We start from the raw sequence: 72089 nt of genomic DNA, 5'->3' as shown, positions 1-72089 counted from the left end.
AGCAGCAGGAGCCCGTCGGGGTGAAGCACGAAGAAGCCCCCAACGCCAGGGGTGAAGCAGCAGGCTGCAGGCGTCAAGGGTGGAGGAGGCCACGCCAGAGAAGGGGAAGCCCGGTGATGTGGCAGAATCTCAGCAGGATGTGAAGAGCACGAAGAAAATCCTTGGCAAATCGAAGATCGGAGAGGTCCATCGCCAGGAAGAATCAGCACGTGTCAGCAGCCGAAAATTGGGAACAAACATTCACCGGCCGCACAAGTCATCGTGGCCACCTACCTCATGCGGAAGTGCCTTCTATGGTTCTACCTGATCCACGAGAAACAGATAAACAGTGAGGCGTGTAGCCCTATGGTGGATGCTCTGCATGCTCCCTCCATGTATTGTCCTCTCTCTACCACCCTGAGACAAGATGCAAGCACCACCGTTGTGTATGCATGGAAGTCTTTGAATCTACTTTGTCTGAATTTCCTAATAGCCGCATGTTGACTCTGACCACACACTGAGCACACGTATTTTGGCTGGAACTATGTACCGTAGGTGCAGCTTTAAGATGTTTTGATGGAAGTACCAACCAAGATGACATCAAGCAGCAGCGTACCCTTTGGTCTTTAACGAGGTCAGTTCAGCCCATCTTGCAAACTACGACAGCCATCAATACATTTTTTCTACTCAGGCCCAATACTTTCCTCTGCCAAACTGAATCCAACTTATTTCTTGCTGTTTGACAATGCAATCTTAAGTGTTTGATGAATTATTAACTTGCAAAGGCCTGATTTCTAATGGAATTCTCAAGAATTTGTTGAAGCACATAATGGTAATTAAAGCAGACAGTAAGCACTGTCATATTCCTCCATGGAACCTTGCATTTATGTGTGTAATTACGAAATCACTGTGCACACGACACTTTGGTGGACGATTTTCTGACGAAGCTGTGATCGATGGCTATAGCCCCGTCGAACCAAAGTGATGGGTGGCTGTTATCATGTGTCGTGCATAAATCGGCTGCAGAATGTCGTCCATGAAGCAGTGCTCATGTAATTATATGCACAGTCTGTACATTTGTTGCTAATGCAGAACCAAGTCTTTCATGTATGCCTTTTTAGCCACCATTGCATTGTTAATTGCTTTAATTCAGATCATAAGTATTGTACAAAGTATAGTTTGCAGCAAAAAGGCATTACTGATTACAACCGGACAGTCAAAAAAATAGCACAACAAATTTGAAGTTATGCAATGCTTCTTCTTTTCTTCTACCTTGACATCACAGTTTCCAACGGTAATTGTTTTACGAGTGTTTCTGGTGTAGGCACTCCACCAATAATACTTAATCAGATCTTAATCATTTATGACAATATGCTTCTCAAGATTTTTCCTAATCATCCAACTTTCAAATGAGATTATCTTTATTATTTCTATGTATTGAAACAATGTTTTTTAGCTCAGATATGTACTATTTCAGTAGTTTCTTTGGCAGGATCTGCAAGTGATATGTATATGTTATGGATTAGAAAAAGTGGTTTCATTTTTCATTTTAGTTAATTGAATCCCTACAGCTGATGCTCTCAAATTCATACATTGAGTTAGTTCCAGATTTCAGACATTGCTCTCAAATTCATACGTTGCTCCCAAATTCATACATTATTGAGTCCGTTTCAGGAAAAAAAGATAGTTCCAGATTTCACAAAATGTCCATTTTACAAATATCTTCGTAACTGAACTGACCATAATCATTAGGTGTATAGAGCATTTTATGGTTTCGATTTTATAAATAATGAGTGTAACAATACTAGCGATCTTCGGATTTTGACGAGTAAATCACATAAGGTAGAAGTGTGTCTATTTATATCACATATTGGAGGGAGGTGGTGTCACTACCAAGTATCAAATGCAACTTAGGTTCAGATAAGCTTTTCCCAAAATTAAAATACTACAAAGGGGTCACTACTACTTCATTGGCATTTATTTTGTATTTCTTATTTATAACACATCTCATGCCTTGCAGGATCGACTTCCTTCTCGATAGTGAAATTACTTCTGTTGTTCAAGTGAAAGAAACATGAAGGTATCTTAATGATCCACTAAATTATTTCTGGTAAAAGTTTGCTTCACATCCATTGTGTAATAGGTAGAGAAATCATGGTGCTTTTCCTTTTGTCGTGTACAACATTGTTTCCCGTCCATTACTTATTTTGTAGATAAATAATAGAGTCATTATTCGCATGCTTGGCTTTCATTCAAATAGAATTTTCAAAGACAATTTAAATGCCATACCTTACTAAACTCAGATTAGCGAATCCAGCAGAGAAAGCTGTGTACTTATTCCTAACAGTACCAAATAATTTAAATTCTGAATGGTTTTCGTCAGCAACTACTGTGAGTTGTCTTTGCAATTCCACATAGTGATTAGTTATAATGTCATACATTGCTATTTCTTTTGGTGCTGCTATTTTTGGTGAGGTCGTGAAGAAATGAAAGCTATCATTTGTCATATTACCAAAGTATGCTTTTACCCGAACAGTACTTCCTTCGCCATATATCGTCTTACTAGCCACAACAATAGCAACTGCAATACAGTTACTCTTATGCTCTATACAATAATATATCCTAAATGCATGGACCATATTCTTCACAATTTTTTTGGCATTTACAATTACTAACGCCATATTTTACAGTGATATAAGGATGGATTTAAGTGGATCAGTTGCACTTCTTTTGTTGTGGGGTTAAGGATAGCAAGGATATTCTATCAGAGACCAGTGTTGTTATTGGTAGAAAATATGACATAGCCACTAAAATTTTATTAATATCATTGCAAGGAAAACACGTCATTTCCCCTTCTATTGATAGTTTCTCGAATTCGGGTGAGTATCTGATAATCCTGTTTCCGTATCTACAGTTCTACACGATAACAGTTGTAGGCAGCCATATTCATTTCGCTAGAGATAACACACAGTGATAAACAAACTGGGAAAGCACATGGCAGACACTATTTTTTCCTTACAAATGTACACTACTATGCATGATGTTGCATATTGACTATCATATATTTCTGTTGTGCTATTTGTTAGTCATTATAAAGAGACATGGATTCAAAGCTCCTGGGATATACTATTGGCGATGGTATCAAACATGTCCTGTGATACATGCCATATAATACAACCTCATACCACACGTCCTGCACCTTTAACAAGTTTGTGCTCTCGCCATTAATTTGTGGTGTGCAATTCGACTCTGTTAGATTCCCTATATATCCCATATTTGATCAAAAGGAATTCCGTCAAGTTTGAAGCCCTATAAGTTTTTGCACAGAACCATAATCTGCCCCAGAATTAATTTCTTGTATAAAAATATTACTTTATGTCTCAATTAACAATACATTTATTGACTGCTTCTTGAAGTTGTCTTACTAATTGGACACGATACCTTTTTGTGCAAACAGGGCCATCATCTGATAGGTAAGAATTTTCTTAGCATGAAATCATAAATGATTCTGTTAAATGTAGATTCCACCTTCTCCGACGAAGGGAAATGTTAGGGCGACTTCAGGGAAATGGTAGATCGCCAAGAACTTTTATGGTTCCCCTGCTGCTCGGTCGTCTATATTCGAACCATCGGTCGGTGGAGATGGGGAAATACCGAGGACGCACTAGGCAAACAATGCGCCCTGGGCGAATCATACGCAAAATCTTAAAAGAATAGCCCGTGCGAATGCACGGGTTGGCGACTAGTATCTTAAATATTTCGGGCTAACAAGGTGCGGGTTGAAATTTCCGGACAAGCCTAACGTGTACTGTACCAAATCAATTCGCACTACAAATGTCATTCAAAACTTTGAATTCATGTTATGTTCAATTAAAATATTTCTCTACGTGTATAATGCATGCAACGTAGTATTAAATGAACGTTTTAGTGCATTCCAAACGTATATACTACCGCTTCAATATGAACTAAATTTGAATTCGTTTCTCTATTTGAATAAAATCTACAATAATGATTGTTGTGAAGTCAAATCATTTGAATTCGTTTCTCTGTTTTAATAAGATCTACAATCGTTATTATTGTCAAGTTAAACCATCATTTGTATATTATCTTCACAACACACCACATGATTAGTCTCGAGTTACATATGAACTATGTGTACTATATGAACTCGAACTTGATTTTTTGAATCCACTTTATGTTGATTTAAAATCATAGTACATTTCAAGTTCTAGCTAGATCGTCACAAACTAAACCATGTCTCATATGTATAATGTGTTTATCACATTATGTATGGTGCCCCGTCCCCTACGCCTACAAGTATTTAGATGTGAGTTACAAACACCACACGTTACCACAAATTCAAATAAAATGTGAGAATGTTCGATATATAGTATTGTTTAGATTGTTCGATATTTAGTTGTAAGCTGCAAACGCCACACATTATCACAAATTCAAATAAAATGTGAGATTGTTCGACGTATAGTATGGTTTAGATTGTTCGACATTTAGCTGTGAGTTGCAAACGCCATGCATTATCACATTATGGTATAACATGTGCAAAACCACAACATACGTATTACCGCTATATTCATGCATGCATATGTTTAAAACACTATGATCTCTCGTTCAAATATATGAATCCACTTTCATATCAAATTATGATCTTTGTTAGTCTCTTATAACCACACAATCCTCTAACCTTTGTAGCTACCACTAACTTTCTCTCGTGCATGCACACGCCCTCCTCGCCCTCCCCTCCCTCAACATTCTATCCACCACACACATTTATTTTTTTCTTTAGGCTGTTCTCCCACAGTCTCCACAACTCCTTTCCGACACATACCAATCGATAAACCTCTCCAGTGATGTCTGCCTACAACATACACACGCACCTACAATCTCCTCCTTTATGTGTCCTTGCCTCGTGTCTCTCATACGGTCCCACACACGTGTAAACTCTCGTCCCTCTTTTCATCGATCTCACAACCGCACACTCCTCCTCCCATCTAGCTAGTAGATGGGCCTCTCGCACCACCTCCTAGCTCCACTCTATCTGTCTATCCGTCTCGCCGGGCCTTATTTGACTCTAACAAATGGACGTACACCGACCGATATCCCGCTATACATATAGCTAGCTAGGTCCTTATAACTCGTTTTTCCCCACGCGTCGATCGATCTACCTCATTAGTTGTGTCTCTCCCTTCCTCCGACAAACAACAATTGATCTACCAATCTAGTTAGGTTGGCTTACCAAACACATGGTTCCCCTTCATCATCCATGGATGTGTCCCGACAGATCTATCACGCACAGGCACACACAGAAACACATCCCCACTCTTATTGATAATATTGCAGTTCCATCCTTAGTTTGTCTAGTAGGCCTCTCCCACCATCTTCGAGAAGCAACTCCATCACCCATCCAACACTCTACCCCTCTCCCTCCCTCTCTCTCTCTCCTCTCTCTCTCTATGTCCCATCCTATTTCCCGTCCTTCAGTTATGTATGGACGTCGACCGATCTCCCTCAAGACATAGCTGGGTCTCTCCTTCTCAACACATATACGAGTTGTTCTACCTCTATAGTTAGGCCTCTGCCTACCCCTCCCCCCACCCCCTCGCACACACACACACACACACACCGATACATCGAGCGCTCTAGTCATGTCTCCCTGCCACACACAAACTTGACCTGTGCCCTCTGACGTTCCGGTAGCTAGGCCAGTCGCCCTATATCTTTGACTTGCACACACACACAATTTCAATGGCTCTCTTCATCAATCTCGCACCCACCCACTTGATCCTCTCTTCGACTCTATCGATATGACCCCTCCCTCTCTTCTCATGGATCGCCCGACCCTCTATATATGATATGGATAGTCCTCCATTTCACACACATTGCATGCAAAATTTTGTTTGAGATGTCATCGACACATATTCCCACAAATACATTCACGAACGCACAAGCCATTTGTCTAGGTTTGTATCTCTCACACACACCCACGTAGGTGGGGGACGTGCACGAAGAGATACACGCACGGCGCACGTACTCCCGTCTCTTTCCCAACCACACCCGCGCGGGTACAAGATGGAGCTCATTTCTGTATGAAAAGGCAGCCCATGTGGTAACTTGACACGTGTACTGGTTGTCCACTAGATGGAGGAGGATCGTCTACCACGGGTGAACAAACAAATTGCGACTTGACGCGTTATGTTAAAAAAGAGGCAAACCATGTGGGGCCTACCTTAGAGGCAAGGCTCTATACACTGGAGTACTTTTGATGTGTCTCGTCAACTCGCAGAACGAGGAGAAGTTTGCTTAGTACGCCCGCTCCCTCGCCCACGCGCGCGGTGGCTCACAAGACGAGGAGAAAATTTTACTAGTACTCCCTCCGTTTACTCCGCGTCCCTACCTTGGTTAGAGTGATTATCATATTGTTTGGAATATATGTCCTTTAGTAGATTTCAATATGAACTACTAGTACATACTCCAAACACTGATGTATATAGACGTATTTTAGAGTGTAGATTCACTCATTTTGCTCCGTATGTAGTCCATATTGAAACGAACGTAATAGTACGCACTCGCCCTCGCCCCTCGACCCTCGCCACATGGTGGACGAGCAGCAATTCATTCTGTCTCATATAGCCAGAACGATATATACTGCAGTACCATTATTGCTCGACTTCCCGAAGAGGCGAAGAGCCAATCGCAAGGTTAATAGTTTGGAGATGCCAAGCGCAAGGTTTATAGGAGAACGAGTAGTAGGTGCCGCGTCATTTATAAATAAAGTTTTTTTCTTCAGTGGCACGTACGCAATATAAATAGGTTCATATGGAGAGAAAAGGAAACCGCTCTAGTATATACATAGGCCCTATTTGGATACATGGGTTAGAGTTAGTTTCGGTTAGTTTAGACTCAACTAACTCAAAAATATCCAAACATAAGGGTTAGTTTGGGTTAGATGCATCTAACCCATCCAAAAAAACTAACCCATCCAAGACGTGCTTATTTGGGTTAGTTCTTCCCGGGACCACTAAAAACACATTTTTCTCTTGCTCTTCCCGCAGCAGATCCCTCCCCACTTTCACGAAGCTTCTCATCCTCTCCCTCCCTCCCTCTCACACCGCCCATGAAAGCGTCTCACCGTATCCGCGCTCCATCTAACTCTGTCATCGAAACACCTCTTTGGTTAGAGTTAGTTCAGGGTTAGTTTAGGGTTAGAATCTAACTCTAACCTCTAACCGAGTTAGAGTATCCAAACAGGGCCATAGGCAGGACGAGCCTACACGGTTGCTTGCTGGGATTGCTCTCTTCAGTTTTCACACTCTCTCGCACAAAACCACTGTGGCCACATCTCTAACATCCCGGTGGATCACGTCCGCCAGGGGAAGGGGTGGATGCTTAGTGTAGATGCGGTCGCCACCGGTGAAAACCCACTGTCGGCACGTCCCGATCAGGGGTCCCCGCCATTCTCTCTCACAAAGCCGGTGAGGTTGCCTTCGCCCATTGCTCACTGCCACAACGTGGGTAGTTGCCTCCTCCCGCCGCCCTCCTCTAGGTTGAGCTACGTCCCGACATCCCTCAGGTACAACGCCCTTTACAGCCGGCTTGCACCACTACTCCAGCTGCCCACATCACTCCATGTGGATATTTCTCTACTTCTTTGCCCCGCACATACCTCTACTGGCTTCTACGTACTGTATTTGTGATGAGTTTATGTCTCATCAACTAGTCCCAGTAATATTGAATCGCACATACCGCATTGTACTATCTCGCTGATAAATTACAGTACGTACTATACAAGTACTTCCTCCGTTCCTAAATATAAGTCTTTGTAGAGATTTCACCATGAACCACATACAGATGTATATAGATGCATTTTAAGTGTAGGTTCATTCATTTTGTTTTGTATGTAGTCCACCTAGTGGAATCTCTACAAAGACTTATATTTAGGAATAGAGGGAGTACTATGTAAAGAGTTAGGTGTCGCACGGTGTCCAGAAAATATGGTGATAGTGCGAGGTGGGCCATGTAATCACTGAGCCTGCGTGTTTTCACTGCTCTTGCACTCCTCCGCCGTAAGAATGGAGAAAATTGTAATCTAGTAGTACCTCCTTTCGCCGAAAGCGTGGGACATCCAGCAGTCCTACCACCTCAGTAATAATGACCAATGAGCCGTCAAATCATATAGACCCAGCAGTAAGTTGGACGGACGAAGCAACCATCACTCTTGAATCCGCTTCTCCCTTCAATGCAGGCACCAGTGAGAGGTCGCGTCCGCTCTGCCCGGGCATGAATGCGGCACTGACTGTTTCGGGTGGGAAGCGCGCGCGGGCGATGGAGGGGCTTTGGGTGGCCAGGCTGGTCAGGAGCGGGCGTGGCAGCTGTCCGCCTGTCCCTACCGGACGCCCGGAAACGAGAGGATGCACCGACTCTGGCGGCTAAAATCATACACTACACACCATCTCTCTGTAGGAGTAGGTCGATTTGTCGCTCTCTCTAACACATACATGCTGTTAAACACACACACGCACACGCACACACAGGTTCATAGAATAGGAAAATCGTGCGAGTGCGAAGCCACATGAAGTGAGATACAAATGGAGTACGTACAAGAAGAGAAGAGGTGACGAATATTCCATCAAACCTGGACTGAGGAGTAGTACTCCCTCCGTCTAGGTGTTAAGTCATCCTACGGAAATCAGATATTCCCAAAATGTTTAGGCGTCGTCCATTAACTTCGCATCTCAATCCCCTCCTGGCCTCGTTGCTAGCGAGTGTTGTTACTTAGGGAGCGTTTGGATCCTTAGCAAGAACAGCTTATAGCATAGCTGGGCAAGGTTAGGCATTTGTAACTGTTAAAATATGTTAGCTTTTGTGGGCTAGCTAGCTTGGGTGGGCTAGAAAAACCTTGCTAGCTCAGGAGAGCCAGATCGGCTCGCTTCCGACGGCAAACTTCGCGTAGTAGTAACATAGACTAGTAACATATGCATGTTGTACTAGTCCAAGTTACTCACCACTATGACCAGCCTAAGCAATGTAACAAAACGTTCCTTACTTTGCCTTGTTATCTCCCCCGGAAACCCAATGCATGGACCGCAACTACGCGTTGATCAGTCAAGAAATCAAAGTCGGTTTGCATGCAAGTTAACACGTGGCCCTGCATGGTAGCTAAAACGACATCTCTTAGTTGTTTGGATTAATTGTTGCATTTAGAGACAGAAATCAGGGCTTTGATTGGAGGAATGACCGGTCAAGTTTCTCCTTCTCCTCCAATCTGCTTACACCTTGGTCCCGCTGCACCTTCTAACGTGACTTATTACACCTAGACGAAGGGAGTCGTATGAGATACGGTGGCACACTGACTTAGGTTGAATACAAGTGCCCAAAATTATGTGCATGTTATAATAAGGATTCACTTAAAATAGTAGCGAGCGAACAAAGGCATCAATTGGACAGTGTTTCTGAGCAGTAGCGAGATCTGTGAGGTAAGATACACCGCTGGCGCTTTTAATTTTTCTTATTAATTTGTTTGTTTCACCCTCTGACTGGTGGGACCCAACGTACTATGTGGAGAGAGGTAACGTACTACTGGTCAAAATGGATGGATACGGAGCTATACGATCTCGTAGAGACCGTATAATCACCTCATCACGTATAAGCTGCAGCCTCGGCGCTTGTTTTCTAGGGTTTGCACTCTTCACACTCTCTCCAGTATATATACACGCTGGAGCCTCATCGCTTGTACTTGCTCTCTTCACACTCTCTCACCCTCTCTAGATCTAAACAAGACTTCGTTGGCCTCTCTCTCTCCCCTCACTGCTGGTCTGCTTGTAGTTGCTCTCTTCACAATCTCTCACCCTCTCCAGATCTAAACAAGACTTCGTTGTCCTCTCTCTCTCCTCACTGCTGGTCAAAGAGCCGGCAGGATCCGTCCGCCGGGAAGGGAAGGAGGCTTAACGCTGTCGCCGTCGGCGAGGGAGGAGGGAATCCACTACCGGTGCAGCTGTTCACTTTCACCGAGCGGCAGCGCGGGAGGGCCTCCGACCCCTTCTTCTTCGCACCGTACATAATGTGGGTCGAACGGCCTCCGGTCTCCCACCGAACCACACCCCAAGAACCTTAAGGTATAATTTACTTATTCCACATGCATTGCTCTAGCTGCATGTGGGCTTTTTCCGCTTCTGCACTTGAATCTACGTGTTGGAGCAAACAAGAAAGTAGTGGGAAAAGTTGTATACCATGAATCTAGGACGTGGTTCAAAGAGGAAAGGAATGGGGTAAAGTAGTGGGAAAAGTTGTATAGCATGAATCTAGGACGTGGTTCAAAAAGGAAAGGAAGGGGGAAAGTAGTGGGGAAAGTTGTATCGCATGAATCTAAGACGTGGTTCAAAGAGGACAGGAATGGAGGAAAGTAGTGGGGAAAGTTGTATAGCATAAATCTAGGACGTGGTTCACAGAGGAAAGGAAGTGGGGAAGTACTAGTACAGACTGGCTATCCAGCACCTACGTTGGTCGAAAAGGGAAAACAATGACAAACGCAGTACGCACATCTGTAACGAACTGATCTTTTGTTTTGGGGGACAAGGCTGTAGAGTTTGAGCAGGACTAGATTTGCTGCGCTCACATAGGGAAATATGTCTAAAGATAACAAACTGGGACCAACACAAATATGCTCCTTGGTTGTTTGTTCTTTGTTGCAACAGACTGTGCATCACCCTAGTACATCGGTAGATGCACATGGTGCTGGTGCGTCCACTGTCCCGTGCAACTCTTTAGCTGTTGTTAATCTAAGGCCCTGTTTGGTTAAAAACTCCCTAGTCCCTACCTGCTTGGTTCCAGGTACTAAACATGGACTAGAGGTTATTAAATGACATTCTAAAAGACCATGTTACCCCTAGTAATGAACTAATAGAGACAAGGTGTGATGCGTGGCAGGGGCAACTGTTGGAAAAAGTCCCAAAAAGACTCTCCCTCGGGGTCTTCTTTCTTTAGTCCCAAGTGCCCACTTTTAGTCCCTAAAAGTCCCTCCTGTTTGGTTTAGATGGGACTGACACGGAGTTTTTTTAGTCCCTCCACCAAAATGTCCCTGTAAACAAGCACCCTCTAATAATGCCGCTGGAAAATTGATGCAATGCCACAGTTAAAAGCAAATTACATGTTTAACAAATTTTATTGTTAATAAATATCTCTGTTAATATTAATCAATGCCACCGTTTGAGAAATGCTACTGTCTTGCTTTCTTTCCCATTTAGGTAAGGTAGATGCTTCTTTTTGTTGCCTTCTGTGTCATCCACCGTTATTGACCACTAGTTGTTTCCTTTGCACCACTGTGTAAACAAGGTTATCTACTTCACCTCGTTGCCATTGTGACCTTTTGTTTGCTACTCCAACGTATCTATAATTTTTGATTGCTCCATGCTATATTATCTACTATTTTGGACTAGATTGGGCTTTATTTTCCACTTTTATATTATTTTTGGGACTAACCTATTAACCGGTGGCCCAACCCAGAATTGCTGTTTTTGCCTATTTCAGTGTTTCGGATAAACAGAATATCAAACGGAGTCCAAACGGAATAAAATCTTCGGGAACGTGATTTTCTCACCGAACGTGATCCAGGAGACTTGGACCCTACTGCAAGGGATCAAAGAGGAGGTCACGAGGGTGGGGGGCGCGCCCCCTGCCTCGTGGGCCCCTCGGTGCTCCACCGACGTACTCCTTCCTCCTATATATACACACGTACCCCCAAACGATCAGAACAGGAGCCAAAAACCTAATTCCACCGCTGCAACTTTCTGTATCCACGAGATCCCATCTTGGGGCCTGTTCCGGAGCTCCGCCGGAAGAGGGCCGTCATCACGGAGGGCTTCTACATCATCCTAGCCCCTCCGATGAAGTGTGAGTAGTTTACCTCAGACCTCGGGTCCATAGTTAGTAGCTAGATGGCTTCTTCTCTCTCTTTGAATCTCAATACAAAGTTCTCCCCCTCTCTTGTGTGCAGATCTATTCGATGTAATCTTCTTTTTGTGGTGTGTTTGTTGAGATCGATGAATTGTGGGTTTATGATCAAGTCTATCTATGAATAATATTTGAATCTTTCTGAATTCTTTTATGTATGATTGGTTATCTTTGCAAGTCTCTTCGAATTATCCGTTTGGTTTGGCCAACTAGATTGGTAGTTCTTTCCATGGGAGAAGTGCTTAGCTTTGGGTTCGATCTTGCGGTGTCCTTACCCAGTGACAGAAGGGGCAGCAAGGCACGTATTGTATCGTTGCCATAGAGGATAGGAAGATGGGGTTTATTTCATATTGCATGAATTTATCTCTCTACATCATGTCATCTTGCTTAAGGCGTTACTCTGTTTTTAACTTAATACTCTAGATGCATGCTGGATAGCAGTCGATGAGTGGAGTAATAGTAGTAGATGCATAATCGTTTCGATCTACTTGTCACGGACGTGATGCCTATATACATGATCATGCCTAGATATTCTCATAATTATGCTCAATTCTATCAATTGCTCAACAGTAATTTGTTCACCCACCGTAGAATACTTATGCTCTTGAGAGAAGCCACTAGTGAAACCTATGGCCCCCGGGTCTATTCTCATCATATCAATCTCCATTACTTTAATATTATTTTTCTTTGCTTTTACTTTTTACTTTGCATCTTTATACCAAAAATACCAAAAATATTATATCTATCAGATCTCACTCTTGTAAGTGACCGTGAAGGGCTTGACAACCCCTAATCGCGTTGGTTGCGAGTAGCTATCGCTTTGTGCAGGTACGAGGGACTTGAGCGTGGGCTCCTACTGGATTGATACCTTGGTTCTCAAAAACTAAGGGAAATACTTATGCTACTCTGCTGCATCATCCCTTCCTCTTCGGGGAAAACCAACGCAAGCTCAAGACATAGCAAGAAGGATTTCTGGCGCCGTTGCCGGGGAGTCTACGCAAAAAGTCAATATACCAAGTACCCATCACAATCCCTATCTTTCGCATTACATTATTTGACATTTGCCTCTCGTTTTCCTCTCCCCCCAATTCACCCTTGCCATTTTATTCGCCCTCTCTCCCTATCCTCCCTCTCTATTTGCCTCTTTTTGCCCGCTTGCCTTTTGTTTGCTCGTGTGTTAGATTGCTTGTTTGTCGCGATGGCTCAAGATACTACTAAATTGTGTGACTTCACCAATACCAATAAAAATGATTTCCTTAGCACTCCGATTGCTCCTCTTACCGATGCTGAATCTTGTGAAATTAATACTGCTTTGTTGAATCTTGTTATGAAAGGTCAATTCACTGGCCTTCCTAGCGAAGACGCCGGTACTCATCTGAATAGCTTCGTTGATTTATGTGATATGCAAAAGAAAAAAGATGCGAATAATGATGTCGTTAAATTGAAACTATTTCCTTTTTCTCTTAGAGATCGTGCTAAAGCTTGGTTTTCGTCTTTGCCTAAGAATAGTATTGATTCATGGAACAAGTGCAAAGATGCTTTTATCTCTAAGTATTTTCCTCCCGCTAAGATCATCTCTCTTAGAAACGATATAATGAACTTTAAACAACTTGATCATGAACATGTTGCACAAGCTTGGGAGAGAATGAAATTAATGATACGTAATTGCCCTTCTCATGGTTTGAATTTGTGGATGATTATACAAATTTTTTATGCCGGATTGAATTTTGCTTCTAGAAATCTTTTAGATTCGGCTGCGGGAGGCACTTTTATGGAAATCACTTTAGGAGATGCTACTAAACTCCTAGATAATATTATGGTTAATTATTATCAATGGCATACTGAAAGAACTTCTAATAAAAAAGTGCATGCGATAGAAGAAATTAATGTGTTGAGTGGAAAGATGGATGAACTTATGAAATTATTTGCTACTAAGAGTGTTTCTTCTAATCCTAATGATATGCCTTTGTCTACTTTGATTGAGAATAACAATGAATATATGGATGTGAATTTTGTTGGTAGGAATAATTTTGGTAACAACGCTTATGGAGGGAACTTTAATCCTAGGCCATATCCTAGTAATCCTTCTAATAATTATGGGAATTCTTACAACAACTCTTATGGAAATTATAATAAGATGCCCTCTGATTTTGAATCTAATATTAAAGAATTTATTTCTTCGCAAAAGAATTTTAATGCTATGATTGAAGAAAAAATGCTTAAGATTGATGATTTGGCTAGGAACGTTGATAGAATTGCTCTTGATGTTGATGCTTTGAAACTTAGATATATCCCACCTAAGCATGATATCAATGAGTCTCTAAAAGCCATGAGAATTTCAATTGATGAGTGTAAAGAAAGAACCGCTAGGATGTGTGCTTCCAAAGATGCCTTTGTTAAAGCATGTTCTTCCAATTCCTATGAAAATCAAGATGAAGATCTAAAAGTTATTGATGTGTCTCCAATTAAATCTTTATTTTGCAATATGAATCTTGATGAAACTGAATATGATCTTCCTTTACCTAGAAAGCGTTCTAAAAATTTGGAGTATTTAGATCTTAATGATGAAATTGATGAACATGGGATTGAAAGAAATAAAAATGTTGCTAAACCCACTATATTGGATTTCGAGGAATTTAATTATGAAAGTTGCTCTTTGATTGATTGTATTTCCTTGTTGCAATCCGTGCTAAATTCTCCACATGCTTATAGTCGAAATAAAGCCTTCACCGAACATATTGTTGATGCCTTGATGCAATCTTATGAAGAAAAACTTGAGTTGAAAGTTTCTATCCCTAGAAAACTCTATGATGAGTGGGAACCAACTATTAAAATTAGAATTAAAGATCATGAGTTTTATGCTTTGTGTGATTTGGGTGCTAGTGTCTCTACTATTCCCAAGACTTTGTGTGATTTACTAGATTTCCGTAACTTTGATGATTGCTCTCTAAACTTGCATCTTGCGGATTCCACTATTAAGAAATCTATGGGAAGGATTAATGATGTTCTTATTGTTGCAAATAGGAATTATGTGCCCGTAGATTTCATTGTTCTTGATATATATTGCAATCCTTCTTGCCCTATTATTCTTGGTAGACCTTTCCTTAGAACGGTTGGTGCGATTATTGATATGAAGGAAGGGAATATTAGATTTCAATTTCCATTAAAAAAGGGCATGGAACACTTTGCAAGAAATAAAATAAAATTACCATATGAAACTATCATGAGAGCCACTTATGGATTGCCTACCAAAGATGGTAATACCTAGATCTACCCTTGCTTGTTATGCCTAGCTAGGGGCGTTAAACGATAGCGCTTGTTGGGAGGCAACCCAATTTTATTTTTATTCCTTGCTTTTTGCTCATGTTTAGTAATAAATAAATAAATTAGCCTGTGTTTTGGTTGTGTTTTTTGTGTTTAATTAGTGTTTGTGCCAAGTAGAACCATTGGGAAGACTTGGGGAAAGTCTTGTTGAACTTGCTGTAAAAAAACAGAAACTTTAGCGCTCACGAGAACTGCTGTCATTTTTATTTTAAGAGTGTTATTTAGTTAATTCTTTTTTAAGATGATTAATAGATAAATTCCTCACTTCAATCAATTTATTTTAGAATTTTTGGGGTTCCATATCTTGCGCTAGCTACAGATTACTACAGACTGTTCTGTTTTTGACAGATTCTGTTTTTCGTGTGTTGTTTGCTTATTTTGATGAATCTATGGCTAGTAAAATAGTTTATAATCCATAGAGAAGTTGTAATACAGTAGGTTTAACACAAATATAAATAAATAATGAGTTCATTACAGTACCTTGAAGTGGTCTTTTGTTTTCTTTCGCTAACGGAGCTCACGTGTTTTCTATTTTGAGTTTTGTGTTGTGAAGTTTTCAAGTTTTGGGTGAATTCTTTTGATGGATCATGTAACAAGGAGTGGAAAGAGCCTAAGCTTGGGGATGCCCATGGCACACCCAATATAATCCAAGGACACCAAAAAGTCAAAGCTTGGGGATGCCCCGGAAGGCATCCCCTCTTTCATCCACTTCCATCGGTAATTTACTTGGAACTATACTTTTATTCACCAACATGATATGTGTTTTGCTTGGAGCGTCTTGTATTATTTGTGTCTTTGTGTATTAGTATGCCACAATCATCCTTGCTGTACACACCTTTTGAGAGAGACATACATTAATTAAAATTTGATAGAATACTCTATGTGCTTCACTTATATCTTTTGAGCGTAGTAGTTTTGCTCTATGTGCTTCACTTATATCTTTTGAGCTAAGTAGTTTTGCTCTATGTGCTTCACTTATATCTTTTGAGCTAAGTAGTTTTGCTCTATGTGCTTAACTTATATCTTTTGAGCTAGATAATTTTTCTCTATGTGCTTCACTTAGATCTTTTAGAGCACGTTGGTGGATTCGTTTTAAAGAAACTATTGATCTCTCATGCTTCACTTAAATTAATTCGAGAGTCTCTTAATAGCATGGTAATTTGCCTAATAACACTATGCTTGGTATTCAAGATTTGTGAAACTTTCTTTTGAGTGTGTTGAATACTAAGAAAAGATTGAAGCATGATAATTGTTTTGAGATATGGAGGTGATAATATTAAAGTCATGCTAGTTGAGTAGTTGTGAATTTAAAGAATACTTGTGTTGAAGTTTGTGATTCCCGTAGCATGCATGTATGGTGAACCGTTATGTGATGAAGTCGGAGCATGATTTATTTACTGATTGTCTTCCTTATGAGTGGCGGTCGGGGACGAGCGATGGTCTTTTCCTACCAATCTATCCCCCTAGGAGCATGCGCGTAATACTTTGCTTTGATAACTTCTAGATTTTCGCAATAAGTATATGAGTTCTTTATGACTAATGTTGAGTCCATGGATCATACGCACTCCCACCCTTCCACCCTTGCTAGCCTCTCTAATACCGCACAACTTTCGCCGGTATCATACACCTACCATATACCTTCCTAAAAACAGCCACCATACCTACCTATTATGGCATTTCCATAGCCATTCCGAGATATATGCCATGCAACTTTCCACCATCTAGTTCATCATGACACATCCATCATTGTCATACTGCTTAGCATGATCATGTAGTTGACATAGTTTTTGTGGCAAAGCCACCGTTCATAATTCTTTCATACTTGTCACTCTTGATTCATTGCATATCCCCTACACCGCCAGAGGCATTCATATAGAGTCATACTTTGTTTTAGTATCGAGTTGTAATCATTGAGTTGTAAATAAATAGAAGTGTGATGATCATCATTCAATAGAGCATTGTCCCAAAAAAAAGAGAAAGGCCAAAGAAAAAAAGGAAGGCCCAAAAAATAAATAAATAAAAAAGGGGCAATGCTACTATCCTTTTTTCCAAACTTGTGCTTCAAAGTAGCACCATGATATAGCGAGTCTCATATATTGTGCTTCAAAGTAGCACCATGTTCTTCATATAGAGAGTCTCATATGTTGTCACATTCATATACTAGTGGGAATTTTACGTTATAGAACTTGGCTTGTATATTCCAATGATGGGCTTCCTCAAATTGCCCTAGGTCTTCGTGAGCAAGCAAGTTGGATGCACACCCACTAGTTTCTTTTGTTGAGCTTTCATACTTTTATAGCTCTAGTGCATCAGTTGCATGGCAATCCCTACTCACTCACATTGATATCTATTGATGGGCATCTCCATAGCCCATTGATACGCCTAGTTGATGTGAGACTATCTTCTCCTTTTTGTCTTCTTCACAACCACCATTCTATTCCACCTATAGTGCTATATCCATGGCTCACGCTCATGTATTGCGTGAAGATTGAAAAAGTTTTGAAAAAGTTAGAGTATGAAACAATTGCTTGGCTTGTCATCGGGGTTGTGCATGATTTAAATACTTTGTGTGGGGAAGATGGAGCATAGCCAGACTATATGATTTTGTAGGGATAACTTTCTTTGGCCATGTTATTTTCAGAAGACATAATTGCTTTATTAGTATGCTTGAAGTATTATTATTTTTATGTCAATATAAACTTTTGTCTTGAATCTTTCTAATCTGAATATTCATACCACAATTAAATTTGCATTGAAATTATGCCAAGTAGCACTCCGCATCAAAAATTCTCTTTTTATCATTTACCTACTCGAGGACGAGCAGGAATTAAGCTTGGGGATGCCTAATACGTCTCCGACGTATCTATAATTTTTGATTGCTCCATGCTATATTATCTACTGTTTTGGACTATATTGGGCTTTATTTTCCACTTTTATATTATGTTTGGGACTAACCTATTAACCGGAGGCCCAGCCCAGAATTGATGTTTTTTTTGCCTATTTTAGTGTTTCGGATAAACAAAATATCAAACGGAGTCCAAATGGAATAAATCTTCGGGAACGTGATTTTCTCACCGAACGTGATCCAGGAGACTTGGACCCTACTGCAAGGGATCAAAGAGGAGGTCACGAGGGTGGGGGGGGCGCCCCCCTAGGGCGCGCCCCCTGCCTCATGGGCCCCTTGGTGCTCCACCGACGTACTCCTTCCTCCTATATATACACACGTACCCCCAAATGATCAGAACAGGAGCCAAAAACGTAATTCCATCGCCGCAAATTTCTGTATCCACGAGATCCCATCTTGGGGCCTGTTCCGGAGCTCCGCCGGAAGAGGGCCGTCATCACGGAGGGTTTCTACATCATCCTAGCCCCTTGGATGAAGTGTGAGTAGTTTACCTCAGACCTTCGGGTCCATAGTTAGTAGCTAGATGGCTTCTTCTCTCTCTTTGAATCTCAATACAAAGTTCTCCCCCTCTCTTGTGGAGATCTATTCGATGTAATCTTCTTTTTGCGGTGTGTTTGTTGAGACCGATGAATTGTGGGTTTATGATCAAGTCTATCTATGAATAATATTTGAATCTTTTCTAAATTCTTTTATGTATGATTGGTTATCTTTGCAAGTCTCTTCGAATTATCCATTTGGTTTGGCCAACTAGATTGGTAGTTCTTGCCATGGGAGAAGTGCTTAGCTTTGGGTTCGATCTTGCGGTGTCCTTACCCAGTGACAGAAGGGGTAGCAAGGCACGTATTGTATCATTGTCCATCGAGGATAACAAGATGGGGTTTATTTCATATTGCATGAATTTATCTCTCTACATCATGTCATCTTGCTTAAGGCGTTACTCTGTTTTTAACTTAATACTCTAGATGCATGCTGGATAGCGGTCGATGAGTGGAGTAATAGTAGTAGATGCAGAATCGTTTCGATCTACTTGTCACGGACGTGATGCCTATATACATGATCATGCCTAGATATTCTCATAATTATGCTCAATTCTATCAATTGCTCAACAGTAATTTGTTCACCCATCGTAGAATACTTATGCTCTTGAGAGAAGCCACTAGTGAAACCTATGGCCCCCGGGTCTATTCTCATCATATCAATCTCCATTACTTTAATATTTTTTTGCTTTGCTTTTACTTTTTACTTTGCATCTTTATACCAAAAATACCAAAAATATTATATCTATCAGATCTCACTCTCGTAAGTGACCGTGAAGGGCTTGACAACCCCTAATCGCGTTGGTTGCGAGTAGCTATCGCTTTGTGCAGGTACGAGGGACTTGAGCGTGGGCTCCTACTGGATTGATACCTTGGTTCTCAAAAACTGAGGGAAATACTTACGCTACTCTGCTACATCATCCCTTCCTCTTCGGGGAAAACCAACGCAAGCTCAAGACGTAGCACACTGCACAAAACACTGTTGTTTTAAGAGTGTTTTGTGCAGTTCAACGAAAATGTCACACCGACAACGTTGGTTTATTGCTTGATCTTAGTGGAACTGCACAAGAGGAGATCTTACTTCCTATCCGTGTTGGCAAATTTGGTTTAGATCTTCTTCTTGTGAGTTGTTTGAATTCCGCGTCATTAGAGGTCGGTACTAGCCTTCTTTCACATGATTCTGCAGTGTGCTTTCATATGTTGTGCTACTTGTACGGTAATGTTGCTTGGTTTTAGTGAACTGCACAAATGGAGACAAGACTTCCAATCCGTATGTGCACCGCAATATCCCATTGAGGTAAGATAAGGACATTTCACAACTGTTGGCCTGTATTTTGCCACTTTCATCAGAAAATTAATGTCATTGTTTAGTGCTATACTTGTGCAACCTAATTGACATGCCAAATCTTACATTGAAGGCGAAGCTTGTTTGTTATTGAACCAAGTGATGAAGGGGAAGAACAAGTGGAAGAAAAACAAAAATCAACTCCTGGTGCTGTAATGAAGCACTGGAACTGTGATGACACAAGTAATGATATAGTTTTGCATCTTAATTTATTGCTATGGCTGCAACGATCAATTGTTTTGCCACTGATTTGATGCCACTCTTAATGTAATACGTAATTATCTCTACTTGTGTAAACAGGGATCTTCTTTGAAGATACCATATATTTTAGTGGAACTGCACAAGAAGATGTTGGAAACATTAATCTAATCGAGGAGTATATAGTAAGCATGGCCACCACAATAGATAGCAACAGATGGTTCCGGAGAAGTGCTTCATCTGTATGCTCTACACAATAAGCCTCCTAACAAAGGTTGGTGCTCGCCCACTGATTTCATCCATATGATTGAGCTTTGTCATCTCTATTGGTGTTGTGCTACTATTTAGATATTGTCAACAAAAAGTGGCATTGTCCTTGAGAAGTGCTTCATCTGTGCTGTTTTAAATATTTCCTTTCCTTTTTTTTTTGAGCAAACAGGGATGCTAGCATTTAGTTATCCTCTCGTCTTTGCACAACAGGATCATCCTCCTCTTAAGAAGAATATGGAGTACGTGAAGTGACTAGTTCCGATTATGCCAGGAAGAAGAAGCCATGTCTATCTTCTCATCAGAAGGAGTAGTTGAAGGATGGTTACATTACCCCCACAAGACCAAACTAACTTCAGCTAAGAAGGACTGACAAATCTCCATTTTCTTGTTGTGATGCGCGAGTACAATGTTATTCTAGGATTCTTTCCGGTGAGTTCCATTTTTCAAAAAGTGTGCTATACATGGACCATGTCGGTGCCTGTTTAAACTGTCAATTCATAGTACAGTTTGCTTTATACTAATCACTTTTTTTGTATTTGTGCAAACAGGGTGCTCAGCTTGATTTCAATGGGAACTGCACAAAATTTTCATGAATACATCGAATCATTCAGTTCCACCACAATAAAGGAGGTGCCGATAAGTTCAAGGTGTTGCAACATATAAGGGTGAAATCATACAAGCTACACGTGAATTTGGTTGATTTTGGTGGAACTGCACAAAAAGAACAACTGGTTTATTTAGCACGAGGTGCCAAGTCAATGTCCGAACTGATGGCAAAACCTGCCCATTCCACAATCGTAGGCATTTGATATTTTGGAATGGGAAAACCTTGTCAAATTTTTGCTCATTGATTTTAGCAAAAAGACATGCGTTTGATATTTTCGAATGGGACGCCCTTTGCTGTCAGCAACATCGATCCATTTTTTTTCTTTATTCTTTAGTTGTGAAGTAAATATTGGCTCTGACATGTGAATCGCTAGATGCATAATCATCGACTGTTTTGAATGTTCTCTATGAATTGCCAGGCCTGTGTGTTTGATTGCAATGTACATGAACGCTAAAAATCTACTCAAACTCTTTGTACTCCTTCCGTTCCTTTTTATTTCGCACATTGTGAAAGTGCATGCTTTTTTCTATAAGATTGGTCAAAGTAGAGATACTTTGATTGCAGACAAAACTTGTATGCAGACTAGAAAGGACCGGAGGGAGTACATGTGAAACTGCTGCAAACGAGGTGATCACCCTGGGAATAATGCTAGTACGTATTGTTTTGCATGTACATCCAATGCCAGTGATACAAGAATTCTAACTAATTGAAATAAATTCATTCACACACGGTCGGATTTCATATAAATATGTCGGATTTCATTACATTTCATACATTCTTCAACTAAAAAGGGGTGCGCTGGAGGTATAATTAATTAACCGAAGCTACCCACCTGTGTCCTACTGAGCCAAACAAAAGCTTCAGTGACTTAACTGCAGGTGTAGTTGTGTAACTGACATGTGGCTCAAATGCCCGTTGGGCCCACGTGTCAGTTAGCCAACTGCACCAGCAGTTAAGTAGAAGCAGCGTCCTTCTCCAACATAGCTCTCCGACTCCACGTCGCCGCCAAGAAGCTAACCGGCCGTCAGTGGTCAACCCGCCTAGCTTGGCTTCAACCGAGAGAAGCAGCGGTGACCTTACTTGGACCCGAGCGGTGGCGACCTACCGTGTTCTACTCTTCCTCGTTTTCTGTGTGGAGCGGCCTCGCTGGCAGCGGGGCGGGGCCTCGGTGGAGCCGGCGATGTCCTCTGTCGCGTTGCCGGCGGGTGGCGCCTCGGCGGAGCGGGGGAAATTCTCCCCCTCGTTGCTGGCAGGGTGGGGCCTCGGCGGAGCCAGGGGTGTCCTCTGCCTTGTTGTTGGCGCCGCGGGGCCTCGACGGAGCAGGGCCTCGTCGACGCCAGCGGAGCGGGGACTCGGCGGAGCCGGCATTGTCCTCTGCCTCATCCTCGGTCTCGCCAAACAACGCCTCGCCCGCTTCATCGCCCTCTTTGTAGGCGGCCGCAGCCTCTGCCACCCGCATGCGGTACCGCCGGCGCTCGAGGCAGCCCTCGCGGGCGGAGCGGTATGAGTCGAGCAGCGCCTCCTGCTCCGCCCGCTCCCTGGCGATCTGCTCCTCCGCCTGGAGGTGCTCCTGGAGGAGATGGTGGTTGTAGGCGGCGTTGGCTGCGCCTCCCGAAACTGCTCCTCACGCTTCTGCCTCACCGTGTCCATATATTGGGCACGAGCCTCGCCGATGGTCATGGTGCAATGCACCGGCGAGGATGGCGCGGAGGAGGGGGTTGGCGTCGGATCGTCGACTACCATGTTCTCCATTGGGACGTCGTCGTCCTCCGGCTGGCTGCCGGCCAGCCAGTCAGCAGCAATGGCTGCCATCTCCTTGTGGTCCATCGTCCGCCCGTCCCGAAGAGCGCTGGAGCGCGAGGAAGCCATGGTGGGCAGTAGTGGTGTGGACAGGAGAATAGGAACATATGCGGATGACTGCGGCTATGGCCGGTGCAACAGTTTATATAGCAATGGTGGGCGGCAGAGGGACGGACATGTGGCGCCGGAGTAGCCGCCTCGGCAACCGCGTATCACCAATGTGGGCGGCAGAAGGACGGACGGACGACACTTGTGTCATTTAAAGGTGGAGAAATCGCATGCACCAGGAAGCGGGGCGGGCGGCGCTGATCGTTCCGGGCGGAAAGCACGCGCGGGCGAGGGAGGCGGTCTGGGTGGGCCAGGGCTGTAAGTGCATCTAGTGCCACCCCTAGTTGGTTTTGGAGTATTGACGACAAACCTAGTTGAGGGACTAATGTGTTTGTGAGAATTGCAGGATAACACAGGTAGAAGTCCCTCATTGATTCGGTTTTCCTACCAGAGATGACGCCTAAAAATGTATGAAGACATTGATGTCAAAGGTGGTATATGAAGATATTCACATTGAAGACTATGACAAGAGAAGACATCGCATGAAGCCTATGGAGCTCGAAGACTTAGATCTTTCGTAGTTCTTTTTCTTCTTCTTTGTTGAGTCATAGGAACCACCATACTGTTAATTGGGGTCCAAGAGAACCAGTCAGAATGACTGAAGTGATGCTTAACCAAAACCTATGTCTTCGAGTGAAGACTATGAGAGCGAATCTTGTCCAGAGTCGGACAAGTCAGCTTTGCTTGTAGCCCAAGTAAAGTTGCCGTGTGAGTTTGAAATCTGACCGTTGGAACACGTGTTAGTTCCTTAGTGACCCAGGGTCATTTCGGACAAATCAGGTCGGGTTGCCTAGTGGCTATAAATAGCCCACCCCCTGCAACCATAAACGGTTGGCTGCTTAGAGTTAGTGTACGGCTTTTGTCGTTTGAGAGCAACCCACCTCGAAGCCTTTGAGAGAGAATTCCTTGCGAGGATAAAGCCCTAACCACCCAAAGCCAAAGAGAATTAGGCATCACTTAAGTCTTCTTGTCTGTGTGATCTGAAGACTTATTACACTTGAGGACTGTGAATCCTCCAGCCGGTTAGGCGTCGCGTTCTGAGCATCCAAGAGACATTGTGGATCGCCGGTGAACGAAGTCTGTGAAGGTTTGGGAGTCTACCTTGAAGACTTACCAGAGTGATTGGGCGAGGTCTGTGTGCCCTTAGCTCAAGGGGAATACGGTGAGGACTGGGTGTCCTGAGCTGCGTGTTCAGGACTGGGTGTCCGGGACTGTGTGTCCTCGGGTTTAAATACCTAGCCGCCCTAACAAGACGTACAGTTGTCACAGCAACTGGAACTGGTCCAATAAATCATTGTCTTCAACGAGTCACTGGTTTCATCCTTCCCTTCTCTTTACTTACTGTTACTCCTTGTGAATTCATTGTATGATTGCACTATCTTTTATCTTCACTGAGTGACTGCGTGTTCTGTTTGGCTTCATAATATCTTCCTACCTGATCCTTACTACATTGCTGCTATTAGTCATTGTGCTTTCACTCCATTGAATACTTGACTATGGTTTGCCTAGTGTAGTCTACCTTCCACTGCATGGGAATAGGTTTATTTCTATCGTTTGTCTTCATAACTTCCACGTTTTGAAGACTTTCATAAAAATCACCTATTCACCCCCCCCCCCCTCTAGTCGATATAACGCACTTTCAAGGGCAGTCAGACTCGTGCTTGGCAGTGGGTCGGTCCAGCAGCCGGACATGCTGGCTCTACAGCTACCTCGCCGGTTCATGTCGTGTTCACCATAGAGCATGTGCGGCCGCACTTCGACGCCCTAATGGCGGAAGAGCTACCAGCGCAGGAGGACCTGTGTTGCAACCTTCGTCTCCTCAACGAGCACCGGTGAACAAGCGAACGACAATGCCGTCGTGGACATATGGCCCTATGATCCTGGCTTCCCGAATGAGCAGCGGGCGCTGTATCAGACCATCCGTAGGGCCCATGAGGCCCTCTCCGTCGTCCTTCGAGTTGTTGCGCTCGTCATGGCGCCGCTGTCTCACGTTGTCAACATGGTCAACGGACATGAGGATGAGGAGATGACTTTACTTGAAGAGGATGACATTGGGGATCCACTAGGGCCATAGCCGCACGTACGCAAGTGCCTCCTTATTAGTATATAAAACAATTTTTTTTCTTCCTCCTGGTTTCCTGACATCAGGGTCCCACACCATTGTCAACCTATGTAGTCAATAAACGAGAGAATTGCATAAGAAGCGGCCGACAGCTTGGACCAAGCAGCTCGAGCAGTATTTGTGTTTTTGAGGTGTGAGCACTGCAGAGTTTTTCTTGAGCGATGTTTAGCCCAGATATTAATTTTTCTCCTCTGAACAACAACGAAAACATCGCTGCGGCTATTAACTGGGCGGGCTGTGGCCCGTCTAGCCCAGGCCAGATATCCAGCCCAGATATTATTATTTTTTCAAGCTGAAAATGGCTAGCCCAGCTATACTTTTTTTAGGAATACCCGAGCAAGGTCAAGTTGTTATTCTCCGCCCCGCTAGGATGCAAATCTTTCCTAGGAGGGATGCATTAGGCTTGACAAGAAAATGGGCTTTAAGAAATAATAAATGGGATGTAATTATAAAAACTGAGCAATAATTATAAAAAATGCACCAAACACGTAATTACTTTATAAAATATTATTTTTGGATATTGAAAATTTTAATTTCATTAATTTTTGCGAGTGCAATGTTTCGTTGGATTTTTACGTAATATAAATTTATATTGAAATTGTATTTAATCTGACTAGAAATTTCGGGATAAAAATATTTCGGATCGCATCAAAATGTGGGAAATTTTATTGAATTCTGTTTTGAACGGTTGGTTGAAATTGGTTGTACTTTTAACAAACTGTAAATGGGCTGTAGTAAATTCCATTAGAATTCAAAAATTGGCTGCACATTCTTACAAATCTCAAATGGGCTATAAGTTCTCTGCCACACACTTGTGGCCTTACTAAGTTGACGCATCCCCTCAAAAAAAAGAGTTGACGCGTATGCAAGACTTTGTCAACTTATAGTCAACACACGCTTCTAGCAGCAGTGGCCGTTGGATGTCCATCCAACGGATGCCATGCTTCTTCTTCAATCTCGGATATTCTAGCTTCACCCACCCAAAAAATGATTCCTCCCCCTAACCATCTGGGATGCATCGCTTCGGAAGCTGACCTGTGGGCCTACTAAGTTGACGCGTACCAAGGGCTTTGTCAACTTAGTCAATGTAAACGATTCTAACTATAGTGACCGTACGATGTCCATCCAACGGCCGTCGTGCTTCTTCAACCTCTGGTCTTCCTGCTCCAGCCACCCAAAGCAGCGCCGGTCGTGCCGCCTGCTCCTGCCTCCCGTGGCCGGCTGTGCTGCTGCGCAGGCCTCACCGCCCATACTACTCCCACCGCTGGCCAGGGCATCCCTCCACTCACCCACACCCCCTGTTATTCTACAGCGATGACAACCTCACACCGCAGCCGAACCAGTGAACCCTCGTACTCCTCTCCGCGTGGGCATCCACTGCCGCGTCTTCCCCGGCTCCGCATCGTCCCCTTCCTAGGCGTCGCCGTCGTCCACCGCCCTGGTGCTTTCGGCGCGGCGTGGTCAACATGGTCAAGGAACGACTTCCATCAGAAGAGTACTATACGTGGAGAGGCTGACAACTGGGTCCACGACAGCCGCAAGGAAGTGCCTCCTTATTACGCGGAAAATAATTATTCCTCCACCTGACAGTGGGGACCCACCGGACGGGCCACCGTATTTCGCGAAAAAAACGTTTCCCCCTAACTGCTGGGACCCACCGGACGGGCCAACGTATTTCGCGAAAAAAACATTACCCCCGCTGTCAGCTCGGGCCCATCGGAGGTGCCTCCTTATTACGCACAAAAAAAATGAATACTCCCCCTGCTAGTTGGGACCCACCTTGGTGGGAGGCTGACTTGTGGGCCTACTAAGTTGACGGGGACGGAGTGCTTTGTCAACTTAGTCAATATGAACGATTCTAGCTCCAGTGACCGTACGATGTCCATCCAACGGCCATAGTGCTTCTTCAACCTCTGGTCTTGTTGCTCTAGCCGCCCAAAGCAGCACCAGTCATGCCGCATGCTCCTGCCTCCCGTGGCCGGCTGTGCTTCCCCGGAGGCCTCACCTCCCCTACTATTCCCACCGCTGGCCAGGCAATCCCTCTACTCACCCACATCCCCTGTTATTCTGCGGTGACAGCAGCCTCACATCACAGCGAACCAGTGAACCCTCGTACTCCTCTACGCGTGGGCATCCACTGTCGTGTCTTCCCCGGCTCTGCGTCATCCCCTTGCTAGACCTCGTCGTCGTCCACCACCCTGGTGCTCTCTACACGGCGTGGTCAACGTGGTCAAGGAACGGCTTCCATCGGACGTGGACTTTACGTGGAGAGGCTGACAACTGGGTCCACGGCCGCAACAAGGAAGTGCCTCCTTATTATGCGCAAAATAATTATTCCTCCACCTGACAGCGGGGACCCACTGGACGGGCCACCGTATTTCACGAAAAAAACGTTTCCCCTTGACTACTGGGACCCACTAGCTACATCTTCGCACACAAGGAAGTGCGCCCGGGCAAAAAAAACGGATTCGCCCCCCTAACTGCTGGGACCCACCAGCTACATCTTCGCTCGCAAGGAAGTGCCTGACAGTCGGGACCCACCTGGTCGAAGCGTACATAGTGTTGTCATTCTGGTCGCGAACGTGTACATGCATACTGGTCGATGTAGAGGCGCGCACGTGTCGTAGTAGAGGCGCACACGTAGCATGTACATGTACGTACAACGGCCAGTGTGCAAGAAAGAAAATACGGCCACGTACGTACATACGGGCAGGGTCTTGAATGCCTACTCGCGCATACGTATGGCCAGGGCTCGTGTACATGGCTGGGTCGGAACGGAGAAAGATCGTCGTCGTTGTGTTCATGGGGAGCCAACCGGCTGGGTCAGAACGGAATGCGTCGTCGTGTTCGTCGGGAGGGCTTGGACGGAATAGCCGATGGAAACGAGGCCTGGCGTACCACAGAATGGAGGAAACGGCCTTATGTTGGCCACGTTTGAAACGGGATCATATTCATCGGGAGGGGTCTGGCGTACCGCAAAACGGAGGAAACGGACCTCCTACGGTCGAAACGGGGGTCCTGTTGATCGGGAGGGGTGTGGCGTACCGCAAAACGGAGGAAACAGACTTGTGTTGGAGCGCTACGATCGAAACGGGGGTCCTGTTCATCAGGAGGGGTGTGGCGTACCGCAAAACGGGACTCCACGGGATACTGTTCATCTCCACCGTCGACCCCCTCCAGCCTCCACGGGCTACTGTTCATCCACCGTCGACCTCCTCCAGCCTTCACCTGCGACTGTTCATCCACGGGCTCCTGTTCATCCAGCCACCACTGCGCGCTACTCCACCGGCTACTGTTCAACCAGCCCTCTCCACGGGCTCCTGTTCAACCACCCCTCCACGAGCTACTGTTCATCCTGTCCTCCACTGTCTACTGTTCATCCTGCCCTCCACGGGGTGGTCCTGTTCATCCTTCCCTCCATGGGGTCCTGTTCATCCAGCCCCAACCGGCTCGATCGATCGGGGTATTGTTCATCCAGAGGCAACACCACAGTTTCCTGTTCATCCATCCCCACCGGGAACTGTTCATCCACCCCCCACAACGCTCACTATTCATCCAGAGGCAGCATTAATCGGCTTCAGTTAGCAGCAGTAGCGAAGGAATCGCTCGATCGGGTTCAGTTAACAGCCATCGATTGATCGCTCGGGTTCAGTAACGCGTAGCCTGCAGTGCAATCGCTCGGGTTCAGTTAGAGCCCAACGCCTAGCTCGGGTTCAGTTAGAGCCCAACGCCTCGTACCCACGTGCATGCGTGTACGAGAGAAACGCGCATCGCTCGGCCCCGACCACCCACCGTAACCGGGAACACCCTGATATTTTCCTCGCCCTCACTTCCACCATAGTTTTTTCCGTCATGGACGTCCCAAAGAATTCATGCAGCCGCGTCTCCGGCCCGCCCAGGACGAAAAGCCCATTTTCTGTCATGATTTTTTGTCATAGAAGTAGGACCCCACCACATCTATGATGATACCGGGTTTTGTCACAATTATCGTCATAGAAGTGTCATAAGTATGACAGAAAAAAATTGTTCGGCCCAAAATGTCACGGATGTGTCTTTTTTTGTAGTGGAATGACCTGAAACTTCACAGAGAATATTTTTGGAATAAAAAAATACTGGTGAAAGAATCAACACCAAGGGGCCCACACCCTGTCCACGAGGGTGGAGGGCGCGCCCACCCCCCTGGGGCACGCCCCCTGCCTCGTGGGCCCCCTAAGGCTCCACCGACCTCAACTCCAACTCTCTATATTCACGTTCAGGGAGAAAAAAATCAGGGAGAAGGATTCATCACGTTTTACGATACGAAGCCGCCGCCAAGCCCTAATCTCTCTCGGGAGGGCTGATCTAGAGTCTGTTCAGGGCTCCGGAGAGGGGAATCTGTCGCCATCGTCATCATCAACCTTCCTCCATCACCAACTTCATGATGCTCACCACCGTGTGTGAGTAATTCCATCATAGGCTTGCTGGACGATGATGGGTTGGATGAGATTTATCATGTAACCGAGTTAGTTTTGTTAGGGTTCTATTATGTTCTGAGATTGATGTTGCTATGACTTTGCTATGCTTAATGCTTGTCACTAGGGCCCGAGTGCCATGATTTTAGATATGAACCTATTATGTTTTCATGAATATATGTGAGTTCTTGATCCTATCTTACAAGTCAATAGTCACCTACTATGTGTTATGATCCGGTAACCCCGAAGTGACAATAATCGAGACCACTCCCGGTGATGACTTTAGTTTGAGGAGTTCTTGTATTCACCAAATGTTAATGCTTTGTTTCGGTACTCTATTAAAAGGAGGCCTTAATATCCATAAGCACATATTCCCCACTGCCACGGGAGGGTAGGACAAAAGATGTCATGCAAGTTCTTTTCCATAAGCACATATGACTATTTCGGAATACATGCCTACATTACATTCATGAACTGGAGCTAGTTATGTGTCACCCTATGTTATAAATGTTGCATGAGGAATCGCATCCGACATAATTATCCATCACTGATCCAATGCCTACGAGCTTTTCACATATTGATCTTTGCTTAGTTACTTTTCCGTTGCCACTGTTACGATTACTACAAAAACCACTACTGTTACTTTTGCCACCGTTATCGTTACTTCCATACTACTTTGCTACTAAATACTTTGCTGCAGATATTAAGTCTTTCAGGTGTGGTTGAATTGAAAACTCAACTGCTAATACTTGAGAATATTCTTTGGCTTCCCTTGTGTCGAATCAATAAATTTGGGTTGAATACTCTACCCTCGAAAACTGTTGCGATCCCCTTTACTCGTGGGTTATCAAGACTATTTTCTAGCGCCGTTGCTGGGGAGCATAGCTCTATTCTTTGAGTCACTTGGGATTAATATCTATTGATCACTATGAGGAACTTGAAAGACGAAAAAACCAAGATTTATCCCTCAACTACGAGGGGAAGTAAGGAATTGTCATCTAGCACTGCACTTGATTCACCTTCTCTTTTGAGTAAACTTGCGACACCTAAACCTACTCCTGCTAGTGATTCTGATATGTCGCATGTTATTGATGATGCTACTTCTGCTATGCATGATGCTTATGATGAAACTACTTCTATGCTTGATAATACTGTGCCATTAGGTGAATTTCTTGATGAACAACTTGCTAGGGTTAGAGAGAATGAAATTATTGAAACTGATAATGTTGATGAAAGTGATGATGAAGATTCTCCCCCTAGATATGAATTGCCTGATGTGCCTGAGGGTTATGTTATGGATGAAGAAACTGCTAGAGATTTTTTAGCTTGCAAAGATAGATATGATCTTAAGAAACTGTTAGGTAAACTGAAAGAAAAATCTTTGAATGCTAGAATGAAGTATGACCCTGCTTTTGCTACTTCACCTATCTGTATTTCTGATAAGGATTATGATTTCTCTGTCGATCATGAGTTGATTACTTTGGTTGAATATGATCCTTTTTATGGCTATGATTCTGAAACTGTTGTGGCACATTTTACTAAATTAAATGAGATAGCCACCCTATTTACTCATGAGGAAAAAGATCGTTACTACTATATCCTTAAGTTATTTCCGTTCTCATTAAAGGGTGATGCTAAAATATGGTTTAATTCTCTTGATCCTGGCTGTGTGCGTAGTCCCCAGGATATGATTTATTACTTCTCTGCTAATATTTCCCTGCTCATAAGAAACAAGCCACCTTAAGGGAAATATATAATTTTGCGCAAATTAAAGAAGAGTGTCTCCCACAAGCTTGGGGGAGGCTTCTCCCATTACTTAATGCTTTGCCTGATCATCCTCTCAAGAAAAATGAAATACTTGATATCTTTTATAATGGACTAATCGATGCTTCCAGAGACCACCTGGATAGTTGTGCTGGTTGTGTTTTCAGGGAAAGAACTGTTGATCAAGCTGAATTGCTATTGAATAATATGTTGAGTAATGATAATGATTGGACACTTCCTGAACCAACTCCTAAGCAAACTCCAAAGAAAAGGGGTATTCTATTTCTCAGTCCTGAAGATATGCAAGAGGCAAAGAAGTATATGAAAGAAATGGGTACTAAAGCTGAAGATGTTAAGAATTTACCACCTATTGAAGAAATACATGGTCTTGATAACCCGACACAGGTAGTAAAGGTAAATTCTCTCTATAGATTTGATGAAGGTGATATTCCTCGTAATAAGTCTGCTAGCCAATGCTTGGATGAGTTTGATAATTTTATTGTTAAGCAAGAAAACTTCAATGCTTATGTTGGTAGAAAATTAAACGTAATGCTTATATGATTGAACACTTGAGTGATTATATGTCTAGGGTTAAAGGTGAATTTAAACTTATTAGTAAACATGCTTATATGGTTACCACTCAAGTAGAACAAGTGCTTAAAGCTCAGAATGATTTGCTCAATGAATTAAATAATAAGAAAAATGATAATGCTGTTAGAGTTGTGACTAGAGGGGGTAAATGAAGGAAATATGCCCTAGAGGCAATAATAAAGTTATTATTTATTTCCTTATATCATGATAAATGTTTACATTCATGCTAGAATTGTATTAACCGGAAACATAATACATGTGTGAATACATAAACAAACAGAATGTCACTAGTATGCCTCTACTTGACTAGCTCGTTGATCAAAGATGGTTATGTTTCCTAGCCATTGACATGAGTTGTCATTTGATTAATGGGATCACATCATTAGGAGAATGATGTGATTGACTTGACCCATTCTGTTAGCTTAGCACATGATCATTTAGTATTCTGCTATTGCTTTCTTCATGACTTATACATGTTCCTATGACTATGAGATTATGCAACCCCCGTCTACCAGAGGAACACTTTGTGTGCTACCAAACGTCACAACGTAACTGGGTGATTATAAAGGTGCTCTACAGGTGTCTCCGAAGGTACTTGTTGGGTTGGCGTATTTCGAGATTAGGATTTGTCACTTTGATTGTCAGAGAGGTATCTCTGGGCCCACTCGGTAATACACATCACTATAAGCATTGCAAGCATTGCAACTAATGAGTTAGTTGCGGGATGATGTATTACAGAACAAGTAAAGAGACTTGCCGGTAACGAGAATGAACTAGGTATTAAGATGCCGACGATCGAATCTCGGGCAAGTAACATATCGATGACAAAGGGAACAACGTATGTTGTTATGCGGTTTGACCGATAAAGATCTTCGTAGAATATGTAGGAGCCAATATGAGCATCCAGGTTCCGCTATTGGTTATTGACCGGAGACATGTCTCGGTCATGTCTACATAGTTCTCGAACCCGTAGGGTCCGCACACTTAAAGTTCGATGACGGTTATATTATGAGTTTACGTGTTTTGATGTACTGAAGGAAGTTCGGAGTCCCGGATGTGATCACGGACATGACGAGGAGTCTCGAAATGGTCTAGACATAAAGATTGATATATTGGAAGCCTATATTTGGATATCGGAAGTGTTCCGGGTGAAATCGGGATTTTATCGGAGTACCGGGGGTTACCGGACCCCCTCGGGGGTTTAATGGGCCAAGATGGGCCTTAGTGGAGAAGAGGAGGGGCAGCCAAGGCAGGCCGCGTGCCCCCTCTCCCTCTAGTCCGAATTGGACAAGGAGGGGGGGCGCCCCCCTTTCCTTCCTCTCTCCCTCCTCCTTCCCCCTTCTCCTACTCCAACTAGGAAAGGAGGGAGTCCTACTCCCGGTGGGAGTAGGACTCCTCCCTGGCACGCCTCCTCCTGGCCAGCCGCCTCTCCCCCTTTCTCCTTTATATACGGGGGCAGGCGCACCTCTAGACACAACAATTGATCTCTTGGATCTCTTAGCCGTGTGCGGTGCCCCCCTCCACCATAGTCCACCTCGATAATATCATAGCGGTGCTTAGGCGAAGCTTTGCGTCGGTAGAACATCATCATCGTCACCACGCCATCGTGCTGACGGAACTCTCCCTCAAAGTTTGGCTAGATCGGAGTTTGAGGGACGTCATCGAGCTGAACGTGTGCTGAACTCGGAGGTGTCGTACGTTCGGTACTTGATTGGTCGGATCGTGAAGACATACGACTACATCAACCGCGTTGTGCAAATGCTTCCGCTTTCGGTCTACGAGGGTATGTGGACAACACTCTCCCCTCTCGTTGCTATGCATCACCATGATCCTGTGTGTGCGTAGGAATTTTTTTGAAATTACTACGTTCCCCAACAGTGGCACCCGAGCCAGGTTTTATGCGTAGATGTTATATGCACGAGTAGAACACAAGTGAGTTGTGGGCGATATAAGTCATACTACTTACCAGCATGTCATACTTTGGTTCAGCGATATTGTTGGATGAAGCGGCCCGGACCGACATTACGCGTACGCTTACGCGAGACTGGTTCTACCGACGTGCTTTGCACATAGGTGGCTGGCGGGTGTCAGTTTCTCCAACTTTAGTTGAACAAAGTGTGGCTATGCCCGGTCCTGTAGAAGGTTAAAACAACACTAACTTGACACACTATCATTGTGGTTTTGATGCGTAGGTAAGAACGGTTCTTGCTCAGCCCATAGCAGCCACGTAAACTTGCAACAACAAAGTAGAGGATGTCTAACTTGTTTTTGCAGGGCATGTTGTGATGTGATATGGTCAAGGCATGATGCTATATTTTATTGTATGAGATGATCATGTTTTGTAACCGAGTTATCGGCAACTAGCAGGAGCCATATGGTTGTCGCTTTATTGTATGCAATGCAATTGCCCTATAATGCTTTACTTTACACTAAGCGTTAGCGATAGTCATAGAAGCATAAGTTGGCGAGATGACAACGATGCTATGATGGAGATCAAAGTGTCGTGTCGGTGACAATGGTGATCATGACGGTGCTACGGAGATGAAGATCACAAGCACAAGATAATGATGCCCATATCATATCATTTATATTGATTGCATGTGATGTTTATCTTTTATGCATCTTATCTTGCTTTGATTGACGGTAGCATTATAAGATGATCTCTCACTAAATTATCAAGGTATAAGTTTTCTCCCTGAGTATGCACCGTTGCGAAAGTTCTTCGTGCTGAGACACCACGTGATGATCGGGTGTGATAGGCTCTACGTTCAAATACAACGTGTGCAAAACAGTTGCACACACGGAATACTCAGGTTAAACTTGACGAGCCTAGCATATGCAGATATGGCCTCGGAACACTGAGACCGAAAGGTCGAGCATGAATCATATAGTAGATATGATCAACATAGTGATGTTCACCATTGAAACTACTCCATCTCACGTGATGATCGGACGTGGTTTGGTTGATTTGGATCACGTGATCACTTAGAGGATTAGAGAGATATCTATCTAAGTGGGAGTTCTTAAGTAATATGATTAATTGAACTTAAATTTATCATGAACTTAGTACCTGATAGTATTTTGCTTGTCTATGTTTATTGTAGATAGATGGCCCGTGCTGTTGTTCCGTTAAATTTTAATGCGTTCCTTAAGAAAGCAAAGTTGAAAGATGATGGTAGCAATTACACGGACTGGGTCCGTAACTTGAGGATTATCCTCATTGCTGCACAGAAGAATTACGTCCTGGAAGCACCGTTGGGCGCCAGGCCTGCTGCAGATGTTGCTGATAACGTTAAGAACATCTCGCAGAGTAAAGCTGATGACTACTCGATAGTTCAGTGTGCCATGCTTTACGGCTTAGAACCGAGACTTCAACAACGTTTTGAACGTCATGGAGCATATGAGATGTTCCAGGAGTTGAAGTTAATATTTCAAGCAAATGCCCGGATTGAGAGATATGAAGTCTCCAATAAGTTCTATAGCTGCAAGATGGAGGAAAATAGTTCTGTCAGTGAACATATACTCAAAATGTCTGTGTATCATAATCACTTGACTCAACTGGGAGTTAATCTTCCTGTTGATAGTGTCATTGACAGAGTTCTTCAATCACTGCCACCAAGCTACAAAAGCTTCGTGATGAACTATAATATGCAAGGGATGAATAAGACAATTCCCGAGCTCTTCGTGATGCTAAAGGCTGCGGAGGTAGAAATCAAAAAGGATCATCAAGTGTTGATGGTCAACAAGACCACTAGTTTCAAGAAAAAGGGTAAAGGGACGAAGAAGGGGAACTTGAAGAAGAACGGCAAACAAGTTGCTGCTCAAGAGAAGAAACCCAAGTCTGGACCTAAGCCTGAAACTGAGTGCTTCTACTCCAAACAGACTAGTCACTGGAAGCGGAACTGCCCCAAGTATTTGGCGGATAAGAAGGATGGCAAGGTGAACAAAGGTATATGTGATATACATGTTATTGATGTGTACCTTACTAATTCTCGCGGTAGCACCTAGGTATTTGATACTGGTTCTGTTGCTAATATTTGCAACTCGAAACAGGGACTATGGATTAAGCGAAGATTGGCTAAGGACGAGGTGACGATGCGCGTGGGAAATGGTTCCAAAGTCGGTGTGATCGCGGTCGGCACGCTACCTCTACATCTACCTTTGGGAATAGTTTTAGACATGAATAATTATTATTTGGTGCCAGCGTTGAGCATGAACATTATATCTGGGTCTTGTTTGATGCGAGACGGTTATTCATTTAAATCAAAGAATAATGGTTGTTCTATTTATATGAGTAATATCTTTTATGGTCATGCACCCTTGAAGAGTGATCTATTCTTATTGAATCTCGATAGTAGTGATACACATATTCATAATATTGAAGCCAAAAGATGTAGAGTTGATAATCATAGTGCAACTTATTTGTGGCACTGTCGTTTAGGTCATATTGGTGTAAAGCTCATGAAGAAACTCCATACTGATGGACTTTTGGAACCACTTGATTATGAATCACTTGGTACTTGTGAACCGTGCCTCATGGGAAAGATGACTAAAACACCATTCTCCGGAACTATGGAGCGAGCAATAGATTTGTTGGAAATCATACATACAGATGTATGTGGTCCGATGAATGTTGAGGCTCGCGGCGGGTATTGTTATTTTCTCACCTTCACAGATGATTTAAGCAGATATGGGTATATCTACTTAATGAAACATAAGTCTGAAAATTTTGAAAAGTTCAAAGAATTTTAGAGTGAAGTTGAAAATCACCGTAACAAGAAAATAAAGTTTCTACGATCTGATCGTGGAGGAGAATATTTGAGTTACGAGTTTGGTCTACATTTGAGACAATGCGGAATAGTTCCGCAACTCACGCCACCCGGAACACCACAGCGTAATGGTGTGTCCAAACGTCGTAATCATACTTTACTAGATATGGTGCGATCTATGATGTCTCTTACTGATTTGCCGCTATCATTTTGGGGTTATGCTTTAGAGATGGTTGCATTCACGTTAAATAGGGCACCATCGAAATCTGTTGAGATGACGCCTTATGAAATGTGGTTTGGCAAGAAACCAAAGTTGTCGTTTCTTAAAGTTCGGGGCTGTGATGCTTATGTGAAAAAACTTCAACCTGATAAGGTCGAACCCAAATCGGAGAAATGTGTCTTCATAGGATACCCAAAGGAAACTGTTGGGTACACCTTCTATCACAGATCTGAAGGCAAAACTTTTGTTTCTAAATTTGGATCCTTTCTATAGAATGAGTTTCTCTCGAAAGAAGTGAGTGGGAGGAAAGTAGAACTTGATGAGGTTCATCACAGAAACCGGTTCCTGTGACACCTACACCAATTAGCGGGGAAGTTAATGATGATGATCATGAAACTTCAGATCAAGTAGTTACCGAACCTCGTAGATCAACCAGAGTGAGATCCGCACCAGAGTGGTACGGTAATCCTGTTCTGGAGGTTATGTTGTTAGACCATGACGAACCTACGAACTATGAAGAAGCGATGGTGAGCCCAGATTCCGCAAAATGGCTTGAGGCCATGAAATCTGAGATGGGATCCATGTATGAGAAAAAAGTGTGGACTTTGGTTGACTTGCCGATGATCGGCAAGCCATTGAAAATAAATGGATCTTCAAGAAGAAGACTGACACTGACGGTAATGTTACTGTCTATAAAGCTCGACTTGTTGCAAAAGGTTTTCGACAAGTTCAAGGGATTGACTACGATGAGACTTTCTCACCCGTAGCGATGCTTAAGTCTGTCCGAATCATGTTAGCAATTGCTGCATTTTATGATTATGATTATGAAATTTGGCAAATGGATGTCAAAACTGCATTCCTAAATGGATTTCTGGAAGAAGAGTTGTATATGATGCAACCAGAAGGTTTTGTCGATCCAAAGGGAGCTAACAAAGTGTGCAAGCTCCAGCGATCCATTTATGGACTGGTGCAAGCCTCTCGGAGTTGGAATAAACGTTTTGATAGTGTGATAAAAGCATATGGTTTTATACAGACTTTTGGAGAAGCTTGTATTTACAAGAAAGTGCGTGGAGCTCTGTAGCATTTCTGATATTATATGTGGATGACATATTGCTGATTGGAAATGATATAGAATTTCTGGATAGCATAAAGGGATACTTGAATAAGAGTTTTTCAATGAAGGACCTCGGTGAAGCTGCTTATATATTGGGCATCAAGATCTATAGAGATAGATCAAGACGCTTAATTGGACTTTCACAAAGCACATACCTTGACAAAGTTTTGAAGAAGTTCAAAATGGATCAAGCAAAGAAAGGGTTCTTGCTTGTGTTACAAGGTGTGAAGTTGAGTAAGACTCAATGCCCGACCACTGTAGAAGATAGAGAGAAGATGAAAGATGTTCCCTATGCTTCAGCCATAGGCTCTATCATGTATGCAATGCTGTGTACCAGAACTGATGTGTGCCTTGCTATAAGTTCAGCATGGAGGTACCAAAGTAATCCAGGAGTGGATCACTGGACAGCGGTCAAGAACATCCTGAAATACCTGAAAAGGACTAAGGATATGTTTCTCGTTTGTGGAGGTGACAAAGAGCTAGTCGTAAATGGTTACGTCGATGCAAGCTTTGACACTGATCCGGACGATTCTAAATCGCAAACTAGATACGTGGTTGCATTGAACGGTGGAGCTGTCAGTTGGTGCAGTTCTAAACAAAGCGTTGTGGCGGGATCTACGTGTGAAGCGGAGTATATAGCTACTTCAGAAGCAGCAAATGAAGGAGTCTGGATGAAGGAGTTCATATCCAATCTAGGTGTCATACCTAGTGCATCGGGTCCAATGAAAATCTTTTGTGACAATACTGGTGCAATTGCATTGGCAAAGGAATCCAGATTTCACAACTGAACCAAGCACATCAAGAGATGCTTCATCTCCATCCGGGATCAAGTCCAGGTGGGAGACATAGAAATTTGCAAGATACATACGGATTTGAATGTTGCAGACACGTTGACTAAGCCTCTTCTACGAGCAAAACATGATCAGCACCAAGACTCCATGGGTGTAAGAATCATTAATGTGTAATCTAGATTATTGACTCTAGTGCAAGTGGAAGACTAAAGGAAATATGCCCTAGAGGCAATAATAAATTTATTATTTATTTCCTTATATCATGATAAATGTTTATTATTCATGCTAGAATTGTATTAACCGAAAACATAATACTTGTGTGTATACATAAACAAACAGAATGTCACTAGTATGCCTCTACTTGACTAGCTCGTTGATCAAAGATGGTTATGTTTCCTAGCCATTGACATGAGTTGTCATTTGATTAACGGGGTCACATCATTAGGAGAATGATGTGATTGACTTGACCCATTCCATTATCTTAGCACACGATCGTTTAGTATTCTGCTATTGCTTTCTTCATGACTTATACATGTTCCTATGACTATGAGATTATGCAACTCCCGTCTACCAGAGGAACACTTTGTGTGCTACCAAATGTCACAACGTAACTGGGTGATTATAAAGGTGCTCTACAGGTGTCTCTGAAGGTACTTGTTGGGTTGGCGTATTTCGAGATTAGGATTTGTCACTCCGATTGTCGGAGAGGTATCTCTGGGCCCACTGGTGCCGTATGTTCGGTACTTGATCGGTCGGATCGTGAAGACGTACGACTACATCAACCGCGTTGTGCAAACACTTCCGATTTCGGTCTATGAGGGTATGTGGACAACACTCTCCCCTCTAGTTGCTATGCATCACCATGATCTTGTGTGTGCGTAGGATTTTTTTTGAAATTACTACGTTCCCCAACAGTAAAATGACTCAGGAACCTTTGTATCCTGAGGGCCACCCTAAGAGAATTGAGGAAGATTCTCATAGAACTAATGTTGATGCACCTAGTTCTTCTAAGAAGAAGAAAAAGAAAAATGATAGGACTTTGCATGCTTCTCGTGAACCTGTTGTTGACACACCTGAGAATCCCAATGATATTTCTATTTCTGATGCTGAAACACAATCTGGTAATGAACATGAACCTAATGATAATATTAATGATGATGTTCATGTTGATGCTCAACCTATCAATACCAATGATGTAGAGATTGAACCTGATGTTGATCTCGATAACCCACAATCAAAGAATCAACGTTATGATAAGATAGACTTTGTTGCTAGGAAGCATGGTAAAGAAAGAGAACCATGGGTTCAGAAACCCATGCCTTTTCCTCCTAAACCATCCAAGAAAAAGGATGATGAGGATTTTGAGCACTTTGCTGAAATGATTAGACCTATCTTTTTTGCGTATGCGTATGCCTGATATGCTTAAAATGAATCCTTATGCCAAGTATATGAAAGATATTATTACAAATAAAATAAAGATACCGAAAGCTAATATTTCCACCATGCTAGCTATTTATACTTTTAAAGGCGGAATACCCAAGAAACTAGGAGATCCAGGAGTACCAACTATACCACGCTCCATTAAAAGAAACTATGTTAAAACTGCTTTATGTGATCTTGGAGCCAGTGTTAGTGTTATGCCTCTCATTTATATCATAGACTTGATTTGAATAAGTTGACACCTACTGAAATATCTTTGCAAATGGTCGATAAATCAACTACTATACCAGTCGGTATTTGCGAGGATGTGCCTGTTGTGGTTGCAAACTTTACTATTTTAACGAACTTTGTTATTCTTGATATTCCCAAGGACGATAGTATGTTGATTATCCTTGGTAGACCCTTTTTGAATACTGCAGGGGCTGTTATTGATTGCAACAAAGGCAATGTCACTTTTCATGTTAATGGTAATGAGCATATGGTACACTTTCTGACAAAACAACCTCAAGTCCACAGTATCAATTCTATTGGAAAAATTCCAACGATTATTATTGGAGGTTTTGAATTTCCTCTTCCTACTGTCAAGAAGAAATATGATATTCTTATTGTTGGGGATGTGCATATCCCCGTTGAGGTAACCTAGTGTTATTCAAAAATTCTCCAGTTTCATGAGATTCGGAAAGAGTTTGTTAACAAGACTTGATCAACCTTGTTAGTGGATTCCTTTTGATGAGCATGAGATGGATGAAGTTAGAAAGCACAACCCTCTGTACCCTCCTTTTACTTTCTGTTATTTACATTAAATAAAGCAAAAATAGTATTTTCTGTCTGTTTTCTGAATTATCCTTGGAATAAAAAAGTACCCCAAAAATAAAAGTTCTCCAATTGTCCTGAAATTGAAATATGATTTATTCTAGAATACTTAAGAATTATTGGCACTGAGAACACACCAGGGGGCCACACCACCTAGCCACGAGGATCCAGGGCGCACCCACCCCCCGGAGCGTGCCCCCTACCTCGTGGACCCCATGTGGTCCCCCTCCACTTATTCCTGCACCCACACACTTCGTCTTCCTCCAGAAAAAATCATCCCACAACTCAAACCCGTGTTCTAGCTCATTTTGCTGCCATTTTCGATCACCTTGCTCAAAGCTCCATTCACAAAACTGCTTTGGGGGATTGTTCTTCGGTATGTGACTCCTCCAATGGTCCAATTAGTTTTTGTTCTAGTGCTTTATTTATTGCAAATTTTTGCTGCTTAGGTGACCTGTTCTTGAGCTTGCATGTCAAATTTATGTGGTCAAAAGTAGTTTTAATGCATGATATGGCCTCGAGGCACTTGTGGGAGTAGTTGCTATTAATCTTGTTAAGTTTGGTTCACTTTTATTTTGAGTCACTAAAAATTTCAAAAAAAATTCAGAGAAAGAAAATGATGAAAATATTGTTGAGGGGCTCTTCAAGCCGAACCTCGAAGGATAAGCAAACTGAAGAGAATAAGAAGCCCAAATATAATCTCCCTCGCACTGCGGAGGTTCGGCCGTGCGAATGGCCTTGTGATGAGTTCTTGAGAGCAGGTGGGATTTATGAGGACTTTTATTTGGCTGAGAATGCAGGCCTCAGCGACTTCCTCCACGACTAGCGCGAACAATATCTCCTCCTCACTAATATTTTTGTGCAAATTTTTTACTTTCATGCTAAGAGATCACCACCTTCAGTGGAATTTCACATATATGATTAGGTTATGGAGATGTGATTATATGATTTTTGTCGGGTCTGTAAGATACCCTTTGCGGGCAGCATAGAGGAACCACATTGTACTGATGTGGAGGGGTTTACCGGTACGATTGCTATAGGGGAAACGAGGAAAGTTTCCGATGCAAGAATTACTAGCATACATTTTCCTGTTCTACGTTACTTTGCAATATTTTCTAGTAGATGCTTAATTGGTCGCGGGAACAGTGGAAATCTTAGTGCTCCTGATATTGTTCTTTTGCGCCATGCTTTGTTTCGTGATACCACTTTCAGTTTAGGCGCTATTGTTGCTAAACGATTAAATCTGAGTCGTACAAAAGGCCCCATCTTCGGAGGCATCTTTGCTTCGCGCCTTTCTGCACACTTTAGGATACCTATTAGGCATTATGAGAAAGAGGAAAAGTTGTTGTCCCTATTTTTCTAGATAATAATAGTATGGTAGCACATGATTTCATTGTTAAAGATAAAAAGAAGATGCTTAAGTATAAATTGATATTTGATAAAAATTACTGTGAGATTATTACCTTGCCTACACCTTCTTTGTTTAACATATTTTCAGGCACATACCTCATTTTGCCGGAGGCCGTTTATGCATACTGGAGCCTGACACCAGCTCCAGAGCCTGAGCCGAAGCCATCCCTTGACCCTTATCAATAGTATGTTTATCAGTGGGATCTAGAGGAGATCGCCAACCAGTGGCACCCAAAGGACACTCCTCCATACACCGGAGAGGGCAGCTTTGAGCCATGGCCCTAGACCAACTTAGGCCAAAAGCCTAAGCTTGGGGGAGTACGTATTTCTCACCAACATTACATTCATGTTCACACGCTCATTGTAGTTGTCGGTGCTCATACTTTTTTATTGTACTATCCATGCTAGTTAATTTTCTTTTTAAGCCTTCTTCTTGTGTGTTTGAAAAACCTTAAGAAAAACCAAAAAAATAGTTGTAACTTTTAGCTAGTTTACTTCCCATGCCTGTAGTAGTAGTAACTAAAAGAAAACCCAAAAAGATTTCTCGTTCTTCTTTTGCTTGTTGGGAGCTTTCCCGTGTAAATAGTTTTGTTTCTTTTCTTTTCTTTGGGGGTCGAGAGGAGAAGACAATGATGAAAATTTTGAGTGGCTCTCATATGCATTATTGTTGATCTAACAAAGAGCCCATATTACCTTTGTCTTCTCCCTTGTATTGAATCCTTGTAGATTCCAGCTTAGTCCAATGCACGTGCACTATTATTATTATCCACACCGTTCGGTTGTGCAAGTGAAAGGCAATAATGATGATATATGATGGACTGATTGAGATGAGAGAAGCTGGTATGAACTCGACCTATCTTGTTTTTGTAAATATGATTGGTTCATCGTTCCTGATTCAGCCTATTATGAATGAAACATGTTTGCAATGACAATTAGAGATTATAATTGATCATGCCATGCTTAATTAGCTAGGAGTTTATAATGGTTTACCTTGCGTGCCAACATGCTATTAAAATGGTTGTGATGTGGTATGATAGGGTGGTATCCTCCTTTGAATGATTCAAGAGGCTTGACTTGGCACATGTTCATGCATGTAGTTGAAACAAAATCAACATAGCCTCGACGATATTTATGTTGATGGTGAATTATATCCTACTCATGCTTGCACTCAGTGTTGATTAATTTTAATGCATGTTCATGACTATTGTCGCTCTTTAGCTGGTCGCTTCCCAGTCTTTTTCTAGCCTTCACTTGTACTAAGCGGGAATATTGCTTGTGCATCCACTTCCATAAACCCCAAAAGTTATTCCATATGAGTCCGCCATACCTTCCTATATGCGGTATCTACCTGCTGTTCCAAGTAAATTTGTATATGCCAAACTCTAAACCTTCAAATGAAATTCCGTTTTGTATGCTCGAATAACTCATGTATCGACTAGGGCTGTCTATATCTTCCATGCTAGGTGGGTTATTCTCACGAGGAGTGGACTCCGCTCCTCATTCACGAGAAAAGGGCTGGTAACCGGGATGCCCAGTCCCATGCTTAAATTAAAATAATTTCAAACAAAACTCCCCAAGGATTGTTGTTAGTTGGAGGCACCCGTTGTTTCGGACAAGCCATGGATTGATGTTTGTTGGTGGTGCGGGAGTATAAACTTTACCATTCTGTTTAGGAACCGCCTATAATGTGTGCAGCATGGAAGATATCAAGATCTCTTGGTTGTTATGTTGACAATGAAAGTATGCCACTCAAAATATTATTTATCTCTATTTCAAAAATCGAGCTCTGGCACCCCTACAAATCCCTGCTTCCCTCTGCGAAGGGCCTATCTATTTACTTTTATGTTGACTCATCATCCTCTTATCAAAAAGCACCAGTTGGAGAGCACCGCTGTCATTTGCATGCATTACTATTAATTTACATTGAGTATGACTATGATTGGATCTCTTTTACAATGAATTACAATGTCTAGTCAGCCCTTGATTTTCAGAGGTGCTCTGCATTTATGTTTTGTGGTCTCAGAAAGGGCTAGCGAGATACCATCTTGTTATATCATATTATGATTGTTTTGAGAAAGTGTTGTCATTCGAGATTTATTATTATTGCTCGCTAGTGGATTATGCCATTGATATGAGTAAACATGAGACCTAAATGTTATTGTGAATATGGTTAGTTCATAATCTTTGTTGAAAACTTGAATGCTAGCTTTACATATTTACAACAACAAGAGCAAACAGAGTTTGTAAAAGTTTTTCTTTATCACTTTCAGTTTGTCAACTGAATTGCTTGAGGACAAGCAAAGGTTTAAGCTTGGGGGAGTTGATACGTCTCCATCGTATCTACTTTTCCAAACACTTTTGCCCTTGTTTTGGACTCTAACTTGCATGATTTGAATGGAACTAACCCGGCCTGACGTTGTTTTTAGCAGAATTGCCATGGTGTTATTTTTGTGCAGAAATAAAAGTTCTCAGAATGACCTGAAACTTCACGAAGAATATTTTTGGAATAAAAAATACTGGCGAAAGAATCAACACCAGGGGGCCCACACCCTGTCCACGAGGGTGTAGGGCGCGCCCACCCCCCTGGGGCGTGCCCCCTGCCTTGTGGGCCCCTCGAGGCTCCACTGACCTCAACTCCAACTCTATATATTCACGTTGGGGGAGGAAAAAAATCAGGGAGAAGGATTCATCATGTTTTAAGATACGAAGCCACCGCCAAGCCCTAAAACCTCTCACGAGGGCTGATCTGGAGTCCGTTTGGGGCTCCGGAGAGGGGAATCCGTCGCCATCGTCATCATCAACCATCCTCCATCATCAATTTCATGATGCTCACCGCTGTGCGTGAGTAATTCTGTCGTAGGCTTGCTGGACGGTGATGGGTTGGATGAGATTTATCATGTAATCGAGTTAGTTTTGTTAGGGTTTGATCCCTAGTATCCACTATGTTCTGAGATTGAAGTTGCTATGACTTTGCTATGCTTAATGCTTGTCACTAGGGCCCGAGTGTCATGATTTCAGATATGAAACTATTATGTTTTCATCAATATATGAGTGTTCTTGATCCTATCTTGCAATTCTATAGTCACCTACTATGTGTTATGATCCGGCAACCCCGAAGTGACAATAATCGGGACCACTCCCGGTGATGACCGTAGTTTGAGGAGTTCATGTATTCACTATGTGTTAATGCTTTGGTCCGGTACTCTATTAAAAGGAGGCCTTAATATCCCTTAGTTTTTTTTCCAATAGGACCCCGCTGCCACGGGAGGGTAGGACAAAAGATGTCATGCAAGTTCTTTTCCATAAGCATGTATGACTATATTCGGAATACATGCCTACATTACATTGATGTATTGGAGCTTGTTCTGTGTCACCCTATGTTATAACTGTTGCATGAGGGATCGCATCCGACATAATTATCCATCACTGATCCAATGCCTACGAGCTTTTCACATATTGATCTTTGCTTAGTTACTCTTCTGTTGCCGCTGTTACGATTACTACAAAAACCACTACTGTTACTTTTGCCACCGTTACCATTACTTCCATACTACTTTGCTACTAAATACTTTGCTGCAGATATTAAGTCTTTCAGGTGTGGTTGAATTGACAAATCAACTGCTAATACTTGAGAATATTCTTTGGCTCCCCTTGTGTCGAATCAATAAATTTGGGTTGAATACTATACCCTCGAAAACTGTTGCGATCCCCTACACTTGTGGGTTATCACGCGGGCGCTACCTTGGCCGGGTAGGACGGCATAAGCATTGTGAGCCCGAGTTTGGTTATGTGCACATGTCCCCGTTTGGGACCTTTATTGTTTTGCCACGACGGTGGTTGTTGATGCCTTTGGTAGGCATGGGGCCACCCAGGACTTAGCCCAAAGGGGAGTTGGTCAGAGTGGCCGGGAGAGTGTCATGGCGGTAGATTGGTTTTGTCAGAATGTCGTTGGTCCACCTGAATGGGAGCGTGAGGCCATGCGTTCCGTGGTGTGGGTAAAGTGCGCTACCTCTGCAGAGTATTTGTTAAATCTATCGATAGCCGCGCACGTGGATAAGGGCCCAATTCGTAGTTGGTCACACTATGGGTCAACAGTAATAATAATCATAATGTGCTTAATAACAACCCCGTTTCGATGACGAGAGAAGTTGGTTGATCTTTGTGTGATCGTGAGAGGGTCACTGTGGTATCGTGGATACCGAGTTGATGGTTATTTGTGATGTTGTGCCAAAGTCAAGGGTAAAGGTCAAGCTCCTTGTGGTCATTAATGATTACTATGGTATTGTAATACCAAGCTTGATTGGATCCTGAGATGATCATGTGATGTCCATGATGGTATAAGTTTGTGCATGTGATGGTTACGAGGTAACCCGAGCAGAGTAAGTTGGTGCATGATAGTGTCATCATGTTGCATGCTAGTATCATCATGTTCATATGTTCATACCATGCTCATATTGTTCTAGCTGTATCATGTCCATCTTGTTCATGCTATGATTGATCTGTTAATATCATGTTAATCCTTGTTAACATGTAATTGCCATGTTATTGTCTGTCTTGATTGCTCTTGGTTGTTGTGAGCTTGCAAGTACATTCAATGTACTGACCTGGCGTGTCATGTCAGTTTGCAGGTCATGCCGGAGTTGATTGCTTGTTTGCCGTGGATTCCTTGTTTGCGAGCTAGGATAAGCGTTCCAGTTAGAGTCCATGCGGAGTGGAGTTCATCACCATCGTCGCTGTTCCGCTGCTAGAGTTATTCCGCTGCATCATGTTGTTCTGCTGCTTGCATGGAGCAACCGTGGCAGACGTAGTGTCATCGTGCCAATGTAATCCCCCTTGTACCCATATAGCTTGTAATAAAGAGTTGATTTGTTCTATGCTAAGCAGTGCCGTATTCCAAAAGACTTCTCCTCAATCTCTGGGCTGGAATATGGGGCGTTCCGATTTCTCTGAGCCGAGGTGCCACATTGTGCCAAGCCCGCACACTCTATCCACGACCCAAGGAAACGCATGGCAGTAGTAGTGGGATTATATTAAAGAAAAATATATAAGTTTTGGTGGGATCGTGCCCTCGAGGGAGAAATTGCATACACCACCGACTGTTGTTTTCACAAAAATCTTAATTTATGGGTTTTTGCACAATCATCATCTATCGACATAATGTGTTGCAGCAAGCTCTAATCCATCATTTTTGTTGCGCTGACATGATTCCTATCCGGTGGGTCCTGCTTGTAGGTGCACATGTGGCAACAAAAGACACATTAGTTTGCCAACTATTAAACTGGAAATATCTCTCAAATGTGTGGGTCCAAATGAGCTGGGTTTTTTTCAAGACTGGTAAAAAGTATATTTATGTTTCTTTTTGCATATTCAACCCAATGCTAAAATGGTAAACATCTTGCAAACTTATGGTGGTTTCTACATTTTTGTGTTTCCCTCTTTAGAAAGGTTAGGTTTTTTAAATGCGGAAAGGCCAACTTTTGTTGAACTACTAGCTTATTAAAAAGAGAAAGGCTTCGATATTTGTTCTGGTCACGTGTCGCATTTTGAATGGACTTTTTTGATGTTACAATACCATTGCTCACTGTCCATCTTTATCTCCATGTCATGTCTTAATCTTTACAGTATGTTTCTATACAAGAAATTGTCAGGTTGAGCATCAACATCATACATAATTTCACCTCAAAAGCTATTGCTTACTTTTTGCAACCTAGCCACGATGATCTAGGATTATAGGAGGTGGCTTTGGGCCTAAGGGCTCATTTGGTTTCTTTATATCCCTCGGGACACTGCCAAATCCTCGGGTGCACAATGCATGGGCCAAGCTAGCCCCGGGTGATCCACTGACGCATTTGGCCGCCCTCCAACCATGGTTTTTTCGCCTCAATCCCCATAGTTTCCCACGAGAAAAGAATCCATGTCGAAGGATGTCCGGGAGAAAACCCTCGACTCCGACTTCTCTCCTACACGATCTTCTCCGCCTCCCTCTATTCCCCGCCGCTCATACAGCCGCTTCCTCGAGTAGCTCCAGTGAGCTCCTTGTGTCTCCCCTTTGTGCATTTGTGTTGGGGAACATAGTATTTCAAAAATTTGCCTACAATCACGCAAGATCTATCTAGGAGAAGCATAGCAACGAGCGGCTAGAGTGTGTCCACGTACCCTCGTAGACAGAAAGCAGAAGCGTTAAGTAACGCAGTTGATGTAGTCGAACGTCTTCGCGATCCAACCGATCAAGTACCGAACGCATGGCACCTCCGCGATCTGCACACGTTCAGCTCGGTGATGTCCCTCGAACTCTAGATCCAGCTGAGGCCGAGGGAGAGTTTCGTCAGCACATGGCGTGTTGACAGTGATGATGAAGTTACCGACGCAGGGCTTTGCCTAAGCACTACGACAAATATGACCGAGGTGGAAATCTGTGGAGGGGGGCACCACACACGACTAATAAATCAACTTGTGTGTCTATGGGGTGCCCCCTCCCCGTATATAAAGGAGGGGAGGAGGAGGAGGGCCGGCCACAAGGGGCGCGCCCAAAGGGGGGATTCCTACTCCTAGTAGGATTAGGTTTCCCCCTTTCCTAGTCCAAGTAGGAGATGAAGGAAGGAGAGGAGAGGGAGAAGGAAAGAGGGGGGCGCCGCCCCCTCCCTAGTCCAATTCGAACCAGCCCATGGGGGGTGCGTCGACTCCCCTTGTGGTCCTTCTCTCCTTTCCACTAAGGCCCGTGAAGGCCCAATACTTCCCTCGGCGAATTCCCGTAACTCTCCGGTACTCCGAAAAATACCCGAACCACTCAGAACATTTCCGATGTCCGAATATAGCCTTCCAACATATCGATCTTCACGTCTCGACCATTTCTAGACTCCTCGTCATGTCCGTGATCTCATCCGGGACTCCGAACAAACTTCGGTCATCAAATCACATAACTCATAATACAAATCATCATCGAACATTAAGCGTGTGGACCCTACGGGTTCGAGAACTATGTAGACATGACCGAGACATATCTTCGGTCAATAACCAATAGCGGAACCTGGATGCTCATATTGGCTCCTACACATTCTACGAATATCTTTATCGGTCAAACCGCATAACAACATACGTTGTTCCCTTTGTCATCGGTATGTTACTTGCCCGAGATTCGATCGTCGGTATCATCATACCTAATTCAATCTCATCACCAGCAAGTCTCTTTACTCGTTCCGTAATGCATCATCCCGTAACTAACTCATTAGTCACATTGCGTGCAAGGCTTATAGTGATGTGCATTACTGAGAGGGCCCAGAGATACCTCTCCGACAATCGGAGTGACAAATCCTAATCTCGATCTATGCCAACTCAACAAACACCATCGGAGACACCTGTAGAGCATCTTTATAATCACCCAGTTACGTTGTGACGTTTGATAGCACACTAAGTGTTCCTCTGGTATTCGAGAGTTGCATAATCTCATAGTCATATGAACATGTATAAGTCATGAAGAAAGCAATAGCAATAAACTAAACGATCATAGCTACCGGATGGGTCTTGTCCATCACATCATTCTCTAATGATGCGATCCCGTTCATCAAATGACAACACATGTCTATGGTCAAGAAACTTAACCATCTTTGATTAACAAGCTAGTCAAGTAGAGGCATACTAGGGACACTCTGTTTGTCTATGTATTCACGCATGTACTAAGTTTCCGGTTAATACAATTCTAGCATGAATAATAAACATTTATCATGATATAAGGAAATATAAAACAACTTTATTATTGCCTCTAGGGCATATTTCCTTCAGTCTCCCACTTGCACTAGAGTCAATAATCTAGTTCACATCGTCATGTGATTTCACACCAATAGTTCACATCTTTATGTGATTAGTTCACATCTCCATGCGACTAATACCCAACGGGTTTACTAGAGTCAATAATCTAGTTCAAATCGCTATGTGATTAACACCCCAAGAGTGATCATGTTTTGCTTGTGAGAGAAGTTTAGTCAATGGGTCTGTCACATTCAGAGTCATATGTATTTTGCAAATTTTCTATGTCTACAATTCTCTGCATGGAGCTACTCTAGCTAATCGCTCCCACTTTCAATATGTATCTATATCGAGACTTAGAGTCATCCAGATCGGTATCAAAGCTTGCATCGACGTAAATCTTTACGACGAACTCTTTGTCACCTCCATAACCGAGAAATATTTCCTTATTCCACTAAGGATAATTTTGACCGTTGTTCAGTGATCCACTCCTGGATCACTATTGTACCCTCTTGCCAAACTCATGGTGAGGTACACAACAGGTCTGGTACTGATACGTCCATTTTGCATCATGCTTTTATATCGATATTTATTGCATTATGGGATGTTATTACACATTATGTCACAATACTAATGCCTATTCTCTCTTATTTTACATGGTTTACATGAAGAGGGAGAATGCCGGCAGCTGGAATTTTGGGCTGGAAAAGGAGCAAATATTAGAGACCTACTAGCAAAAGAGCACGAGCGTTGCAACAGGAGAGAAAACATAACACATGCTCTTAACTCAAAAACCATCACTCAAGGCCACAATAGGTCCATCTCCTTTATTTTTGCGAGGCATCATATTTGTGTTGCCGCTTATCCTCCTTCTCACCCTCGTCGGCGATGGCCTCGATGTTCACACAAAACAACAAAAAATGTGTGTTGAATATGGTTAATCCTAAGACATCTCTCTCTTCTCTCTCTCTCTCTCCCTCTCCCTCTATCGCTTTCTCTCACTCTCGCGATGAGAAATCTGTTGTTTTCCCCTGCGACATTTTTCATAGGTATGCATGTGTAGTTATCGATGTTTTCTTTTCCCTATATGGTTATAGTGGGGTGTTTATTTGCAATCTGGATCGCCGCCGGTATGAAAAAAACAGATCTTGTGCTATAAATTATAAGTTTGCTTCCATAACAATATTTTAAAAATATTTAACAGGTAAAATTAACATCATATTTAGATTCCACACATTTTTCTAATAAAATTTCATATATAATATGTTAAAATAGAAGTTACGATTTAAAAGATATAGATAATTTACAAAATCATTTGGTTTGACTCAATTATATTCCAAAATAATATTTAAAAATAATTAATAGGTAAAAATAATCTCATATTCATATTCTACATATTTTTCTAATCAAATTTCATATATAACATGTTCAAATCGGAGTTACAGTTTAAAAGATATGGATGATTTTAAAAAGCATTTGTTTGACTTAAATATGATCCACGGATGAATTACCTAAAACATCAGGGGGTTTCAAAAAATGTAAAATAACGGTTTGGGTGTGACTTAAATCCGGACGACGGGTTGATATCAAGAAAAGACAGGGACTTTTGTGTAAAATACGAAAATAATGATTCATTTTAACTTAAAACAGGATTACTGGTTGAATTCTTTGAAATAGAGGGAATTTTCTGAAAAATGCCATGACGGACGAAAGAAACCCAATTTGCTTTATTATTAGGTAAAGATTCTGCACAACTCCAAAAGTCCTAAAACTCCACGGAAGTCAGTTTTGGAATATATAAAAAATATCGGGCGAAGAAAGCACCAGAGGGGGGCCACCCACCATCCACAAGGGTGGGGGCGCCCTACCCCCTGGTCGCGCCCCCTGCCTCGTGGGCCCCCTGGCAGGCCTCTGGTGCCCATCTTTGGCTATATGAAGTCTTTTGCCCTGGAAAAAATCATAAGCAAGCTCTCGGGATGACACTCCGCCGCCACGAGGCGGAACCTTGGCGGAACCAATCTAGGGCTCCGACAGAGCTATTCTACCGGGAAACATCCCTTCAGGAGGGGGAAATCATCATCATCGACATCGCCATCGATCCTCTCATCGGGAGGGGGTCAATCTCCACCAACATCTTCACCAGCACCATCTCATCTCAAACCCTAGTTCATCTCTTGTATCCAATCTTTGTTCCAAAGCCTCAGATTGGTACCTGTGGGTTGCTAGTAGTGTTGATTACTCCTTGCAGTTGATGCTAGTTGGTTTATTTGGTGGAAGATCATATGTTCAGATATTTTATGCATATTAATACCCCTCTGATTATGAACATGAATATGAGTTGTGAGTAGTTAGTTTGTTCCTGAGGACATGGGAGAAGTCTTGCTATAAGTAGTCATGTGAATTTGGTATTCGTTTGATATTTTGATGAGATGTATGTTGTCTTTCCTCTAGTGGTGTCATGTGAACGTTGACTACATGACACTTCACCATTGTTTGGGCCTAGGGAAGGCATTGGGAAGTAATAAGTAGATGATGGGTTGCTAGAGTGACAGAAGCTTAAACCCTAGTTTATGCGTTGCTTTGTAAGGGGATGATTTGGATCCACATGTTTCATGCTATGGTTAGGTTTACCTTAATATTTCTTTTGTAGTTGTGGATGCTTGCAAGAGGGGTTAATCATAAGTGGGATGCTTGTCCAAGGAAGGGCAGTACCCAAGCACCGGTCCACCCACATATCAAATTATCAAAGTACTGAACGCGAATCATATGTGCGTGATGAAAACTAGCTTGACGATAATTCCCATGTGTCCTCGGGAGCGCTTTCCTTTATATAAGAGTTTGTCCAGGCTTGTCCTTTGCTACAAAAAGGATTGGGCCATCTTGCTGCACCTTGTTTACTTTTATTACTTGTTAACCGTTACGAATTACCTTTTCACAAAACTATCTGTTACCGATAATTTCAGTGCTTGCACAGAATACCTTACCGGAAACCGCTTGTCATTTCCTTCTGCTCCTCGTTGGGTTCGACACTCTTACTTATCGAAAGGACTATGATAGATTCCCTATACTTGTGGGCCATCAAGACTCTTTTCTGGCGCCGTTGCCGGGGAGTGAAGCGCCTTTGGTAGGTGGAATTCGGTAAGTAAAAATTTATATAGTGTGCTGAAATTTATTGTCACTTGTTACTATGAAACATAATCCTTTGAGGGGCTTGTTCGAGTTATCTCCACCCTGACCAGTAGAGCACAGAGTTGCTCCTCAACCTACTGATCCTACTGAAAATGTTCACTTTGAAATTCCTTCGGGTATGATAGAGAAACGTCTAGCTAATCCTTTTACAGGAGATCGAACATTGCATCCCGATTTGCACCTAATCTATGTGGATGAAGTTTGTGGATTATTTAAGCTTGCAGGTATGCCCGAGGATGTTATCAAGAAGAAGGTCTTCCCTTTATCTTTGAAGGGGGAGGTATTGACATGGTTTAGTCTATGTGATAATATTGGATCATGGAACTATAATCGATTGAAATTGGAATTTCATCAGAAGTTTTATCGTATGCATCTGGTTCATCGTGATCGTAATTTTATATATAATTTTTGGCCTCGCGAAGGAGAAAGCATTGCTCAAGCTTGGGGGAGGCTTAAGTCAATGTTATATTCATGCCCCAATCATGAGCTCTCAAGAGAAATTATTATTCAAAATTTTTATGCTCGGCTTTCTCTCAGTAATCGCTCCATGCTCGATACTTCTTGTACTGGTTCTTTTATGATGAAGACTATTGAATTCAGATGGGATTTATTGGAAAGAATTAAACGCAACTCTGAAGATTGGGAACTCAACGAAGGTAAGGAGTCGAGTATAACACCTAAGTTTGATTGTGTTAAATCTTTTATGGATACCGATGCTTTTCGTGAATTTAGCACTAAATATGGACTTGACTCTGAGATAGTAGCTTCTTTCTGTGAATCATTTGCTACTCATGTTGATCTCCCTAAGGAGAAGTGGATTAAATATCATCCTCCCATTGAAGTAAAAGTAGTTGAACCTATTAAATTTGAAGAAAAGAATATCACTTATAATGTTGATCCTATTGTTCCTACCGCTTATATTGAGAAACCACCTTTTCCTACTAGAATAAAGGATCATGCTAAAGCTTCATCTGTGGTCAACAAAAGTAACATTATAACAACCAAACCTTCTGAGCAAATTAAGGTTGAACCTAGTATTTCCGTGGTTAAAATCTCTTGTTCGATAATATTGATGGGCACATTATTTACTTTTGTGATGAAGCTGCTAGAATTGCTAGACCCGATACTAAAAATAAACATAGACCTGTTGTAGGCATGCTTGTTATTTCTGTTAAAATAGGAGATCATTGCTATCATGGCTTATGTGATATGGGTCCCAATGCTAGTGCAATACCTAATTCTTTATATGAAGAAATTATGCATGATATTGCACCTGCTGAGATAGAAGGTATTGATGTTACAATTAAGCTTGCCAATAGAGATATTATTTCATCGATTGGGATTGTTAGAGATGTTGAAGTCTTGTGTGGGAAAGTTAAATATCCTGTTGATTTTCTTGTTCTTGGTTCCCCACAAGATGACTTTTGTCCCATTATATTTGGTAGACCCTTCTTGAATACTGTTAATGCTAAGATAGACTCCAAAAAGGATATTGTTTCTGTTGATTTAGGGGATATGTCTCATGATTTTAATTTTGCTAAATTTCATAGACAACCCCATGATAAAGAATTGCCTACTACAGAACAAATTATTGGTCTTGCTTCTATTGCCGTGCCTCCTAATGATCCTTTAGAACAATATTTGCTAGACCATGAAAATGATATGTTTATGAATGAAAGAAGGGAAATAGATGAAGTATTCTTTAAATGGGGACCTATTTTGAAACATAACTTGCCTGCTGAAATTCTAGGGGATCCTCCTCCACCCAAGGGTGATCCTGTGTTTGAGATTAAACCATTGCCTGATACTCTTAAATATGCTTATCTTGATGAAAAGAAGATATATCCTGTTATTAGTAGTGCTAACCTTTCAGAGCAGGAAAAAGAGAGATTATTAAAAACTCTGAAGAAGCACTGTGCTGCTATCGGATATACTCTTGATGATCTTAAGGGCATTAGTCCCACTCTATGCCAGCACAAAATAAAGTTGGAGAAAGACGTTAAACCGGTTGTCGATAACCAACGACGGTTAAATCCTAAGATGAAAGAAGTGGTAAGAAAATAAATACTAAAGCTTTTGGAGGCAGGTATAATTTATCCCATTGCTGATAGTCAGTGGGTAAGTCATGTCCATTGTGTCCCTAAGAAGGGAGGTATTACTGTTGTACCTAATAATAAAGATGAATTGATCCCACAAAGAATTGTTATAGGTTATAGAATGGTAATTGATTTCCGCAAACTAAATAACGCTACTAAAAAGGATCATTACCCTTTACCTTTTATTGATCAAATGCTAGAAATATTATCTAAACATACACATTTTTTCTTTCTATATGGTTATCCTGGTTTCTCTCAAATACCTGTGTCAAAAGAGGATCAAGAAAAGACAACCTTTACTTGTCCTTTCGGTACCTTTGCTTATGGATGTATGCCTTTTGGTTTTTGTAATGCACCTGCCACCTTTCAAAGATGTGTGACTGCTATATTCTCTGACTTTTGTGAAAAGATTGTTGAGGTATTCATGGATGATTTTTCCATTTATGGAACTTCTTTTGATGATTTCATAAGCAACCTTGACCGAGTTTTGCAGAGATGTGAAGAAACTAATCTTGTCTTGAATTGGGAGAAGTGCCACTTTATGGTTAATGAAGGTATTGTCTTGGGGCATAAAATTTCTGAAAGAGGTATTGAAGTTGATAAAGATAAAGTTGATGCTATTGAAAAGATGTCGTGTCCTAAGGACATTAATGGTATAATAAGTTTCCTTGGTCATGCCGGTTTTTATTGGAGGTTCATTAAAGACTTCTCAAAAAAATTCCTGGCCTCTGACTAATCTCTTACAAAAAGATGTTCCTTTTGTCTTTGATGATGATTGTGTAGAAGCATTTGAAATACTTAAGAAAGCTTCGATTTCTGCACCTATTGTTCAGCCACCTGATTGGAATTTACCCTTTGAAATTATGTGTGATGCTAGTGATTATGTTGTAGGTGTTGTTCTAGGACAAAGAGTTGATAAGAAATTAAATGTTATCTAATATGCTAGTAAAACTCTAGAAAGTTCCTAGAGAAATTATGCTACTACTGAAAAAGAATTTTTAGCAGTTGTATTTGCTTGTGATAAGTTCAGACCTTATATTGTTGATTCTAAAGTAACTGTTCACACGGATCATGCTGCTATTAAATATCTTATGGAAAAGAAAGATGCTAAACCTAGACTTATTAGATGGGTTCTCCTACTACAAGAATTTAATTTGCATATTATTGATAGAAAAGGAGCTGAGAAACTCGTTGCAGACAACTTGTCTGGGTTAGAGAATGTTCTTGATGACCCACTACCTATAGATGATAGCTTTCCTGATGAACAATTAGCTGCCATAAATGCTTCTCGTACTACTCCAGGGTATGCTGAGTATGCCAATTACATTGTTGCTAAATTTATACCACCTAGTTTCACATACCAGCAAAAGAAAAGGTTTTTCTATGATTTAAGACATTACTTCTGGGATAACCCACACCTTTATAAACAAGGAGTAGATGGTGTTATTAGACGTTGTGTACCTGAGCATGAACAGGAACAAATCCTACGCAAGTGTCACTCCGAGGCTTATGGAGGACACCACGCTGGAGATAGAACTGCACATAAGGTATTGCAATCCAGTTTTTATTGGCCTACTCTCTTCAAGGATGCCCGTAAGTTTGTCTTGTCTTGTGATGGATGTCAAAGAATTGGTAATATTAGTAGACGTCAAGAAATGCCTATGAATTATTCACTTGTTATTGAACCATTTGATGTTTGGGGCTTTGATTATATGGGACCGTTTCCTTCCTCTAATGGGTATACACATATTTTAGTTGCTATTGATTACGTTACTAAGTGGCTAGAAGCTATTCCAACTAGTAGTGCTGATCATAACACCTCTATTAATATGCTTAAAGAAGTTATTTTTCAGAGGTTTGGAGTCCCTAGATACTTAATGACTGATGGTGGCTCACACTTTATTCATGGTGCTTTTCGTAAAATGCTTGCTAAGTATGATGTTAGTCATAGAATTGCATCCCCTTATCACCCACAGTCTAGTGGTCAAGTAGAACTAAGTAATAGAGAGCTTAAATTAATCTTGCAAAAGACTATTAATAGATCTAGAAAAAATTGGTCAAAGAAACTTGATGATGCATTGTGGGCCTATAGAACTGCATATAAAAATCCTATGAGTATTTCTCCGTATAAAATGGTTTATGGAAAAGCATGCAACTTACCTCTCGAACTAGAACATAAGGCATATTGGGCCATTAAAGAGCTCAATTATGACTTCAAACTTACCGGTGAGAAGAGACTATTTGACACTAGCTCACTTGATGAATGGAGAACCCAGACCTATGAGAATGCCAAACTGTTTAAAGAAAAAGTTAAAAGATGGCATGACAAAAGGATACAAAAACGTGAGTTTAATGTAGGTGATTATGTATTGTTATACAACTCTCATTTAAGATTTTTTGCAGGAAAACTCCTCTCTAAATGGGAAGCTCCTTACGTTATCCAGAAGGTCTATCGTTCCGGTGCCATAAAAATCAACAACTTTGAGGGCACAAATCCGAGGGTGGTGAACGGTCAAACAATCAAACATTATATCTCAGGTAATCCTATGAATGTTGAAACTAATGTTATTGAAACCGTAATCTCGGAGGAGTATATAAGGGACATCTTCCAGAATGTTTCAGTCACCGAAAAGGAAGAGGTATGTGGTATGGTAAGTAAACCGACTCCAAAACTGTTCTAATAGCAAATTTTCTCTGTTTTGGAATATTTAAGAAAATAGGAAAATAAGAAGCAGTCTGGAAAGGACACGAGGCATCCACGAGGGTGGAGGCTGCGCCCTACCCACGTGGGCGCGCCCCTGCCTCATGGGCACCACGGGTGCCCTCCGGACTCTGTTTTCTTGCACAATACTTCTTTTGGTCGGTAAAAATTCATTATATAATCTCCCGAAGGTTTTGACCACCGTACCACGCAAATATCCTCTGTTTTTGTTTCAAGCTGTTTCTGCAGCAGATTTAGAGCAAGATGTCATCTCAAGACTCCGACGGAGAGAGCTATGTCTCACATCTCGTTGCTGACCCAAAAACCTATGGGGACCTATCTCCTTGTGGTCGAACTACGGATGATGAGGAGGATGCTCATTTGAGGAGGATCAATGATTCAAGTTCTGAGGAGGAGGATGTTCCTCTACCTCAACCTAGGGATATCCACATGAAGTTCAAGAAGTCTAGTCTCCCTAAGAGGGCTAAACTGTCTAACAACTGATCTATTCCTTCTCATTTTTGGCTGAAAAGCAAAGGAGATTTATGTGACAAGATCGTAAAGCTGGAATCGGAGGTCGATGATTTAAAGGAAGAGATCGCTCTTCTCAATTACAATATGAAAAAGATGAAGGCACAATTGTCATCATCATCACCATCTCCTTCACCTCCGAAGAAAGAGTCATAAACACATGGGTATGGGCACTCCCCTTGGCAACTGCCAAGCTTGGGGGAGTGCCCCGGTATCGTATCACCATCACACTTTTATCTTTACCTTTTTCTTAGTTCGATCCTTTTGGTAATATCTTGATCTAGTAGAATAAAGTTTTAGTATGATCTAGTTTTGAGTTTTGCTTTATGATCCTTTTATGTAATCGAATCCGTGAGCTATATATAATAAATATTAGTGTTGAGTCAAGGGCTTTGCCATCTTGCTATGATCTTGAGAAAAAAATAAGGGGAGAGTAAGAATAAAAAGAAATAAAGAGATCATATTGATCTTATGGAGAGTAATGACTTCACGTCTAAAGAGTATGATGAATAAAAGTTGTTGAGAGTTGACAAACATAGTTTTGGTCATTGTTGCAATTAATAGGAAGTAATAAAGAAAGAGAGATTTTCACATATAAATATACTATCTTGGACATCTTTTAGGATTGTGAGCACTCATTAAAATATGACATGCTAAAAAGTTGATGTTGGACAAGGAAGACAACGTAATGGGTTATGTTTTCTTACATCCGAAATAAATTATATTGTCATGGATCATCCAACATGTTGAGCTTGCCTTTCCCTCTCATTCTAGCCGAATTCTTTGCACCAAGTAGAGATACTACTTGTGCTTCCAAACATCCTTAAACCCAGTTTTGCCATGAGAGTCCACCATATCTATCTATGGATTGAGTAAGATCCTTCAAGTAAGTTGTCATTGTTGCAAGCAATAAAAATTGCTTTCTAAATATGTATGATTTATTAATGTGGAGAAAATAAGTTTTATACGATCTTGTGACGTGGAAGAAATAAAAGCAACGGATTGCATAATAAAGTTCCATATCACAAGTGGCAATATAAAGTGACATTCTTTTGCATTAAGATTTCATGCATCCAACCTTAAAAACACATGACAACCTCTGCTTCCCTCTACGAAGGGCCTATCTTTTATTCTTGTCTTATACTTCATACAAGAGTCATGGTGATCTTCACCTTTCCTTTTTACATTTTATCCTTTGGCAAGCACTGTGTGTTGGAAAGATCTTGATATATATAGCAAATTGGATGTGGGTTTCCTTGAACTATTATTGTTGACATTACCCTTGAGGTAAAAGGTTGGGAGGCAACACTATAAGCCCCTATCTTTCTCTGTGTCCGATTAAAACTTCATACCCATAAGTATTGCATGAGTGTTAGCAATTGTGGAAGACTAAATGATAGTTGAGTTTGTGGACTTGCTGAAAAGCTCTTATATTGACTCTTTCTGATGTTATGATAAATTGCAATTGCTATTATAAGAATGATCATGATGCCCTCATGACCGTATTTTATTTTATCGACACCTCTATCTCTAAACACGTGGACATATTTTTCGATATCGGCTTCCGCTTGAGGATAAGCGAGGTCTAAGCTTGGGGAGTTGATACGTCCATTTTGCATCATGCTTTTATAGCGATATCTATTGCATTATGGGCTGTTATTACACATTATGTCACAATACTTATGCCTATTCTCTCTTATTTTACAAGGTTAACATGAAGAGGGAGAATGCCGGCAGCTGGAATTCTGGGCTGGAAAAGGAGCAAATATTAGAGACCTATTTTGCACAACTCCAAAAGTCCTAAAACTCCACGGAAGTCAGTTTTAAAATATATAAAAAATATTGGGCGAGGAAAGCACCATAGGGGGGCCACCCACCATCCACGAGGGTGGGGGTGCGCCCTACCCCTTAGGCGCGCCCCCTACCTCGTGGGCCCCCTGGCAGGCCTCTGGTGCCCATCTTTGGCTATATGAAGTCTTTTGCCCTGGAAAAAATCATAAGCAAGCTCGCGGGACGAAACTCCGCTGCCACGAGGCGAAACCTTGGCAAAACCAATCTAGGGCTCTGGCGGAGCTGTTCTGCCGGGGAAACATCCCTCCGGGAGGGGGAAATCATCATCATTGTCATCGCCATCGATCCTCTCATCGGGAGGGGGTCAATCTCCATCAACATCCTCACCAGCACCATCTCATCTCAAACCATAGTTCATCTCTTGCATCCAATCTTTGTTCCAAAGCCTCAGATTGGTACCTGTGGGTTGCTAGTAGTGTTGATTACTCCTTGTAGTTGATGCTAGTTGGTTTATTTGGTGGAAGATCATATGTTCAGATCCTTTATGCATATTAATACCCCTCTGATTATGAACATGAATATGAGTTGTGAGTAGTTACGTTTGTTCCTGAGGACATGGGAGAAGTCTTGCTATAAGTAGTCATGTGAATTTGGTATTCGTTCGATATTTTGATGAGATGTATGTTGTCTTTTCTCTAGTGGTGTCATGTGAACGTCGACTACATGACACTTCACCATTGTTTGGGCATAGGGTAAGGCATTGAGAAGTAATAAGTAGATGATGGGTTGCTAGAGTGACAGAAGCTTAAACCCTAGTTTATGCGTTGCTTCGTAAGGGGCTGATTTGGATCCACATGTTTCATGCTATGGTTAGGTTTACCTTAATACTTATTTTGTAGTTGCGGATGCTTGCAAGAGGGGTTAATCATAAGTGGTATGCTTGTCCAAGGAAGGGCAGTACCCAAGCACCGGTCCACCCACATATCAAATTATCAAAGTACGGAACGCGAATCATATGAGCGTGATGAAAACTAGCTTGATGATAATTCCCATGTGTCCTTTATATAAGAGTTTGTCCAGGCTTGTCCTTTGCTACAAAAAGGATTGGGCCATCTTGCTGCACCTTGTTTACTTTTATTACTTGTTACCTATTGGCATCAACGGGGGTCCCCAGACTTTCCTGCCTGCGGCCCACGGCTTGGCTCCACCAGCGGCCCTGTATGGCCCATCTTCACCAGCAAACACTCAAGACCCTCGCGAGGGGCCAAGCCTCGCGAGGTAGACGACACAAGACTTCCTCGGGGGCGGCCTCGCCAGGCTGGATCGCGAGGGGCGGAGAGATCAAGGCAAGGGGCACCTCGCGAGGTTCCTCTTACGCAAGCCATGACGACCAAGGTCGGCGGGCCCCAGGCGGGCGCCAGCGCACGTAGTGTCCTCGTTTCCTCTTTGGTGCTAAAGAAGCAAGCACATGCACGGAGTCTCGAGGCATCAAGCAAAGGTATCCATATCGGTGCAACGAGATCAAGACCAGCAGGACGGCAGGACGGATGTCACCGTGGAGCCCAAGACGGCGTCATCACCAGAGCCTTTGGCAGGCGAAGACCATCTTTTGTCAGGATAGCCTAATATTTGGGAAGAGGACCCGAGCCTCTATAAATAGGGCTAGACACCACCTTAGAAGGGAGAGAAGAATCCTCGACCGCATCAAGCTCACCAAGCACAAGAGCACCTCTCCTCAGGAGGCTGTTCTTCCCTTGTAACTGTTCATCCCCAGCCCAAGAGGCAAGCCACCACACCACACTGGAGTAGGGTATTACACCACATCGGTGGCCTGAACCAGTATAAATCTTGTGTCCCTTTGTTCTTCGAGTTCGACGCGCTAAGCCTTGAGATTGCGGTGAGGGCGTGAGCTAGAGGGAGGAGAGATCTTCGTAAGCACCCCAGTGTTCAAACCTCAAGGGTTTTGCCGGAACCCGAAATCCGACATTTGGCGTGCGAGGTAGGGGTGCGCTGAAGCTTTCCTCCCGTTGTTCCACGTTCCACCGCTCCATCGCATCCATGTTGGACGCGCGCTGAGCGTCGGGCCACCTTCGCTGCCCGTGTCACTCAAACAGCCCCTATCGGCGGGCCTCCCCGTCGTTCTCCATCTCCTATTGCCAACGCCGCTACCGGCCCGGTAGCAAGCGAGCAGCAAGCATCCTCACTGCACCCCTCAGTGTGGTGGGACGGCCGCACTGCCACCCCATCGCTGACTCCGGCCGGCTCATCGTCTCACGCTCACCGTGCACCCACGGACACACAGGCTTGACTGCTCATGGCACGCGAGCTCCTGCGTTACCTCTCGGTCGACGACCTCTATGAGGACTGGTTGGACTTCATCGCCGAACTCGTCAGTGCCGCTGGAGGCTCTCCTACACCATCCCTCTCGCTGCCTCGCCCACCTCCAGCCGCGGGTCATGTAGCTCACGGAGTGCCTCCGCCGCCTCCGCATCAAGACGGTGCCCTTGCACCGAGACGCGTGACGCACGGAGCGCCACCACCCTTTCTGCGTCAAGACAGTGTCCTCGCCCCAAGACGTGTGGCCCCGCGGCGTGATCCACCGCGCCGCATGCCCGCGCACGAAGAAGGAAGCTGCCAAGAGATTCCCCAGCCACAAGAAAACGCTCCAGCGCTCCCAGCACCACCACGACACGACCGTGTGCCGCCTGCGGCAGCGGTGTGCAGACATCAAGGCCAGGCCTCGCATCAGCAAAGGGTCCTGGTGGCCATGGCAGGCTGCCGCGCCTTCCCCTAGCTATGCAGCGTCGTCTGGCCAGGCAAGTTCAAGCCGAATCTTCCTCCTCGCTACGACGGCACCCCTGACCCTGCGGAGTTCCTACAGCTCTACTAACTGAGCATCGAGGCGGCCAGCGGCGATGAAAAAGTCACGACGAACTGGTTTCCCATGGCTCTCAAGGATGGCGCTCGCTCGTGGCTCCTGAACCTGCCTCCAGGCTCAATCTCCTCCTGGGGTGAGATGCGCGACCGCTTCATCGCCTACTTCCAGGACACTCGCGACCGCCCTCCGGCCACGGGTGACCTACGCTGCATCAAGCAACAGCCGGGAGAGACCCTGCAGAAGTACATCCAATGCTTCAATAGCGTGCGTCTCAAGATCCTCAAGGTGACGGACGAGGCCATCATCTCAGCATTTTCCGATGGCGTCCGCGACATCAAGATGAAGGAGGAGCTCGCCATCCATGAGGAGCTATGCACCACCCTGGAGTTGTTCAACATAGCGACCAAGTGCGCGAGGGCTGAGGAGGGGCGTCTCTCCCTCCTCGAGCTCCTTGCTGCCGGTCTAGAGGAAAAGAAGGCCGAGGTCAAGGACGTGAAGCGCAAGGGAGTGGCCGTACTCGCGGCAGAGCTAGACACAAAGCGCGGCCGAGACCTCCCCGAGTCGTCCAAGGGCGGCCGTCCGTTCTGCGCCTTCCACAACGTTCGCAACCACAACACCAACGATTGTCAAGAGCTTAGAGCCATTCGAGATGGACGCTTCGGTCGACGCCCCGAGCACAACGACCGGGGCTACGGCCGAGGAGGAGGACGAGGCGGAGGACGTTGGGACGACCGCGGCCCCTGCTAGGAGTGGCGCGACTAGCCTCGCGAGGACCGCTGGCAGGACTAGCCTCGTGAGGGCGCCTGGAGGGACCATCCTCGCGAGGACTGTCCTCTAGGCAATCCTGGTCTCCCTCCGCTGCCACCACCACCAAGGGGGAACGACGACCACCATCAGGACGAGGGGGCTGGGGGCTTCCAGGAGCCGTGCGCCATCGCTTGCATCTTGGGTGGTGCTCAGGCCCCGGCTTCCCAGTGCATCTTCAAGCAGTTCTCTCGCGAGGTGAATGAAGCCCTCCCCAAGCTCGAGGCCACGCACCCGCTCAGATGGTCCAAGTACGCCATCACCTTCAGCTCGGCGGACCAGCTCAAATGCGCGGTGACCGCCGGCGTCCTCCCGATGCTTTGTTCACCCGTCATCAGCAATGTCCAAGTCACCAAGACCCTCATCGACGGTGGCGCAGGGCTCAGTGTCATGTCCGTCGAGACATTCAACAGCCTCCAAGTGCCATACGATCAGCTTCAGCCCACCAAGCCTTTATCAGGAGAGACCGACGGCTCCACCACCCCGATAGGGCAAGTTCGTCTCCCTGTTACCTTCGATCAGCACGACAACTACCACACCGAGCTCGTCGACTTCGACGTCGCCCACATCCGTCTGCTGTACAACGTCATCCTCGGGTACCCAGCATTAGCCAAATTCATGGCAGTGACCCACCATGGCTACAACGTCCTCAAGATGCCGGGAAGCGGCGGAATCATCACAGTCCCATGCGAAGAAAGAGATGCGGTGTGCTCCCTCGAGCATGCCTTCCAAGCCGTAGCAACTGAAGACCCTGACAAGGCGGGTGCACAGTGCCCTCCTCAGGCCATCCCCAAGAAGAAGAAGCAGCTACTCCACACAGGGCCTTAGGGGAGCGGCACCTCTAGCAGCGCCACCTCAGGATCGGCGCCCGCACCAGGGGCGCCTCTCTCCCTCGCATAGGAAGGCGTGCCCGACGCCCTCCTCGGGCAGGGCTCGGGGGCTCTCTTTTGGAGGGCCTCGGACCTGGCCAACATCACAAGGGAGGCGCTCGGGCACCACGTGGAGGCGTGCTTCGTGGCATGTTTCCCTCAAGAAGGCACCGGGCGAGGAGCGCCCGGCGCTCAGGAGTTCATCATTAAGGCCACTCAGGAGCTTCAAGAAGCAAGGGCCATATGCGGCGACCGCCGCCCACCTGGTGTAGCTCCCCACTCGGGCGAGGGTGGCGAGCTGCGCGTCTGCATCGACATCCCAGGACTCAACAGGGACGCATCTCAAGAGCGCTTCTGGCCTTCGCGTGATGGCCGGTGTGAGGGTCCGCCTCACAGCTACGTTCGCATGCCGTTTGGCCTGCCGAGTGTGGCAGCCGCTTTCCAGCGCAATCTGCAGAGCATCATGGCGACACAGGAGGCCAGGCATCACGCGGTCCTGGCAGAGATGGAGACGGTCCTCAGGAGGTCACCTGAGCCCCCAGAGCCTCCCGAGGCTCAGGGTCTCGATGGCTCGTGAGGAGCGACTTCTTCAGTGTGCGCCTTCAGCTACCCCACCGCTTCTTCGACAACAAAACCAGGTGACATTTTCCAAGTTCATTCAGCTGGGACCGCCCCTCAGGCTACACTATTCCCAGGTCGCATGGGCCTGTCCCTGCGGCATGTATCCTCTTGCATCTTTAGCTTACCCTGCCGAGGGCGCCCCTCGGGCTGCATCATCCCCAGGCCGCTCGGGTCCGACCCAGTGGCATGTATCATTCTTGCATTTACCTAAGCTAGTTTGCTTTCCATGCATGAGTTATTTATGGTCATTACCTGCTTGAATATCACCCACCACGGGAGCCACTCATGCCGGCACGGCGCTTGTGCTCGGGTCCGTCCCTGCAACGCTGACAAATCTGAGCGGTCGAGCTCTGGCTCACGGTACGCCCGCGCACGTCACCTCACCAGGCCCTTAGTGCCTTCACCTTCTTGTGGAGTGACCAGTGGCAGATCAGCAATCATAGCGGCAATTTGTGTCCCTCGTCACGCTAACTTGCAGGAACCTCCTGAGGACAACAGCGGGCGGTACCGCAGGCTCCCTCTTCTCCCATGCAATTCGCTTGCGCGTTAAAAGGGGGGCTCCTGAGCATCGCGACTCGGTTGCTCTTGCTGGCTCTCCAGCCCTCACCCCCTGGCCTTGACCACGGCACCGCGACCTGGCATACTAGCGGCGGCTGAGCTCGCTCGAGGGCTGGGACCTGAGGATGTAGAGCACATGGAAGAGCGTGGAGAAGAGGGGGAGGCTCGCACGGGCCTAACCTGTCTGCACTATGGCCATCGGCAAACGGGTCTGGCGCAGCACAAGGAAACAATTACGGACTACCAAGATAAGTCTCGCACCCTGGTCGGCCAAGTGCAATGGGATAAGATTCCCACCTCTCGCAGCCCTGCTGCGGCGGCGTCGCCTCCCTTTCCCACCTTTAGGTAGTTGCTTGCGCACTAAAGGGGACCTCTTGAGCATCGCGCCTCAAGAGCTCTTACTGGACCTCGGGCCTCTCACCTCCTGGCCTTGACCACGGCATTGCGACCTGGCATACCAGCGACGGCTGCAGCCTGCCTGGGGACCTGGACCTGTCGGCGTAGAGCACCAAGCTGCCGCGGGGTTGGAAAGGGGAGACCGAGCTGAAGCAGGACATGAGTTCGCAAATTTTCATAATAAGGATAATATCAACAAAAGACATTACAGACCCTTTACACGCCCCCATGGGGTCCGTTTTGATTCCTCGCAGGAAACGAAATAAGGGAGTTTTTAGGGGGCCTATCTACACGCGCCGAACGCCGCCGACGCCATCATCAACAGTGGGCCACGGGAGACCGACGCCAACCCCATCCAAATCAGCGACGGCGGCGGCCGGACGCTGCGGCCTTGCTCCGGGCACGGCAAGAGCTCGGGGCACGTAGTTGTCATCGCTTGTCTCCGGAGTCTCGTCGAGCTCGGGAGAATCGCCGGACCGCCAGGAGTCACCACTACTGCTGGAGGAGTTGCTAGCGAGGCCAGCAGCAGGCTCGGCGTTGGCCCGCTGCGCCGTCCTGGCGACCCCCTTCAGGGCAGCACTCCAAGCGGCAGCCTTCTTTGTCAAAAACTTTGAAGAACATCATGGAGGCGCCGTTGTTTTCAAAGTGGATGGTGAGGGCGCCTTCCGCACGGCAGACTCGATCGACCTCGCCCCAGCCGCGGGTCATGAAGATCTTGCCTGAGGAGACGGCTTCGACCTCCGCTCCAATCGTCGGGGCGTCGCAGTCGGCGTGCTGCAGCCAGAGCTTGAGGGGGGCCCTTGGCGGCATCTCGGCGGAGAAGAACTGCGGGAAGCGAATCCAAGTGCGTGGAGGCATCGCCGCCCACAGCACGAGTTCATGCGAGGAGTCCGCGACGTGGGCTCCTGGGGCGACGGCGTGCGTCACCACGGCGCGGTGACCACGACCATGGTGTGGGTGGCGCCGTTAGCCGCTTCTCCCTCCGGAGCCCTCGGCTCGGGCATACAAAGGCAGCGGATACCCCGGTGGTGGCCGCTCACACTAGGGCCTCGACACCTCCGGCCTCCCGACTATGTCGCGACGATGGGACAACCTCTTCTTCGGCGGAAGTGGCCCAGGCTCGTCGAGGGGGGTCTTTCCCTTCTCCGCGACTGAGAACCTCCGTATCGGCGCCATGGTCGATGCAGCAAGCGATGAAGCAAGGAAGAAGAAGGATCAGGAGGAGCGATGGAAGAGATGGGTGACGGGGGCTCCACTCCCCTCTTCCCATTTATAGCCAAGGGGAGGCCAACCGCCGGCCTCCACGATCTAAGGTAATAATGATCTTTTTCTGCACGCAGCAAGGACTCGTCAAGTTAGGCAGTTGCCGAGGCAGCATGGGGAAGCGGAGACACCCACGTCCAATCAACCGCCACGCATCAAATGAGGCCGCAGGCTGTTGGGGCCTGCGGCGCTCCGTACTTGTCCTTTGGCTTTGCCCCAAAGCCAAGTCTGAGCGCGCTTTGGGCCCGAGGGCTATTGTCGGGGTCCTGGGACCGGGGGTCCCCAGACTTGCCTACCTGCGGCCCATGGCGTGGCTCCACCAGCGGCCCTATACAACCCATATTCACCAGCAAACACTCAAGACCCTCGTGAGGGGCCAAGCTTCGTGAGGCGGACGATGCAAGAGCTCCTCGGGGGCGGCCTCACCAGGCTGGCTCGCGAGCGGCGGAGAGATCAAGGCAAGGGGCACCTCGCGAGGTTCCTCTAACGCAAGCCATGACGACCAAGGCCAGGCGGGCACTAGGCGGGCGCCAGCGCGCGCAGTGTCCTTGTTTCCTCTTTGGTGCTAAAGAAGCAAGCGCGGGCGCAGAGTCCCAAGGCATCAAGCAAAGGTTTCCATATCGGTGCAACGAGACCAAGACTAGCAGGATGGCAGGGTGGAGGTCACCATGGAGCCTGATAACCCAGAAGTATAGGGGATCAACTGTAGCCTCTTTCGATAAGTAAGAGTGTCGAACCCAACGAGGAGCTAAAGGTAGAACAAATATTCCCTCAAGTTCTATCGACCACTGATACAACTCTACGCACGCTTAACGTTCGCTTTACCTAGAACAAGTATGAAACTAGAAGTACTTTGTAGGTGTTGTTGGATAGGTTTGCAAGATAATAAAGAGCGCGTAAATAAAAAGTAGGGGCTGTTTAGATAAAGAAACAACTAAGTTAGTTTTAGTAGAGAGCTTTTTGTCACGATAAAGTTATTTGTCCCTAGGCAATCGGTAACTAGACCAATAATCACTATTGCAATTTTATTTGAGGGAGAGGCATAAGCTAACATACTTTCTCTTCTTGGATCATATGCACTTATGATTGGAACTCTAGCAAGCATCCGCAACTACTAAAGATCATTAAGGTAAAGCCCAACCATAGCATTATAAGGCATCAAGTCCTCTTTACTCCCATACGCAAACAACCTACTTACTCGGGTCTGTGCTTCTGTCACTCACGCCACTCACCATAAGCAAATCATGAACATATTGCAAACCCTACAGCGGGGATCCCTCACACTTGCGCGACACGAAGAGCACCATATGACAGTACCAATAATAAAACATGCAACTCAAACCAACCACGATCATCAATTAACCCATAGGACAAAACGGATCTACTCAAACATCATAGGATAGCCATACATCATTGGGAAATAATATATAGCGTTGAGCACCATGTTTAAGTAGAGATTACAGCGGGTAAAAGAGGGGTTACACCACTGCATAGAGGGGGGAAGAGTTGGTGATGATGGCGGTGAAGTTGTTGGTGTAGATTGCGGTGGTGATGATGGACCCAGCGGCGTTCCGGCGCCACCGGAAGAGAGGGGGAGCCCCCCCCCCCTTCTTCTTCTTTTCCTTGACCTTGTCCCTAGATGGGAGAAGGGTTTCCCCTTTGGTCCATGGCCTCCATGGCATGGGAGGGGCGAGGGCCCCTCCGAGATTGGATCTGTCTCTCTGTCTCTCTCTGTTTCTGCGTTTTCTGATTCTGCCCTTTCACCGTTTCTTAAATTCCCGGAGATCCGTAACTCCAATTGGGCTGAATTTTGGAAAAAAATTTTATCCAAATATTAGATTTCTTGCAGAGAAAGAAGGGCACCAACTGCCTTACAGGGTGGCCACGAGGGCCTAGGGCACGCCTGACCCCCTGGGGCGCGCCCCCTGCCTCGTGGCCCCCTCGGGCATCGTCTCGCATTGATTTTTCTTCCCAAAAATCACATTCATTCCAAAAAAATCTCCGTCAGTTTTTATCCCGTTTGGACTCCGTTTGATATGGATTTACTGCAAAACAAAAAACATGCAACAAACAGGAACTGGCACTGGGCACAATCAAAAATTATAGATATGACGGAGACATATCAGCATCCCCAAGCTTAATTCCTGCTCGTCCTCGAGTAGGTAAATGATAAAAAAGATAATTTTTGATGTGGAATGCTACCTAGCATAATCTTGATCATGTAATCTAATCATGGCATGAATATTAAGACATGAGTGATTCAAAGCAATAGTCTATCATTTGACATTAAGACAATAATACTCCGAGCATACTAATAAAGCAATCATGTCCTCTCAAAATAACATAGCCAAAGAAATCTCATCCCTACAAAATCATATAGTTTGACCATGCTTCATTTTCTTCACACAAAATGCTCCCATCATGCACAACCCCGATGACAAGCCGAGCAATTGGTTCATACTTTTTAACGCGCTTCAGCCTTTTCAACCCTCACGCAATACATGAGCGTGAGCCATGGACATAGCACTATAGGTGGAATAGAATATGATGGTGGAGTTTGTGTGGAGAAGACAAAAAGGAGAAAGTCTCACATCAACGCGGCTAATCAACGGGCTATGGAGATGCCCATCAATTGATGTCAATGTGAGGAGTAGGGATTGCCATGCAACGGATGCACTAGAGCTATAAGTATATGAAATCTCAGACTGAAACTAAGTGGGTGTGCATCCAACTTGCTTGCTCATGAAGACCTCGGGCATTTGAGGAAGCCCATCATCGGAATATACAAGCCAAGTTCTATAATGAAAATTCCCACTAGTATATGGAAGTGATAACTCAATGAGACTCTCTATATGAAGAACATGGTGCTACTTTGAAGCACAAGTGTGGTAAAAGGATAGTAACATTGTCCCTTCTCTCTTTTTATCTCATTTTTGTTTTGTTTTGTTTTTTCTCTTTTTTTGGTGGACTTCTTTGGACTTTTTATTATTTGGGCTTATTTGGCCTCTTTTATTTTGATAACCTCACATGGGACAATGTTCTAATAATGATGATCATCACACTTTTATGTACTTACAACTCAATATTACAACTCGATACTAGAACAAATATATGACTCTATATGAATGCCTCCGGTGGTGTACCAGGATGTGCAATGATCTAGCGTAGCAATGACATCAAAAAACGGACAAGCCATGAAAACATCATGCTAGCTATCTTACGATCATGCAAAGTAATATGACAATAAATGTCATGTATATGATGATGATGGAAGTTGCATGGAAATATATCTCGGAATGGCTATGGAAATGCCATGATAGGTAGGTATGGTGGCTGTTTTGAGGAATATATAAGCAGGTTTATGTGTGATAGAGCGTATCGTATCACGGGGTTTGGATGCACTGGCGAAGTTTGCACCAACTCTCGAGGTGAGAAAGGGCAATGCGCGGTACAGAAGAGGCTACCAATGATGGAAGGGTGAGAGTGCGTATAATCCATGGACTCAACATTAGTCATAAAGAACTCATATACTTATTGCGAAAGTTTATTAGCCCTTGATGCAAAGTACTACTACGCATGCCCCTAGGGGGATAGATTGGTAGGAAAAGACCATCGCTCGTCCCCGACCGCCACTCATAAGGAAAGCAATCAAAGAACACCCATGCTTCAAATTTGTCACACAACGTTTACCATACGTGCATGCTACGAGACTTGCAAACATCAACACAAGTATTTCTCAATTTCACAACTACCCACTAGCACGACTCTAATATCACCACCTTTATATCGCGAAACTATTGCAAGGAACCAAACATATCATATTCAGTGATCTACAAGTTTTATGTAGGATTTTATGACTAACCATGTGAATGACCAATTCCTGTCATCTCTCTAAATAGATATAAGTGAAGCAAGAGAGTTTAATTCTTTCTACAAAAGATATGCCCACGCTCTAACAAATATAAGTGAAGCAAAAGAGCATTCTATAAATGGCGGTTTTCTATGTGAAGAGAAACAGGCAATCCAAACTTCAAATGATATAAGTGAAGCACATGAAGCATTCTATAAAGCCATACTCAAAAGATATAAGTGAAGTGCAATGAGCATTCTATAAATCAACCAAAGACTATC

The sequence above is a fragment of the Triticum urartu genome, chromosome 3A, assembly GCF_056163025.1.
Source record: "Triticum urartu cultivar PI428250 chromosome 3A, HENAU_Tu73, whole genome shotgun sequence".
NCBI classification, from domain to species: Eukaryota; Viridiplantae; Streptophyta; class Magnoliopsida; order Poales; family Poaceae; genus Triticum; species Triticum urartu.
Note: the sequence above shows the minus strand (reverse complement) of the source record.